General features: G+C 34.8%; 2 long non-coding RNA genes across 3 annotated transcripts; both read left to right on the plus strand.

The window, feature by feature from the left end:
* Nucleotides 1-14,895: 14,895 nt before the first annotated feature.
* On the plus strand, nt 14,896-15,589 carry LOC143601817 (uncharacterized). The gene is made up of 3 exons (XR_013147722.1): nt 14,896-15,153; nt 15,255-15,328; nt 15,436-15,589. It is a non-coding gene; the product is annotated as an uncharacterized LOC143601817 (long non-coding RNA).
* A 12,108-nt stretch (nt 15,590-27,697) lies between these two features.
* Nucleotides 27,698-29,907, plus strand: LOC143601818 (uncharacterized). Of its 2 annotated transcripts, none has more exons than XR_013147723.1 (5): nt 27,698-27,732; nt 28,559-28,613; nt 28,698-28,990; nt 29,569-29,798; nt 29,890-29,907. It is a non-coding gene; the product is annotated as an uncharacterized LOC143601818 (long non-coding RNA). The 2 variants fall into 2 exon arrangements; XR_013147724.1 differs by having other exon boundaries at nt 29,569-29,778.
* The last annotated feature ends 21,632 nt before the right edge of the window (nt 29,908-51,539 follow it).

The following is a 51,539-nucleotide window of genomic DNA, read 5'->3' on the forward strand; positions in this document are numbered from 1 at the left end:
GTAAATCCAACGCTAAAGTAGGGCACCGAGACCATGGCCTTACAGCTCGCACAAGTTGGATTTGTTGTACTAAGAAGCATCCAAGTTCCCATCATACTTAAATCTTCTAAATAAGCCCTTGGTCATCTCATTATCAAATGTACACAGCATTGTCATTGTCACCAAACGGTAATATGTCCCGTATCGTCTAAGGAGTAATAATGATATGATGGCCTTGAATGGTAGTAGTAATTTAATTCTTTGTTGACACATACCGACCTGTCTCCCAATAAGGTATAATATTGTTGTAGTATACTGGAAGATTTGTGAAAAATAGCTCAGTAAATTCTCGACCTGCGTAAGAAACTAATGACACCACCAAATGTAGCATGATCGGAAAAGTTACGGCTTAGAAAAATAACAATATTATGATTTGGCTCAGCAACCCATCTAGCAGCAGCCGGTTGATCTTTTTCTTGTTGTCTTTGAGGTTCAGCAGCTGGAGCTTGTATCTATTGTTGTTGGATTGTCGGTGCTTGCTAAATCTCAGGTTGCTCTTGTTTTAACATTCGTTAATTTTCAAACCCGAATACCAGACCCATTTTAAAATTTTCGAATGTTACAAAATATATATGTATATATTTTAATGTCATTAATTAATCTCAATTTTCGTTTCAATTATCTTATGTGACATTCGTTGTTTTTATTTGAATTTGTATTCGTTAAACCCTCGTTTGTGGTTTTGATGTATCCTAGTTATTCGTTCACCATTTATATATTATTCACAATGAATTAAGAATTTTTCGTTCATTTCCAATTCATTTTTGTCCAAATAACGAAACTGTGATATTTCATGTCATTATTTAATCTAGTTGCAAACTAGCTTGGCATAATATGAAAATAATCCAAAACATACTAACTTGTATTCCATTTATTAAACATTTCAAAGTTCAAGGGTTATTAATGTAATTATATTTTAAATTCTGAAATTAAAACAATTGGGAACTTGAGGGGCCTAATGTGTAAATTATTCAAGTTAATAATATATAATAATAAAAGAACAACCCAGCCCCCCCCCCCACGTCCCCTATTACCTCTGTTTTTTCCGGCACACCGGATTCTGCCGACACAACTCAACTCCAGCAACCTTTTAAACACTATTAAACTCGCGTCAAAACTCAACTAATAGATTGTAACGACTTTAGAACGTAACGACGAACAGTAATCATTAGTAATAACAATCTAATAAGAATCCAATAATGATCATTAAACCCCATACGTTCTAATTGAGCCTATAAAATGGATGTAAATCACTATATAAAACTATCATCAAACTATTCTAATATACCCTCTAAATCCCGTAATCATTCGTCCAAGGTCCGAACTCCGGGGAGCTCCGTTCGCCATTAAATCTTTACGTTTCCAAGTAAATAATATATGATTTTTAATCATGTTGATGCGTCTAATAGAACCCCTAAACTAATTTGCTCAAACATGGAACGGATTAACAGTTTTGAATTTCTAGGGTTATAATAAAGAAGATGAACTTGTAGTATATTATATATATATATATATATATTTGTTTCTGATATCTAAACAAAATTAAAAAGTTCAAGTTAGTCCAGTGGTTAGTTCATGAGTGTGTCAACCAGAGGACCCTCTAACCCAGATCAGAACATTTTTTTTTTAACATTTTCTTTAATACTTAAAAATCAAATAAAATTATTAAAAACTATTATAATTCAAATAAAATCCTTTTGAGTAAAATAAATTAGTTATAAATTATATTTATCAATCCAAAATCCAACTTTATTTACGTTAAAATCTCGTACAAACCCAGATAATATTAAATTATTAACTTTATAACCCGCTAACATAATTAATTTCAATTTAAATCTCGTTAAAAGTCAATATTTTATAACCATTATAATTCCCTCGTGTTAAATTAATAGTTAAACAATATTAAAAGAATAATAAACCGTTAAAATTTCGTTAAAGAATAAATATTATAATGCCTCAAGATATTAAAATACATATTAAAATAGTGCAACATATCTAAAACTAAAGTTAATTAACTCTTGGTAGCTAGTCTTCATTTTCTTTATATTTTCAATTATAGTTTGTGACATTTGACCGCTTCGGTTTTCCTTAAACTCGCTTTCGGCTTTCTTACAAGTTATCTCCAATCTCATAGGTGAGTTTGTCACAATCCTTTTTACGCTTTTATTTTGGGGGTAGCATACATATCCTACTCAAATACTTGGTTTTACTTCGCTTTGTATATTCAAACGATAATTCATTATCATGGACTTGTGTGTTTATTTGCTTACTTGCTCAAAGATTACGTGCTCATGATTTCCTCATTAAGTATGATCATACGCCCCCCCTTTGCACTCAGGACCTCGATGATGTGAGTGGAAAAGGGACACCTGATCCAAGTACAATGGTTGTTACTAATTGTAAAAGACATTGCTTGCGCTGTTACTACACTAAGTTTCATGGAATTGTATTATTTTTATGTATTTATATCAAACTTGTGTAAACTCACCAAGTATTCAATTAGTTGACTTATATTTTATATGTATGCTACAGGTACGCTTATAAGAGGATGAATTAGTGAAGACACTAGCATTAGGATATTCAAATAATAGACAAAGTTGATGTTTGTTTTATTTCCTTCCATTGTATTTGTTTATTTGAAAAACTTGTGTACTTGAAATTTGAATGATTTAATGATATTATTGTCACTTAATAGTGTCACATGTTTTTTGAGCAATCTGTATGTCACACTATGGCGTTTCCGCTTAAGCCGGGGTGTTACACTTTTTTCCCTTTGGGAACATTAACTGGTTCTTGATCAGCTATGACTGTAAAAACAAACATATCAATCTTTGAAAATATAAGACAATTTGACCAAATGCCCTCATTCGTTAAAACATAAAGTCTAACGAACAAAATAGAGTCCACTCACAAATATACACTAACGAATGACTCATTTGTTGTAAGGCCCCGTTACCAGTGCCTCACATCTGGACGTTGGATTTACTCATTCATATAGTTCTAATTATCAGAGTTAATAAAAACATACGCGGAACATTAAAACTTTCATAAAACATTACATAATTTGTCTTAAACAAACATCCTTGTCTTTTAAAATAAACAAACATTAAACATAACTGATAAACGTCTCGAGTCTCCCGATGCCAACCTCTTATTCAATGCCATGTGTTCCCCTCAAGCGAATTGTCTCTTCCTACTCACCTGTGTGCATACTAAAAGTCAGCTATGCTGAGTGAGTTCTAGTTAATAACATAAGATACTTTACATACATAAGTACATACTTTCATTCATACTTTCATAATTCAAATTCTACTTTACTTTATTCTATTCTGCCTTGGATATTATTAGGGTCCGGTCCCATTTCTGCCTCGGATATTATTAAGGTCCAGTCCCTTTTCTGCCTCGAGATTATTAAAGGGCTCGGTCCCTTTTCTGTCTTGGATATTATTAGGGTCTAGTCCCTTTTCTGCCTCGAGATTATTAAAGGGCTCGGTCTCTTTTCTGCCTTGGATATTATTAGGGTCCAGTCCCTTTTCTACCTTTCTATATTTTACATTCATTCATAACGTATATACATATCATTCATATTTCATACATAGCATTATAACTTAACAGTACGTGCAATATCCGAAGATCGTTCACGTACCGGCAAGCAATCATTCTTACCTTTCACATAATCACATAAGGCATACACTTATCACTTAGGATAAATGTATTAACAATCACATCGAGTATGCACACAGCCCCGAAAACATAACACATAAATAGGGCTAGAAACTCACCTGGATCCTGTTGCGTTCGCCGTTAATCGTTATTCCCTTCTTTAACTGAGCTCGGCTAACTGTTAAATATATATTTGTTAATTAACCGTATAATTACTTAAGTTGGTATTTTAGTTAACCAACGTATTTTCTAAGTTGGGATTCCTGGTTTAGTTCATGATGATGGGCTAGTCTTGTTTTAACTTATGGGCTTAACATTTGCGGACTTAGTTAAGTCAGTCCCATTTCCATTAAAGCATCTGGGCCTAACTAGGTTCAGGCCCAAACCAAACAGAAAAATGAGTGGCCGAGAACTCAAGGCAGAGGACCCTTGGGACTGAGAACCCATGTTGACCGAATACTCATGTTGACCGAGAACTCCCTTTTTGACCGAGAACTCTTTTCTTGACCAAGAACTCAGATCACCGAGAACTCAATGGCCGAGAACCCTCATCTTGGACCGAGAACCCTCAGGTCGGGTGTGTTCAGCTCATCTCTCTATCTTTATCACTTTTACCTAGCTCCGTTAACTATTTATGGTTCATATCATGAACTTTTAACCACTTTTCTCCACCATTCATAACCGTATTACGCCCATCATCATTACGGCTTCAAGATCTAGCCTGTTCTAGTCATAAAGTTTAAACCTTTATAGTGTTAAAACGTTCTAGCTAGATCTAGGGTTTCCTTTATGAACCGTACATAATCATAAGTTCGTTAAGTCCATTTTAATCCTCAAGTTTGCAACTTTATGGTATAGCTATAATCGATTTACTATCCTACTAAGTTTCATGCAAAACCGACTTCGTTTACCCGTCCTTTTCACAAACCGAACACTACTCTTTTTACCCGAAACGAACCAACTAACCCGTTTATTATCAAGTTCATTACTTTATCAATAATCATGACCCGATCTATCATCCTACCGATTTTCATGTAAATCCGTTCATGAAAAGTAAGCCTTTTTAACAAAAACGTACCTTTGAGGTTTTTGTATAAATCACTCGAGATGTTCAAAACCATATCAAACGAACTCCGATTTGAGTGATTCAAGCGGCCACGGAACCGTCTTGTCCCGATCTACAAATCCATCAGGTCACCTTCGCCGGAAACCGCCGCTAAAGTTGCCGGAACAGCTGAATAGTCTCCGGAATCTTCACTTTTGAGCTGCTATGGTTTTACTGATAAAAACCGGACTTCCTAACCTCTGATCAAAGATCTAATCGGTGGAAATATTCATTTATATACCATTAACAGTCAGTTAACATTTGAGACCAATCCGACGGCTAGATCTCCTGGAATCTTTGTGTCTTTGTGGGTGGTTTTCTCAAAAACGGGAATTGGAGAAGTATGTGTTTTTGATGGTGTAGGCTATGGTGTAGAGATGTATGAAAATGGAAAGCATTAGTGTTTTAAGGGGTATTTATACTCCCTTTAGCCCATGGACCTTAGGCCAATCTTTCCTTTTTGGTACATTGTTGAGTCAAAGATTTGACCAAAGTGAGATATATGGAAGATTGGAATCTTCTCAACCTCCTCAGAATTCGCTAAGTATGGATCGGGCACACCTTAGACCTCCGAGCAAGCTTTTACTTAGCCGGGTACGATATTCCGTCTATCGGGCAAGGTTATCTTCAAGAAGTCTTCTTTAGTGGATATCCGAGCAAGGTTTGCAAATTAGTACATTGCCGGGCAAGGTTCACTAGTTTATGCTGCCAGGTTCACTTTATCAAGCAAGTCTGTTCTTCAGAGCCAAGTAAAGTTCACTCCCGAGTAAGCTTTTGGCTAACCTAGCTCATGAAGCCAAGTGATTGGAAGACCGGGCAAGGTATTCATTAATAATTATGGTCCAAGTTGGCTTGTTGTTTTAATGGAATATTTCTATGTAACATCAGGCAAGGTTCAACTCAAGCAAGGAACAGTGCTACCGAGCACACTTTGCTAATAATTTATTCTCTAGCAATGAGTTGAATGGACCATCGAAGAACAAGGTTGCTCGTAAGGGTTTGTCGGGCAAAGTCTGGAAAAGTCAAGAAGATTGAAGTCTACCCGGTGAGTATTTAACTTGGTAAAATACTCTTCAAGTAAAGTCTACTCGGAAACTGATCCCGAGCACACTTCTATGTTACCATGTCCTGAAAGATGGCAGAGTACACAGCCTACTCGGAAAATGAATATTGTTGCAAAGCCTACCCGGAAGACTTGTTTTATACTTAGAATATTTCTGATTATGTAATTTGAATATGTATTTACGTTTTGGGTTTCCAGAAGGAATGACAGCTGTCCTAGGGTGGCAGGCCTATAAATAGAATGCTTTAGGGCACGCCGCCTACGGACCAGCTAAGAATTTTGTGCCTTTACACTTTTCGAATAAGAAAGAATATTTCTCGAAAGTGACGGCGGTCCTAGAATAGTACGGATAAAACTTTCCTTCAAGAAACCCTAAATCGATTACCCTTTGTATGATGAACATTATATAAATGGAAATCTTTTGAGTGAATCGTGTGTGCGTTAGTTACCATTGATTACTGTTTAGCAACCACATCGTTTGTTATTGATTCCGCCTTTAACAAACGATAATCTTTCTAAATATAGCAACACGCATTAACTCCCTTGTCGACACATCTATTTGTGTGAGTTATGGCATGATTTGAGTAAGATCCAGCTGAAATCGGGGACCTGACAATTGGTATCAGAGTTGGGTTACCGAATCGTTCAGACTAACCGTTGAACTGATTCATTTCGCTCTTGAATCCACCATGGACGTTAAATGATGAAGTTCATTGAAATTATTTTTAGGGGTTTGAAATTATTTGATGATTTGGAGAAAAGTATATGGATTGATGTTTGGGTTGATGACTCGTTTGGAGATCCAACATCAATTTCATGTTTATTTGATCAGAATGGTCCAGATCTGATGTAACAGTGTTATTTGGCTCGTTTTGGGGCAGCTGAGGTCTTCTCAACCTCCTGCTCCAGGGTTTGAATTCTTTCTTTTGCAGCAGCCAACTGAGCTTTAAGTTCAACATTTTCCCTTACCAACTCCTCATTCTCATCTCTTAGCTTTACAGCTTCACCAATTAGGTCAAGGTTCATTTTGTAAATGTTTGAAATAAGGGGAGGGGTTGTGGGTGGTGATGTGTGTAGTGGTTCAGGTGGGGTGTGGATAGTGGTCTGAGGTGGGGATTGTGTATGAGGTGGGCTTGGAATGAATGGATCATAATGAATTGGGCTAGTGGTTGGTGGTGTTTGTGGTGTTGGGGATATATGAGTTGATGTTTCAGGTTGTGATTGGCTTAGGGTTTAGGGTGGGGATTGAGTGGTTTGATGTGGTGGAGTTTGTGGTGGTGATGGTATAGGTTGTTCTACTTCCTCAGGTTGCTCCCCCTGATCATGTGTACCAACAATCATAGCTCCTCCAGCCCCTCCTTCATCTCCATCATCAGCATTTTCATCTCTATTAGAGTCATCATCATCACTTCCAAAATCATATTCCCCTCCTTCCTCCTCTAAGCTCAACTCAGGCACTGGCATCACATCCAAATCATGGTCCAACAACCATGGCAAGATATCAAACGAGATGTTTGAGTCAAATCTACTGGCAACACCTGGATTTCTGATTCTTCTGTATGTGTCAGGATTCTGCAGTAGGTGTTTAATGCCAATAGTGGGTAGATCTTGTAATTCATGGTTAAAGATTATCTGTAATCTTGGGTACTGCAGAAATCTATCTACCTCTGCTTTCTTCAAATTTGATACCAATCCCTCAAAGATCATCTTTGAGAAATTGAATGGTAAATCATATATAATCCCCACAGTGGCATTTGCTAAATCACGACTCATCAGAGTCCATGATCCTTTTCGTGGAGCAAACCCCTGTATCACATGATGAATAAGGAATCTATACAGCATGGGAAACATCCCTTTTTGAAGCTGCCCATCATGTAGAGTTCCCTTATAACCCATCGTCTGCTCAGATATCCTCATCAAGTGAGTTGTATTGAAGTTTATTGGGTTATGGTCATCATCATTTAACTTCAAGCATCTTCTAATCATTCTTTCTGTCACATGTATCTCATGGCTTGCAATGGTTGCCTTGATTCTTCAACTATTTATATCATCCACAAGTCTTGCAGATATCCAGAAATCTAGTGAATGATTTATGTAGATGATTGGGCATTCAGTAAAAGCAAAACTGACATTCGATCGAGCCATCCATGTAATCATTCTTGCCACCGGCTCGCTATCAGGTGTGACTTGTAATAGTGCACACATGTTATGTTTCTTCTCAAAGACGTATTTGGGTTGTTCTTCTGCCATATCTGAACAACATAGTCAAACATATTCAAAGTGAAATTAGTCATAAAGTTCAGTACTTTAAGTAATTTCAAGGTATAAAAATGAAGAAGAAAGAGAGAAAAAATCATCAAGAACCTGTTCTTCGACAAGTTTATAACCTAAACACATAAACAGAGTATTAGTAATCAAAAACATAATCATAGCCCATTTTAGTCTAATCGTGGTTGGAAAACACATTATTATTGCTTACCGAGTCGGAATTAGAGAGCTGATTCAAGTTAGGGTTTGGATTAGAAATGAATGCGATAAGTCAGTTTAGGTTTCTTTGTGAGTAAGCAGTTGCAATGGAAGGAGAGAGAGGGAAAAGTAATGTTGAAAAATTATGCCTAACTCCCTCTTATATACCTTTTGAAAGTGGGTTTTAAATGCTTTTTGTCGTTAAGTGAGTTATTAGCTGTCAAACAGTAACCTTATCCACTAGATATTTTAAAACATTTGAAAAACATACACCATTTTATCATTTAAGTTTAGCAAACATTACTCGAAAAGTTTAATCTTTGCAAAGTCTACTCGGTATTCTTCCACTTACACAAAGCTTACTCGATTATAAGTTGGTATAAAATTAGAAGTTAAAATGAAGAAAGCTTACTCGAAATACAAGATTTCTTGAGAACTAAATCACAAGTAACATTAATCAAGTATACACATCAAGCACACAATGTTACTAGTAATCATTTAAGATACCCAAAATAATTTACATCTAAGTTAACTATCTTGCACATTAAAAACATTTAATCACAAACATTACCCGCAATAGTACATGTTCACAATAATCAGTCAAGTATACTCTGAAGCAGAGTATGCTCGAAAATCTTTCAACAGTACAATGTGCTAGAAAGGGATTCATAGTACCCTTTGTACCCGAAAGGTTAGATTGAGATTACCCAAGTACACTATGGGAACATTTGAAAAACTCAAAGTGTGCCCGAAGTATACTTGGGTAATCTCAATCTAACCTTTCGGGTACAAAGGGTGAAACATTTTGAATGTGGAAGTGATAAAGGAGAATATGGAAGTGATAAAGGAGACAGGTGATGAGACTGTAGATGGTCTGAAATTGATTTTGAATGTATATGATGATGGAGAGGAGGAGAGTGAGGAGAGAAGAGTTGAAGATGATGAGTATGAAGGTGATAAATCAGATATTGGAGAACAAGATTATGATTATAATGATGAAATAATGAATGTTGAATGGAGTGAAGAGAATGTGGAGACAGAGGATGGAGTTGAAAAGACAAATGTCGAAGAAAATGTAGCTACCACTGATGTGGCTACTGATGTCTTAACAGATGTGGCTACTGATAACTTAACTGATGTTCAAACTGAGGAAATCATTGATGAAAATGCTGCTACTGAGGAACTTTTACACACTGAACCAGAAACTGATCAACAAGCAAGTTCCAAGAAAGTAGAGCATGACCCAGAACTGGAAGCACTTGAAAAAGAAATAGATGATTATGTACAGTCTGAAGATGAAGAGGATGTGAGGAGGAGAATAGAGAAAGGTAAAACAAAAGTTTGTGAAGAAGAGCCTGTTAAGGCATACCCAAAGAAAAATATCTTGTTTAAAGATGATGCTATTGCTACTCCTACTGCTTTGAAAGAACATGAAAACATAATGAGAGAAACAAGGGAAAGGGAGATACTGGCCCAAACCTTGACTCCAGAGGAACTGGCAGAACAGGAAGCCTTGATCAACCAAGCCAATATTGCAAAAGAAGTCATTGATGAAGTGGCTGATCAAGATATAATTGAAGCTTTGATTAAGTTGAAAAGAGTTGAGGAAGCAGACAACTCTTTGGCTATGGTGGTTAGCATGTTTCAACAACAGAGTCAACCTGAAAAAGAATCCAAACAGGAACCTAAAAAGAATCCTGAAAAAGAAAATAAAGAATCAATTGAAGAAATGTTGGCTAAGGCCTCAAGAATACATGAAAATGTGGAAAGATTTGAAAAGAAATACTCAAGAAAGAGGAAAGCTACTGATCAGGGCATGAGAGATGATCAGAAAACAAAATGAGGGAGATGGGATGAAAAGAATAAATGCTATGTAGAAACTCCTGATGATGATAATGATGCAAGCACAATCAGGGCAATTCCACTGCAAACATTGCAACCAGGTGAAAGGATTCCAGGTGTTCCTGATGTTCCTAGTGTAACTGAATCAAATCCAGATCATCCACCCTCTGATGAACCCAAAATAGATGTTGTAAATGACTCAACTAAAGAGGAGGATGAGTCTGATGAATCTGATGATGATGATGGTAACAATGATGATCAAGGTAAAAGTGTTGAAGCTGCCAATGTTGAGTCCCCACATGTGACAATGACTGATTAACAAAGGGATAGCATTGAGCAGAGTTTGTTGAATGCCAAACTAAAAAAATCCTTTGATTATGAAGTTGAAGGCACTTGGTGTGAAGTTTGAGAGTGTAGCTCATATGAATGATGATGAGTTGAATAAGAGACTTGAGGAAGAAAATGAAAAGATCAAAAGGGCCATGCAACAAAAGAACAGAGATGATCAGAAGTACATATAGTATCTTAGAAGGCATGATTATTCAGAAAAGGATCTGACACACTTCACATTTGACAAACTTCAAGATCTTTATAACAGTGAAAGAGCAAAAGTGATTGAAAAGTGTGTAAAGGAGAATGAGAATATTGAAAAGATAGAAACTTTGAAAAAGAAGTTTGGAGGTATGTGTGGATACCTACTGGAGAAAGGATTGAAGCCTGAAATAGTTGGGATCTTATCAAGAGAATCAGTGTTGGACCAGTACAATAAACTGAAAAGAAAAGAGAAGCTGAAGAGGGTACAAACTGAGAGCTCTACTAAAAATCTAAAACATCTGTTGAGCCTCCACCAAAGAAAAGAAAGATAATGACTCTAAGGGAGAAACAGAAGATTCAGGGTGAAAAAGAATTGTTAAAGGAAGTACCTGTTGTTGACACATCTATCCCAAAGGAAGTCAAACTGAACCTGAAGATGAACCTATTGTTCCTTGGGAGAATGAAGAGATGATCAATATTCTGAGGGGCATAATGATTAATCAAAGGGGAATGGATGAAGCTTCTTTTAATGCCTGGAAAAGCAAGACTTGAAAGATCTTTTCTATATTCAAAAGGCTGATTGGGAAAAAGCTCTAAGGGAATGTGATAAACCTAGAAGCTTTGTTGATGGAAGGTTTATACCTGCAGGACGGTCAAACAGTCCTGGATTAGCTAAGATGATGAAGACTCTCAATGAACAAGAAGGACACAATCTTATTGATCTTACTAACCTTCCACCTGAGATGGTAGAGGCAATCTACATCAACACCTTCAACTTAAGGCCTGGAAAACCCAAGATGTCTATTCCATTCAGGCCTCCAATTTCAAGAAGACATCCACAAGATGGGAGAGGTGAATCTAGTAGGTCTGCACCACAAAGAACAACAAGACCACAATCAGATGTGGATCTTCCAAGAGAACTCTACTATGACTCTGTATCTGAATGTTTGAGAGTGATTATGGAAAGCAGAAAGTTGAGAGACATAGTTGTGAGAGGTGACTTTTATAAGTACACTCAAGAACAACTAGAAAGAATGGCCACACTTAACCTGTATGATTATAGAAACAGAAACAAGATGGCAGGAAGGCAAATGAATGATCTCTCAAAGTTTTTGAAGGAAGAAGCTGACAAAGGATTCAAGTTCTTAAAAGAAAAGAGAAGTTGGAGAATGATTCAACTTCACAGATCAAAAAGATCAGAGAAGTTAAAGAAAATGGACAAGGCTGAACTGTACTACCAAATGAATGTCAGAGACAGAAATCCTTTGTCAAACATGAACACATGCATAAGCCTTGAAAGAAGAATGGAACGCCCCAACTACACAGTTCAAAGAAATGGCATTATAACTGAAGTTGAATACAAAGAAAATGTTGGCCATTACTTGCTGAGAAACTCTGATGGGAAAATATTGGGGATAATCAAGAAGGATGAATACTTGACTTACTTGCATGATGAGGATCTGATGGATATAAGGGATTTGGTCATACCAGAAAGTCATACTCACTACCAAATCCTTGATATCTTTAGGCTGAGAGCTGCATCAGTAATAGTAAACAGAAGACAAGCCGCCCATAATGCAAGGAAGAGACAAGATTCATAGATTAGGCTTTGTTATGTAATGTCTTCGGACAGAAATTTGATTATGTAAGTTGTTTATGTTATGAATATGTACTTTGATTTTGATTTTATTTGTATTTTGACTAAGTGTAAGTAACCATAGAAATGTTTTGGGTCAGTTGAGGTGTTCCAATCTAGGGGGAGATTGTTGAGTCAAAGATTTGACCAAAGTGAGATATATGGAAGATTGGAATCTTCTCAACCTCCTCAGAATTCGCTAAGTATGGATCCGGGCACACCTTAGACCTCCGAGCAAGCTTTTACTTAGCCGGGTACGATATTTTGTCTATCGGGCAAGGTTATCTTCAAGAAGTCTTCTTTAGTGGATATCCGAGCAAGGTTTGCAAATTCGTGCATTGTCGGGCAAGGTTCACTAGTTTATGCAGAACCGGGCAAGGTTCACTTTATCAAGCAAGTATGTTCTTCAGAGCCAAGTAAAGTTCACTCCCGAGTAAGCTTTTGGCTAACCTAGCTCATGAAGCCAAGTGATTGGAAGACCGGGCAAGGTATTCATTAATAATTATGGTCCAAGTTGGATTGATGTTTTAATGGAATATTTCTAAGTAACATCGGACAAGATTCAACTCAAGCAAGGAACAGTGCTACCGAGCACACTTTGCTAATAATTTATTCTCTAGTAATGATTTGAATTGACCATCGAAGAACAAGGTTGCTCGTAAGGGTTTGTCGGGCAAAGTCTGGCAAAGTCAAGAAGATTGAAGTCTACCCGGTGAGTATTTTACTTGGTAAAATACTCTTCAAGTAAAGTCTACCCGAAAATTGATCCCGAGCACACTTCTATGTTACCAAGTCCTGAAGGATGACAGAGTACACAGCCTACTCGAAAAATGAATATTGTTGCAAAGCCTACCCGGAAGACATGTTTTACACTTAGAATATTTCTGATTATGTAATTTGAATATGTATTTACGTTTGGGGTTTCTAGAAGGAATGACAGTTGTCCTAGGGTGGCAGGCCTATAAATAGAATGTTTAGGGCACGCCGCCTACGGACCAGCTAAGAATTTTGTGCCTTTACACTTTTCGGATAAGAAAGAATATTTCTCGAAAGTGACGGCGGTCCTAGAATAGTACAGATAAAACTTTCCTTCAAGAAACCCTAAATCGATTACCCTTTATATGATGAACATTATATAAATGGAAATCTTTTGAGTGAATCTAGTGTGCGTTAGTTACCTTCGATTACTGTTTAGCAACCACATCGTTTGTTATTGATTCCGCCTTTAACAAACGATAATCTTTCTAAATATAGCAACCCGTCATTAACTCCCTTGTCGACACATCTATTTGTGTGAGTTATGGCATCATTTGAGTAAGATCCAGCTGAAATCGGGAACCTGACATACATAATTAATTACATCTAATTAGTCTACTTATCCTTCAATCTTTATTATTTTACTATTTTTCTATTAACTCAAGTAAACTTTTCCATCTTAAATAAATAATATATTAATTATTTATTCTTAAAAATTTCGGGATGTTACATTTGTTAACAAACTCACATTCGCTAGTTCATACATTATCAAAGACATCGGATAAGGTCCATTCGCTAAAAATTATACTAAATGAGGTCCATTCGTTAAGAAATTTAACAAATGAGGTTCATTCGCTAAATAAGATAAAGAAAGGGATCCATTCGCTAAACATTATAAAGAACGAAATCCATTCACTATATGATAAACATATTTCACAAATGAACACACATGAACAATAGCGAATGAGTCCAACTAAATTTAAAAAACGAAGAAAAGTAAAACATGCAGTCAAACATCACTAAACCTGATATGGTCCAAAATATACATATTATTATATAAATATTTTCTACACTTTTAAGTTGTTTTGGATTGGTTTTAATTTAATAATACTTCTTGTTGGTTCATATTGAGATTTTAAAGCTTTCAGATAAAAAAAACAAGCTAAACTGATTTAACATAGTATCTTATTGTTTTATGTTATACTCAGTTTAATAATTATTAAATGTATTAATATTATTATAAGGTATAGTACTTTTATTATTATTTGTTACGCTTTGTAGGTAACGAAAGATGAGGCATTGATTTATTTCAAAGTTCATAATGTGAACACTAATAATTCTTGATGAAATTAAGTTGGTGATGGCAATTAAAAAGAAAGCGTATACATGGGGTTTTGTTTTGGGCTTCGATACTTGGATTCAAAGATTTAATTGTTCAAAATATATATCATCAAGCCCACGTGGGTACTTGATGGTTAACCCATTGGACTTCATAGTGAATTACAGAAAATAAATGGAGCTAGTCTTGGACAACAAGAAAGATGAGGGTTTTGGTAATTATATATATTACAATTGTGAGGGTCGGTGGTGCAATTATGTTGTACTTTATGTATGAAGTTTTGTGCCTTGGAATATAAACAATTCTTCTCTTCTCACTCCTCCAGTACGAGTTCTCAAAAGTCAAAATCCACTACACGTGTAGGTCACCGCCTCTACTTCCAATCGTTTTCTTACACGCCAGACTCTATCGATATCATCTTCTCAAAATTGATTATACCGTCTTCTTCATAAGCCTCTCTCTCACAACGATGATGAAGACGATGCTGGGAATAAGTTTCAAGTTCTTCTTTCATTCTCTATACATGCCCTAATTTTTTCCCAATTTGAAAAAGGCAAAAAGATCACTTTTATGTATTTGATATTCATTAGGTGATTGGTTTATCTGATTCAATTTGTGTGGAATTTTATTATCAGATTCATTCATCGAATGAATCTATAACAGCCAGGTCAAGATTTGGACAACGCGTCGCTTGACGGTTGATGCCTAAGGTGATTTGATGCCCATGCTTTTCTAAATTTATGCAAAATTTCCATGATCTGTTTGAATTTGTGTTAAAAGTTTTACTTAATTCATGGCCCAGTTTTGACAGCAATTTCAGTGGAGGTTCAGCTACAACTCGGGGTTGTTTCTGTGGAATTAGTTGGTGCACAAGAACCTTTAGCGGTTACTATATTCAAATTTATTGACTCATCACTAAATTGTAATTTTTGTCATGCTAAAATAGTATTAATATTTAACTCATGGGCTGCTTATTTCATTTTTGATATCAGAATAAGTGAAGGCAGGAGACATGTTATAAGTGCAAGATTTCAATGTTGTTATGCACCAATACGACAGGCAAAATAGATTGAGGTATGTTTCTCAAGTTTGATTGATAAAATCACTTATTATGCTTGCGTAGTAACAATATATGATTGTTTAAGAACTTGGTTACATTAATAGTTTTGTAAAAAAATAACACTACGTGAAAATTGACCTTCGGCCACACGAAAAAAGTGTGGCCGTAGGCCTTTAGCCACACACATTTGGTTCAAGACATATGTGGCCAAAGGTCGCGACACCGTGGGTATGATATGGCCACACAGAGTTTTTAGTGGCCTTATGTGGTAATAAGTGTGGCTAAAGGGTACAGCCATTAGTTGCTGGCCATCAAGAAGACTCTCCAATAAGTGTGGCTAAATGGTAGAAAATGGCCACATGTCAATTTACTAAGAGTGACCATTACATCTATATAGCCACATGAATTTATGTTTCAGCTACATGAATTTTATATTAATGTGGCCAATAGGGTTGTGTTAAGCTTACATTGTGACCTATACCGTGTGAATATAGCAAAGAAATGGCCACTTAAATTTAATAATAGGGTGGCTAATTATATGATATAGACACTAGCTATTACATTAAAAGTGGCTAAATATGTTTACTTGCCACTCAAACTCCTTTGTAGATTATAGTGTGGCCATTGTCTTACCGTTTGTCACACAAAAATGTTTTTCCTAATATAAAGTGTGGCTATTGTAAAAATTTTCGTCACACAGAGTGAAGTACTGTGTGGCTAATAATATCTTATAGACACTGGAGGTTATTGTAAATGTGGCTAAAAATGTGAACTTGCTAGTCAAAAACTCTTTTGTAGTTTGTGGTGTGGCCATTGTCTTACCGTTTGTCACACATATTGCTTTTCCTAATTTAAAGAGTGGCTATTGTCAAACTTTTTGTCACACATAGTGAGCTATTGTGTGGCTAAAAATATCATATAGACACTGGAGGCAATTGTCAATGTGGCTAAAAATGTAAACTTGCTAATCAAAAACTCTTTTGTAGTTTGTGGTGTGGCCATTGTCTTACCGTTTGTCACACATAATGCTTTTCCTAATTTTAAGTGTGGCTATTGTCAAACTTTTTGTCACACATAGTGAGGTACTGTGTGGCTAAAAATATCATATAGACATTGGAGGGTGTTGTCAATGTGGCTGAAAATGTGAACTTGCTAGTCAAAAACTCTTTTGTAGTTTGTGGTGTAGCCATTGTCTTACCGTTTGTCACACATAATTCTTTTCCTAATTTAAAGTGTGGCTATTGTCAAACTTTTCGTCACACATAGTTAGGTACTGTGTGGCTAATAATATCATATAGACACTGGAGGTTGTTGTCAATGTGGCTAAAAATGTGAAGTTGCCACTCAAACACTCTTTTGTAGTTTGTGTTTGTGGTGTGGCCATTGTCTTTACCGTATGTCCCACATAATGCTTTTGTAATATAAAGTGTGGCTATTATCATACTTTTCGTCACACAAAAATGTTTATGTTGTGGCTAATGGTCATTTATAGACTCTAATTTTTGTAATTTCAGGTGTTGCTATTGTCTTACTTTTGGCCACACCTATTTAATGTGTTCTATATGGCCAAATTGTGTGTAATTAGGCAATATATAATTATTTTTATTTTTTGTGCAGTAATATAAAACAGCTATAAGCAACAAAACAAAATTATTATATTAGCAATAATATTCACTTAAGTAAATGTATATGCAAAATATCTTACAAAATACAAAAATAATGACTACCTATATACTAGCTAAGGCGTCGGTTTTCTTGGCACTGCTCCTTGTCTTCTGTTTGGTCACCCGGTCTATCGTTGTGTACTTTGCCTTTGCCTTCTTGTCAGCTCTGTCTGGTTCTTTTGAGGATGGGAGTGGTGGTAGCTGGAACAACAGAATATGAAAAACAAATATGTATAATTAATGTCGTATTTTGTAATTGAATAGAACAAAATAGTATGCATACATACATACCGAACGTTCGTTTAACTGTTTGTGAACCTTTCGGCGGGAAGTTCGTTTATGTTCGTTTATCTTTGTTCAATTACGTTAGTTTAGATTATAAACAAACGGACATAAACGAACACAAGTGTTCATTTTTTAAACTAAATGAAAAAGAACATAGATATTTGTTCGGTTAAGTTAAAAGGGAACAAACCTCCTGGTCACATAAGATTAGGTGTTATGTCCAAGCAACAAAAGTACCAATTGTGTTGCCAACAGTCGTAATTTCACCTACCTCACATGGAATAATTTCTTTTTCCTTTATGGCTCCATCAATACTAACTTTATAGCAACCCTCCGGGATTGCTTTTCCATGCAACTGTTGTGGAACCGGTGACCAATAAACTTTACCATTTGCCACCTTGTTACGCTTGTCATGCGCACACAAACGATACTCATACACCTATAAACCAGCATGTGAAATTAAAATGGCTTTGTTGAAGTCAATATATAAGTACATACCCATGTTGGTGGGAAATTAACAATGTTTCGTGCAGTACATACCTTTATTTCAACAGGTTGGGAAGCTTCATCCATACATCAACTTTTCTTTTACGGCTTCTCCGTTTTACCTAAAAACCATTCAATGAATCAATCAACAATTAATAGAAAAACTGAAATTGCTAAATACTTACTGATGGTTTTTTCGAGCCGTTACTATCCGGAGTGTGGTGTAGTTGTGTTGATTCTTGGTCAACATTTTTCTCTACAGGCTTCATAATTGTTAGGACTTATTAGGTTATAAAATATAAACACAGAAACTGCCAAATACTTACGGATGTCGCGCTATGGGGATCGACTACCGTTTGGTCAACACTTTTTTCCACAGACTTGGCCTGCAATTCGGTAAATAGAAAATGAGCACACTCACATTGGAAACGAATTATAAAAAGTACTGGAAATGTCAAATACTTACTGATGTCGCGATATGGGGAGCGGGTACCGTTTGGTCAACACTTTTTTTCACAGACTTGGCATGCAATTCGGTAATAGAAAATGAGCACACTCACATTGGAAACGAATTATAAAAAGTACTGAAATTGTCAAATACTTACTGATATCACGATATGGGGAGCAGGTACCGTTTCGACAACTATTTTATCGCAGACTTGGGCTACAATTAACTTATGCAAAATCAGCACACTCACATGGAAAGTTAATTATTAAAACAAATCAATCAAACTGTCAAATGGTTACCTGAGAAGCGGATTCTTGTTTCACAGCCTCACCTGAGGTTAAGATATTTCCCACAAAACTGGACTACAAATCAATTTATTAGGTTATGGAAAATGAAAATCACATGGAAAGTTGTAAAAAACAAAGAAACTGTCAGATACTTACTGGTCCTGGCATTTTATTTTGCGCCACAACACTAGTACTTTGGTTAGAACCAACCTGGTTGGGAATAGGATTTACCTACGAATTGTGACAAAAACAGTGCCAATTATGTGTGTCGGATGCATTAATTAATATGTAGCATACGTCACTTAATTGACTTGCCGACATTTCCGGCAACAATCCTTCGAGATGTCTGAACCTGGCCTCAAATGCTAACCGTTCCTTCTCACGGCTTGCTAGCATAGCATTCGTGGATTTAAGTACAGACGTCAACCTGTTCACCACTACATCTCTCTGCACCGCCTCATACTCAAGTTGGGCAATCCGTTGCTTAAACGAGCCTTTTACTCGACTCACACCCCAATTTTACATGTTGTCAATCCGTACCCAATCCCTTTTAAAAACCCACCTTTCTCTTTGCCAAGCACTAAGGTGACGGAATCTATGCACGGTTCAAGTGCCAGGGCTCCGGAGGCGATCTGCTCCTCATGCTGAACCTGCAAGAAAACAAATATTCTAATACACTTGTAACACGCTTATGTATCCACATAAAGTGTTGAGACAAGTTATACAGACTCAAGTTTTTTTGACACCAATATAAGACAATGAATTGACTTTAACATGATTTAAAAAGTTTAATACTAAAATATACTAATTTGGTTCCCACGCCTTCGACAACAGCATTCTTGTATGCACCATCTTTGTCCTCCCTTCCTTTCATCCACATTAATGCACGGCCGGGGATCTCATCCGGTCCAATTTCCTTCTTTTTCACCTTGTAAAATATTCAAGAGAAAGCAACTGACGGTCATGCGTTAAACACATAACCAACAAATCATTGAACTAGAGAGAAAGCAGCTGACGGTGATTACCAGTTTCTCTCGAAGGTAGGTATAACCCCCTCATCCCATGTGATGATCAAAAACATTCTTTGCTCGAGCTCCCTTTGATGAAGCCGATTTTTTCTTCAACCACACATTATAATCATTTCATTATATTTAAACAAAAATATAACCATATATAGTCGATCAATCTACGTTTGTAGAGTAGAGGATTTATACCTGAAACTGCTCTGATTGTGTGTACTCAACGAATCGATCCCAGTCTTCTTGCCTGATCACCGTCCTATGTCCCTTGGGTATCGCCTTCAGCTTCAGAGGTTTACCGATGTTCGGCATAATGTATTTGGCATACATTTTAAATCTGAAATCCCGAAGAAGGTGTCCAAGCCGATTCATCACAGAAGGCCTGCGACAAGCCTCAATCTCAAAATATTTCTCAAAATATAAAATGCACAAATAGAAATAAAGAATAACTGTTATTTGTTCCCACAGTTTATCTCTAAGCTCCTTTGTGACCTCCCTCCAACTTAAATTTCTCAAGCCAACTATTTCACTTACAACATCCCCTAAAAAACTTGCAAACTTTAATCAGTTTTGGCCAGTGAACCTACCCAGATTATCAAACTCCTCTGCCAGTTTGACACCACCAGAGTTTGCATATTGGGTACGCAGCTTAGGTAACCTCGTCAACCCCCTTGTAGGTTTTTTCGTAGTAGCAAAACTGTTGAGGGGTTCGATAACCATCGTTCCTATAACATCGTCTGCTTGATCGTCGTCGTCGTTGGCTTCCTCGCTGGAGTAGCCTTCAGTGTCGTCTGATTGAGCGTCGTCGTCATAGTTGGCTTCCTCATCGGAGTATAAAACATGTTCTTCTTCGATTCTTTCATATATAAGCTTCATCTTCGATTGTTGTTTTAATAATTTGGCTGATTTGTGGAGTGAAAAATTTTTAATAATTTGGAGTGTAACTTGATTTTTAGAGTGTTAAATGTAATTTGGAGTTTTTGAATATTTGGAGCCAATATTTTGGAGCTTTTTGAGTTTTGCCTCACTTTTAATTAAGAACCAATAGATTATTGGCATAGTGTTTACGGCAGAGAATCTATGGCTGAAAATAGGCACTTTGACAGAAGATGGTTGGATAAGCGTGTATTGCGTATTAGGATATTTATATATGTTTATGTACATTAGCGTGTTACAAGCGTAATAGTTTTTTTTAACAAAGTGTTTTTTGTTTTATTTTTAGTTTTAACCATAATTACCATTTATTAAAAGTTTTCATACAAAAGGCACCATTACAATACATTCCATGAAACACAAATAAGAGTGAATAACAAAATAGATGATACAAGAAATTATAAAATTAAAGCATTTAAAAGCTAATTAACCAACCAACATTCAACACAATAAACTAAAAAGTGTATCAATACAACCATACATATACAAATAACCAACCAAATCACAAATGTTCCAAAATTCACCAAACACGTCACCAAATATTTCCCAAATGTTCCAAACATCACCAAATCACTAATCAACTTTTGAAACTAACAAAGTAGCTTCATTGAAGTCATATTCAAATTTGCACTTATCACCAATCTGTATTTCATTTTCCACCTTGAAATTTTTCCATTTTGGGTAACCGATATCTGAATTTCAGGTCTGACAGTTCACCATGAAGTCTCATTTTTTTTACGACCTTCGGGATTGACCAAAGTGATTGGCATTCCATCATAGGCATCAATCTTTGTGGCAATGTGACGCGGAAGACTCTGTGAAAAGCAAATTTCAAATATACTTGTAAATAAAAAAGAAATTTAAAAATTCAATTTACCAGTTTCTTGGTGACGTTCATGTGGAAGACGATTTTAGAGTCATTGTTTTTCTCATCAAGATGAATTGGATTTTGGGAGGAACTACCTTGATTGCTTGATTGATAGTTGAGAAACAGCTGATTTAGACCAGGAAGGATAAATTCTATGCCATCTTCATGAAAGACGTTAATATGAAATGTCTTATCTGATATGATTTCAAACACAACAAATGAGCCACCTTTCAAGTTGGTTTGTTTAAAAACCTCATTCCATCCCTAAGACATGAAACTTTAAACATATATCTATCTGGAGCAATAAGCTCGAAAAGCGAATTCATGTAATTGTCACCAAATTCTTGAATCACGTACCAGTCAGGGAAATCCTATTAAACATGTTAATTACAGGACATTTGAATTTGGAAACAATCATTAAAAACAGAAATTAAAACTTACCAAGTAATGGATGTGTCGGTTTTTGACTGGAATACATATCATAGTACCGGATTGATCATTTACGTTTCTTTTGAAAGTAAACATATTCAATATAGATCTTGGTTTAATCTCAAAAACAACATATGTTCCAGCTTCTATACAACATTCTCTGATTAATTCAGTCCAACCGGTTCCAAAATAAAAGTCATCAAGTACTTTGATTATAACAACAGAAAACGTTCTACCACTTTGATCGTAAATCAAACAACAGCCGGTATTCGATTTCATGTTATCAAACATTGGTTGAACAACTTTAGGAGCGAGCTATAAGTAACACAAAAAATGTTCTTAGAATGTATATGTTGCAAAACTGGAAAATGTTTCATAAATAAAAATTAACCAGATAACAATATTAACATACCATCCTACTCATGGAATCGCTGTCGATATCTACCAGGAACTTAACTCCATTATTGAGACGTGGCATTTTTATGTTCTTACCAGGATAAGCGATGTCTACGAATTACAGTAAAGCGAAGTAGAAGTCGATTTAGGGTTTTGAAGTTAAAAGGGTTTTGAATTTTGGTTTTATTTATTTCTACACATTTAATTATTTATATATTTTGGTTTTTGTTTTATAACTTTTTAAAAATATTATAAAAACATTTACTTTTAGTTTTTTTTACTAACATTCCGGTATTAAATTTCGTTAAAAGAGGAGTTCGTTTAATAAATCGTATTTTTTAAATAAATTTAAAATTTTATCCATTATTGAAGTATTATTATCTTAACCGTTAGTAAGATTTTCTGGATAAGATTTACAACTTCGTAATAGAGAGGCTCATAACATTCTAGTGTTATCATTATCATATGTAGTTTTGTATCATTATCATCTTCTAGGTTATCATCATCACCATATGTGTTATGATGATGATCAACATCATAAAGTTATCATCGTTATCATGTATTATAGTGGTTATCATCATCATAATCATCGATCACCATCACCATGAAACGACATCATCATCAGACGTGCGGGTAACCAACGTGGTCATTGTATAGGCTATCGTAGTCGGCATTGATCATACGGGTAACAAATATCTCGCTATCAGTGTCGTTATCATCGTCACACATATCCATCATCATCATCAGCATCATCATCATCATTCGATTGCCATGTACGGGATGTAGTCAGCATCGTATGGGTTATCATAAACAAAACGCCCAATATTAGCGATCACTGTCGGCACCATCTTATGAATTGTTGTTGTCATCAAACGACATCATCAGTCGTACCTGTAACCATCAGTATGATCATATAAACAAGAAATGTTTACACTACGTGCAATTGTGTTATGGACGATTAATGATTACCCTGCTCTTGGTACACTATGTGGTTGCCCTTACAGTGGATTCAAAGATTGTGTGGTGTGTCAGGGTGACACTCAGTGTGTTCGACTTTATCACACAAAGAAGCAGAGTTATGCTGCCCACAGAAGGTATTTATCACATGACCACCCTTTCAGAAAACAAACAAAGACGTTCAACGGAAAAGAGGAGATGAGAACCGCTAAAGAGCATATGACAGGGGAAGAGATATATGACGAGGTCAAAAACAATAACAATGAATGGGGAAAGGGATCTGAATCCCTAAGTGGGAGTAAGAGGAAAAGGGATAACACAACGCCGCACCAATATTGGAAGAAGTTCAACATGTGGTACCAACGACTCAGCTATTGGAAGTATTTACCTGTCCAACATTGTATTGATTTGATGCATGTTGAAAAGAATGTGGTAGAAAGTATTGTCGGGACGTTGCTGAACATTCCCGGTAGGATAAAAGACGGATTGGCAGCTAGAAAGGATTTGGAGTTTTTAGGGATTAAAAAGGAGTTGCAACCGAAAGCAAAAGGCAACAATACAGAACTGCCTGCAGCATGCTCCATTATCAGCGCAAGAAAAAGACATGTTTCTTGAAACACTGTATAAACTGAAGGCTCCACTAGGGTATTGTTCTAACTTCTCTAGTTTGGTGAATCTTAAAGAAAGGAAGCTACAAGGCCTTAAATCACATGATTATCACATGCTTATGCAACAGTTTCTGCCCCTTGCAATACGGTCCATCATGCCAGAACCAATGAGAAATGCTATAATCAGGCTTTGTTTTTTTTTCAAGTCAATTTATAGCAAAGAAATCATTGAACAAGAGCTTGATAAGATGCAGGAAGAGCAAATAGTTACACTGTGCCTGCTGGAGAAGTACTTTCCGCCATCATTTTTTTATGTCATGGTTCACTTAACCGTGCACCTTGTAAGAGAGATAAAATTATGTGGGCCACCATACTTTCGTTGGATGTATCCCTTTGAAAGGTGTATGAAGGTTATCAAAGGGCATGTGCGAAACATACATCATGTTACATTGATAAAAGTCACAATTGACTTGTAGTGTACCATAATAAGATCAATAAAGTCATTACACTCATAACTGACTCGTGATATATCAAAGTTACATTAATACAAAGAAAGCCCAAAAATGCATCATTTCTCGTCTGATGGTTTTGTTTCTTGCACAATCTCTATTTGGTTATGTTTCAACATACTTTTCAACAGCTGGTTTCCTGCAAAACATTATCAACTCATTTTATAAAAAAAGACCATTATGCCCTTCTTTTCACTAACCTGCATACCAAAATTGTACCCTCCAGACTTTAAAGAAGCCTTTTAACAAATAAAATTCAGTTTTGAAAAACCGCTTCCAAACTCAATGCCATCACCAGTAACCTTAGATTTAAGATTTGGTGACGGCATTGAGTTTTGGAAAGGATTTTATCAAAATCTAACATTTTTGGGAAGTTTACGATCTATGGAAACCTTAGATATTTTCTGCTTGGCCAAGTTTGGAATTCACATAACATGTATAGAAGTGTAATAAATTTCAGTCACCAGTTTTATTGCAGTCATTAAAGTCTCTGTTGTTATATAGTTGGTTGTTGAGTGTATAACTGCATACTACCTGTCAAAATGGTTTCCACGCGCTTTGGAAACGCACAGAAGCTAATTAATTTTGGAAATTAATTACATTTATACCTACTACCTGTCCAAAATCTTGGAAATATATTTATGTAATGATAGCCTACATTCAAGTTAATTAAAATAAAAAAAAACTAGTATATCACACGCTTTGTACGCTTTTAATACCTGTCAGAAAATCTTTGAAATATATTTATGTAATAATAGCCTACATTCAAGTTAATTAAAATAAAAAACTAGTTTATCTTACTAGATACGCTACAAATCAACTGAACTACGATAAATTACTGTCTCAACTACCAAAAATTAAATTTTAGGTCTATTTTATTATTCACTCACACTAACATCTATTTTAAAGTTATTTATAAAAAATCAACATCAACTACGCTTCAAAAACGCAACCAAAATATATTAATAACATTTACAGTTAATAATAACATTTACAATAATAACATTCACATAACATATTAATACCAAAATATAATAACATTTACAATAATAACATTTACATTAATATAGAAAACCAAATTACATAAAACTAACTCCTAGCATCCGATTCCATATCGGAATCTACATCGGATTCTGGAGTCCTGCCATCAGATTCCGTATCCGAATCTACATCCGGATTCTCTTCTGAGTATGAGAGGGCATGATCCTCTCGTACCTGCCATCGGAGGTGTAGGTGGAGTCCCTAAGCCTATGGAGGCGAAGGTTCACCTGAGAATGGAATGCCCCATAAACGGACACCGCCTTGAAGTGCTCTAAGTCGTTCAACTCGATGTACCCCACCTCGATTCCAGGCACTACCATTTCAATGCTGAAATAATCAGCAGTTGTGTACCCAAGCCACCTAACCATTCGGTTAAGTTGTTGGTACGTGAAAGTTTGAGGGTTGACATAGTCAATATACCTCACCCTTTGATTCCTCCGGACGGCGCCGGAAAAAAAATGGAATCGTATGGTGAAAAATGTGGGGTGGTAGTAGATGGGGGCATGAGCACCCGGTGCACGTTCGAGCCAAGCTCCAGCCATTATCGGAAAGAAAGGTGGATTGTGATTGTGATTGTGGATTCTGATTATGGATTGTGATTGTGATTGGTATTTAAACACCATCGGAAACCACCGGTACATCTCCCTGACAATTTGAAATTGGCGGCACAAGAAACTGTAAAGGCAATGATGACGTCGCCACTCGTCAAATCAACGTGTAGCCATTAATTACGATTGGACACGCTTAAAAAATATTATAGTGTGACCATTTATCACTTATAGCCACACAGAATAAGTGTATCCGTGACAATAAAAAACTTAGTAAAAATAAAACTAAGATATTCTTTGGTCACACAACCTCATATAAGTGGCCATTAATTACATTTGGACACACTTAGAAATATTTAAGTGTGACAATTTCTCACTTATAGCCACACATAATAAGTGTATCCGTGACAATAAAAAACTTATAAAAAACAAAACTAAGATACTCTTTAGTCACACAACGTCGTATAAGTGGCCATTAATTACATTTGGACACTCTAAAACATCCTTTAAGTGTGACAATTTATAACTTATAGCCACACATAATAAGTGTATCCGTGACAATAAAAAACTTATAAAAGCAAAACTAAGATACTCTTTGGTCACACAACCTCGTATAAGTGGCCATTAATTACATTGGACACACTTAAAAATATTTTATTGTGACCATTTATAACTTATAGCCACACATAATAAGTGTATCCGTGACAATAAAAAACTTATGAAAAATAAAAGTAAACTACTCTTTGGTCACACGACGTCGTGTAAGTGGCCATATATTTTAAGCGTTTTAGCCACATAACTAATAAATACAATGGTTGTTCGTCATATTTCGCCACTTTATTAAAAATGTGGCTAGAAAATGTGACATTAGGTCACACACGTAATATAAGTGGTTATATCTTTTACCTTTTAGACACGTCTCTTATCAATACAGTAGCCGTTTGTCAAATTTGGCCACACTATTCAAACATGTGGCTAGTTAAATGTCACGGTTTGTGGCTAATGCATGTGTTTTTGGTCACATGTATCAAAGATCAAACAAACTATGACTGTAGGTCACATTTCGCCACACGTTTTTATAATGTGGCTAGTTTTTGTCACAGTTTTTTTCAAAGTGTGGCGAAAAGTACCTGACTAGGTATAGAATGGTCACGTGAAGAATAGTATGTGTGGCCAAAACATTCTGGAAAGTTTTCAAACATGATCAAAGACCTTTTAGCCACACATTTAAGCCGAAGTGTGGCAAATCGCCCAGACCACATGTGTGACGGAAGGTCGATATTCACGTAGTGTATTTGATTTTTGAGTAAATAGCATTAAAAATCAAATAAAGCCCACATCTTTAGCAAACACCAATTAGGTTTAGGGTTTAAACTTTATATGTATTGTACCCTCTACTTTTTCTGTTGTACAAATTGCTGCACACGTGTGACGAGACCTGGATAACACCTGTCTTCTTTTACTCTGGAAAAAGCTTTTTCTTCGTACATCTTATTATTGGGTTTTGTTAATATTTTTCATCATCATCGGAGTTTCCGGTTACGGTGGTCGGTTGTTTGATTTGAAGTTTCTGGCCACGCTACGGAGGGAGTTGGTTGCCGGCGACTGAAACTCAGCTTCTCTTCGTCAGTTTTGCATTACCGATTGTTGTTTTATTCTAGAGCGGTAGTTTTCGTAATCGAAAATTGCTTTGTTGCCTATTACCAATTTACCATTATCCAACTGAACAAGCAGCAGAGTTTACCTTTAAGGTAATCATCACGCTATTCACTTTGTAATATTGAACTATGCTCACAAGGTGTTCTATGAAATGCTTATACTATGAGGAGATTCTTAGAATTAACAAATACAATTACCGTGATTTACTAAGTGATTATTTGATTTAGATAATGTTAATAACTCAGAAATACAGTTATTATCATAATTGAACAAAGATGTTTCGGTGCACATGAGGTATTCGATGAACTGCATGTCTATCTATTTTGGGTGTTTATGGCTTCAGTGGTGTTTAAGGTTGTGACTGATTCAGTTTAATTTATTTGTGCTATGATGATGATTTTAAAATGATCTGAGCACACCAGATTGCCATTCTGGGTGTTCAGGTGGTGTGGCGGCGGCATACCAGTTCGGTTTTGTTGTCGGTTGTTTACCCGAAACATGTTGCTTAACTCACAATTATACTATTCCTATCTTAGGAACTTTATTTGTTTGTACTATATGGAAGCTTGGTTGTGCTTTAGTGGTCATAATCGGTATGCTTATGTTGTTTGTACATTGTGTTAGGCTATGATGACGCTCTATTATTTGAAATGACAACGTATGTTGCAACCGTAACAGAGATCTTTGCTTAGAAAGTTCTTTAAAGCACCTGGGGATTTAATTATTTATTAATGAGATGAGAATTTTTATTTGCATTTGAAATTATTGTCTGTGGAAAACTCACCAAATCAAGTGCTTTGGAATCGGCTGATTTTAACTCACTAATAACATTTTACATCCAGCAGCGTAATGACGGCTCAATGTTTTTAAGGTATCGCTAATTTCCTTATGATTGTGTATTTTCTTTGCTTCTGGCAGGAGGTTCGTTCGATGGTTGTTAACAGCTTCATCGGTAGGAGGTTCGTTCGGTCAGGTCAAGAATATATACTTTTTTTTTTGTGAATTCAGTTTCTTTGTGTTTTGTTTGAAATTACAAAAAAAAGGAATAACTTTGTAGGGACTGCATATGCACATGTTTATGTGATGCTTGGAGTAAGTGATTCATTATCTAGAGATGAGATATCGGATGATCGATCATAGCTTATGCTTGACAAACTTTGAATGGGGAAATAAGCTTGCAAGAAACTTGGACTGCAACCAAGACAGATTGCCATTTGCCTTCAAATTAGAAAACCTAGATAGAAAACTAAACAGTTGGAAAAAGACTACGATGCACTCAAGAGATAGTTTGAGACTGTCAAAGCAGAGAATGATTCTGTCCAATCTCAAAGTTATAAACTTCGTGCTGAGGTAATATAATTCAGATTACTTGATAGAAAATATTGTTAATGACTTCTCCTAATAATAAGTTATTACAAAGTTTATGGTAGGTATCCATGTCATCTTATGGTAAGTAGTCACGGTCTCTTTATTTTTCTCTATTTGAATAAGTTTAAAAGTTGCAATTATCCTTGCTAATTATATTTAACACTAAAATAAATGTGTGTAAAAAGATTATTTGGTAGGTCATTGGCTCAAAAATCTTTCACTGTCAACATATTATATTGTTTACTCTTATGCCATAAGAGATATATGCTCATTTGTTTCTAGGTTTATTAAGGTTTCATATATAGCGAAGTCAAAGCATATTTGAAATGGATTAAAATAGTTTCATTAATATCATTTGTGTAGATCCATTTGATGATAATAGTACATCCATGATATTTGCACAATTAGTAACTAATCTGCATAGACTTCTAGCAAGTAGGTGTGGGAATTGGAAGGGTTGATTTACTGGTCTTAAAATCATATACAAAACACATCAGAAAATGTTAACCTTTAATAAACAATCTAATACATTTATACTTATTGATTTCATTTTTTCCTAGGTGTTGCGCTTAACCCTGAAGAATGGTAAGATAATTGTCGTGAACGAGGCCACGGATTTCAATGATAATCCTTCAGCGACAACTAAGAGTCATGCCATAAACGTAGAACCAAGGCCAGCTTGACTGTATCCAGTCATAAACGCAGAACCAAGGTCGAGTCAACTGCATCCAGTCCACCGACACCCGACCAAAAACCAACACCTCAATGAGGTCGTATCAAAATTCACCAGGTACAGTGACATATGTAATCAGATTTACCCATACATACTATGGTTTGTGTTTTTTTTTTAAATAAACTATTTGTGTATTTCCATTTTGCAGGCTTCAAGAGTTGAATGGCTTTTCAATGTTATTTGATTTTGAAAGTACAACTGATGGTTTTCGCTTATTTTGGATGGTTTTAAGTGGTATTTGATTTTGCATACACCGTACTTACTTTGGATGGCTATACCCTTATACAGGGTGTTCTTATCAGTTGTATATTTCTTCTTTTCATTTATGTTTTAACAAGCGTTAAAGATTTTCAAACGTTTACAGATTTTTCTCTTTATCACATACCCGCGCAACGCGCGGGTACTAAATACTAGTATATATTAATTTTGAACTTCTTCGTGCTTTAATGGTTGTACTTTCTGCTCTATTGATTGTACATAACCTTTAGTCTATTGTACTATCTGATGCGTGAATTGTACCTTTTGCTATCTGTATATTTACACCACATAAGCTTCTACGTGTCTTTTGGTTAGAGAATGAAAGAAACGTGTACTTCTCCTATGACCTTTGCACTCTCTCTACCTCTGTATATCATGTTTAACGATGGTTGGAGATTGTGTTGTTGCCGGGTGGGTTCATTTAGAAACCCTAGGCGACGACGATTGCGATGGTGATTGACTGATTGTTTATGGGCGTTGGCGGATTTCTGTGTTGTTGCTTCCGGGGGTTCTATTTTAGAACCCAGGTGACGGCGCAACACGGTGATTAATATGTGGCGATGGTATATTTCTGATTGTTAGTTGTTGGCCTTGCATGTTTGGTTTCTCTTTCTATATGTTGTTGTCGGCTGTCTTCCGGCCGTTTATGGCGACGGCGGACGTCTTTGAGTTGGTGGTTTGTATGGATTGGTTACCATCTCTCTATATATATATTTTCAGATGCCTTTTTGGCTAACTTATTGGGTTTAGAGTTGGTGGTTTGTATGGATTGGTTACCCTCTCTTTCTATATATATTTTCGTATGCCTTTTTGGCTAACTTATTGGGTTTTGCCATCACGTGTTGTACAGAAGAAAGAAAGAGAGAACACCGGTGTTGCTGTGGCTTTCCGCTTGTCTTGGCAACGGCGGCGACGGTGATCACAAACCTATAATTTTCTCACTCAATGAATGCTTATGAGCTTATTCTCATTTGAGAATTGGAGGGTGAGATATCTGTTATATTTTCAATGTTTATGTAAACTCTCTTTTTTTGGATAATAAGGCTATGATGATGAAGTTGGATATGAGGCTATTTGTGATTTTATCTCTGAACAAGTAATTATTTGGTAGTTTGGTGGCGGTGGTGCCATAATTAGTGGTGTTGTGGGTCAAAATGTACTTAAAAGTTCATAAACGAGGGGGGCCGGTCTCAAATATTCGATCGAAACCCGGCCCCTCACTAAGCTTCGCAAATGGCCATAGTAGTTTTGTGGTGGTGACTATGGTGGCGGAAGACAAACATCACCAAATAAGGTTACGCATGTTGCACTTTTTATGATCACTTTTCATCAGCAAAATATCATAGTGCGTCACTAACTTGGCACGTAATCAAACGACTCTTAAAAGTATATTATTTGATGCACTAATAGTTTTTCTTTTCATTGCCTTTCATAGTTTCATTGGGATTTTTATGCTGTATTAAATGCTTTTGTGTAAAGAAGTTTCATTAACTACTTCATATGGGTCCATTAATAGGTTTTTATTCTCTTGGTTTTCAAGGTTGATTGGAATTTTGCTGTTTTAGTAAATGCTTGCTTGATTGGAAGATGCTTTTCAAGTAGAATTGTGAATCCATTTGATTCAGATGAGATACATGAATACATCTTCAAATTGTCCCAGGTAATGAATTTCTGGAACACGATAGCTTGGGTTACATGATGCTAATTTCATATTGAAAAGATTGTTACACTAATGATAGATTGATAGGTTCTCGATGCTTTGCAAATTTGCTTTAGTTCAATTCTTGATCACTAAAGTGTTGTGTTTTATTTTAGAACTTTAACAATATGTATAACCTTTTAAAAGTAATAAAATAGTGATTACTTAAGAGATAATAGTGGCTTTGTAATTCAGCTGAAATTGCAACTGATTCATGGAGTTTTGTCTATTTTTTTTGTTTGTATGTGAAAAGATGTTTTTAGTTGGGCTTATGATTAATTTGTTTTAATCCTCTGATAGGTACTCCTATATCTCTCTGAGACGATAGTATTTGTTTTGCTGCAGGTCATTCAAACTTACTGGTACACTTTTATGTTATCAATTGTTGTATTAGTTCTAATTGCTTAGTGGCTCATTTTTATCGACTAATTTACTGTATTCACAGATATAAGTTGCTGCAATTGCTCAATCAGTTCAGGAGTTACACAGGTTGCTGACTTATTAATGCAGGATAAGAAGCATTAAAATTGGTCGCTTTTGCATCAGTGTCTAGCTCAATTGGCTTTTGATTCCATGCAATAAAATGTTATACACAACTTTGATCAATTTTAAATTAGTTCTTATGGGATTGCTTTTGAAAGAAACCTTGATATCAGTTACCTTTCATCTTCATATTTATCATTTTGTTGAACATGTGCCTACTGCAACATACGTGTACGCTCACTGTTTAGGTTGTTTTCAATGATTTATCTATTCATAAACCAGCGCACCGCGCGGGTTATAAAACCTAGTTAAATATAAAAGGAAGGCCATGCATACATAGAATATATAATATATTCTAGGAGAAAAAAAACCTACGTGAGGTTTTTGTTTGGGAGTCGTAAACCACCACAACCACAATATTAGAATTATTATTATTATATTTTTACTTTTTTGTTTGATGTGGTCTTGGAGTTGACGAGAGGTGACAGCCGCAGAACAAGTTTGATATTCTTTTTGGTCAGCCAACGCAAGAAAGAGAAGTCACACAAGTGATCATTATTATTGTTTCTTTTGGTGGGTGACACAAGTATGAAGAAAAGGCAACCTGCTTCATTACTTTTATTTACTTTTTCATTGTTATATATATTTATTTTATTATTTTGAATATGGTTATTGGCTAAATACTTTTAGTTATCTAAGATTGTGATGATGTTTTGTTGAATGTTTTAGACTTGTCGGTTTTCGGGTTTTGTTTATGGGATTTTGATTAACTAAAAGTCTTGAATAGATTTATTGGATGTGTCTCATGCGTATTTACTTTTGATTTGTGCTTGAATGAATGTTTCACATGTTGCTAGATTGATTGTCTTTCGATTATAGGTTGCATGTTAAGGTTGTTTACTGTGTGTTTGCAGCTTGTTTATGGTTTATTAAGCCCATTCATCATAGAAACTGATTTTTGGCATATTATTAGAAGTTTATATTCTTACTAGCTTAAATATCCGACGGGTGATAAGTTGTCGGGTTTGTCGTCGTTGTTAGGGTTTTAGGTTAAATTATCTGACATGAGGTTTGCCTATTTTTGCCTTAATTTCACTGTTTACCCGTGTCCTTTAGACTATTCATAAACCACCCCGTGTACTTAGGTGCATTGAGATAGTGAAACTGACGGGTTAGATATTTTCTAGATAATTAATCATAGTTGGTGAACTGACAGGTGAACCAATAGGCCGGTGTTTTTACATGATCTCTGAGATTTTCTCTTAGGTGACACCTTGAGAGTGATTAGGGATCCATTAGGTTTCCTAGAGCTTCATATCTTTAGATTCCCGGATCCCATAGCATTTTCCCATAACCAATAAAACAATTTGGATTCGTTGCCTAGGTAACTCTTGCTCTCATTTGAATTTACTAAAGTCTTATTCGGTAATTTAATTTTCTAGTTTACTTTAATTTAATTAAGTAATTAGTTTAATTAATTATTAGTTTTTAAAATAAAATAAATAAAAATCTAAATATAATCTTTTCTTAATTATTAATTTAATTAGCTTTTAAAACTAGTCACGTTAATTAAATAAGTGTCTCTAGGGTTCGATATTCCCGGTCTTCCCATAGCTATTCTACACCCGATAGGTTCACTTGCCTGTTGCTAGTGGTTTGGTTTAGGGTATTCTAGGTTTTTATTACTCGTTGTGTTTGGTCATTATTTGTTAAAATTTTATATACCACTTTACGCACATCAAAACCTAATAATCAACAAATAACACTGAAATTTTTTTGTAAACTAGATACATGATCGATAATACAAATATGTCATTTAATCTCATTTGTAAACAATTTTTATGTGTCAATTAGGTCAATCTTAGTCTGTTTAGGGTTAATATGTCAAACTGTCATAATTTGGGTCCGAAACATCAATTAAAGTTCAATAGGTAATCTCAACTACCTAACAATGATGAAAATGAATGATAATTGTTTTTCTTTATGAGGAACGATAAACTCGATACTGATCTACGAAACAGAATATGCACGGTGTTTGTTTTGGTGCATTTCGGTACAAATCGATGAACGAAAACGACCGAGTACGTAAACAAGATGTAAATATTAACTCGCTGAAGTTCGTATAGAAATTTTTACACAGTAACATTACAATCGGTGTCTCATAAGAATGAATTGAGTAATTATCGCTCTTGTCATAACTGCAGTCAATCAACACATTCCATCAATAAACCATATAGTTTTATCTTAATTTAAAAATTGAGAACAAAAGTGTATGAACAGGAATATGTTAGGGTGAAAACATTTTTGTAACTCGGAAAATCAATTTGAAAGTGTATATCACTTTTCGGAAGATCAAAAAATAAATTGGAAAGAAACTCTTTTTGCCTTTACAAAGTTTATGCTAAAACACACCCAAAATATTTTTGATTTTTCAAAATTCATATCAAAACACACCTAAAATCTTTTTGATTTTTTCTCAAAATAAATGAAAAAAAATTAAAGCAATAACATAAGTGGTAAAAATAACTAATATATTTGTGAGGAAGATCGCAACATGGGATCATATTGACTAGTAATGTCCTAAGCTACACTTCCATTTCGATATTATTATGCACATAATCCAAAGATGATTGTAGATTTAATTGTCCAATTTAAACTTTACAAATCTTTCAGTAGCCTTACAATACGCTTAAAGTTCAAATAGGCACAAATATTATGTGGACCCCACCTATCAAACACAATATATATCCTATATAGCGAATTTTCACATGTAGATCTTTTTTCCTGTCTTTAAATTATTAGTTGTGACCCATGTAAAAATAACAAAATAAAAAACGTATTAGAATGTTAAAAATTTTTCTTAAAGATCATTATTACTAAATGAAGATAAGGTTCCAATTTAATAAATTAAAAGATAATACAAGTTGAAGTTGTATAAGGCCTTAAAAATCAATTTGGATAATCCTGTATTATCGTGTGGAGAAAGTGCGATTTTTATACGAAACACCAAGAAAATAAAGCTTAATATTCAAATCTTAACCCTCAGGTCGGATAATATAATCACGCAAAGAGAATACAATATTTGAACAAAATAAAGAAAAAATTAAATTGAACTTTTTGCAAAACCAAATGAAAAATAAGCTGCATTTCTTCGCAAAATGAATGCATGTACACACAACAACCTTTAAACTTTTTGGAACTTAAAACATATATTAACTACACATTAAGATATTGTACCACTTGATTTGGCAAGTATTTAGATTTATATCTTATCAGTACTTATATGTTTTGTCAAGCCTATCATACACATAATGTAATTGATCTTATGACAATTTTTAGCCTAGTTTATCTATATGTTAGGTCCGTTAAGTCAATGTACCATCACTTCTTCAGATCAATTTCTCAAATTTTAATTTTCATAATTTTGTATTTTTATATTTTAATATAGAAAGCACAATATTTTTGGATTTTTCTAATTTTCTCCCTCCTAAAAATACATCAATAACAAAAATTTACAAAAAAATAATGAAAAAAAATGAAAAGTGATCTTCCAACATGGATAAAATCTTTTGAAGATCTTATTCACCAACAAGAAATTTTGCATTTAAATAATGTGAATGGTGAACAAGTTTGCCGATTAAAAATTTTATGAATTTTAAAACTTTGCAATTAAATTATTTTAGACCACCACCCATCATATGACGAGATATTCCACTATCAACATTTTTTATAAAAATAATCCACATGACATTGATAGATCTTCTTGGAAATCTCTACATTGGCTTTGGATTTATTCGTAAACACAATTCTAAATATTAGAGTTAAATTAAACTTTCACGGAATAAATAAACTTTAATAATTCGTTACAAAACATTCAAACTTGTCTTTAAAAACATAACATAAAAATATCTTATTTAAACATCATGACAAATCTTCAAATGCTAGCTTCCTCAGTTCCTGCCATGTGTCTCCCTCAAGCTAGCTGCTTCAGTCTATTTACCTGTGTGCATACTAAAAGTTAGCTACGCTGAGTGAGCTCTAGTTAATTAGGTAACATACAATACATTCACATACTTATACATACGCACCCGAAGATACATATTATATACTTAACCTGCTTATCTTTCTTTCGTACATACATAAGTATATACCTTCTTTCTTTCGTACTTTTATATTTAATCATACCTTACATACTTATACGTTTTAAAGAGTCTTTCTCCTTATAACCTCTCAAATATTATAAGGGTCTGATCCCTATCCTCTCAGATATTATAAGGTTCTGGTCCCTATCCTCTCAGATATTATAAGCGTCTGTTCCTATCTTCTCAGATATTATAATGGTCCCTCATTTCCGTTTTCTCATATCTTCATACATATTTTTCTTCATACCATTCATACAATTTCATACATACCCTGTTATATCATTCATACATACTTTATAAAACAATCGATTACCTTCCCTAGCGATACGTGCAATATCCGAAGATCATTCACGTACTGACAAGCATTCATTCAAAACTTCAATAACTATAACATAAATCATATATGGCATACACTTACCAGTTAAGGTAATTGTATTAACTATTCATATCGAGTATGCACACAACCCCGAAAACATAACAAGGAAATGGGGCTAGAAACTCACCTAGGTCCGATTCCTTTCAGATTTAATGGTAACTCCTTTCCTTAATTGGGCGTGGCTAACTATATAACAATTACATGTATCAATTAACTAGCCCTATCCATATCATATTTCTAGGTTGTTGTATCTCCTAGATACGGGGGTCCGGTGGTAGCGCCCCTAGCAGTGGGGTTCTAGGGGCGGTAGCCCCTAACGGGGTCCAATGGCAGAGCCTCATCAGAAAACTGAAGTTCAATTATTTAATCAATCAAATCTTCATTTTAAATGTTAGCTTTCATTATTAATTATATACTTATCTTCAGCTCTTATATCGTATAAGTCCATGTCTATCGTTTACGTGAGTACACGCTGTCTATCTTTTCTTCGTATAAGTTTTAAGCGTATAAGTCTTCCCTTCCTATAAGTTATACCTGTGCATATATACCTATACGGTTATATACATACACGGTGCCTGCTATACATATAAGTTGATATACATACGCGGTGCCTGTACACATATACGCTACGTATATACATATACGTCATGCATACGTATACGTGGCTCACACTTACACGTTACAGATACTTATGTGGTTCATACATACATGCTGCACTTATACGCTACATGTTGTCCATACTTATGCGTTGTCTACTTACATACTGCACTTAAACGTCGTATATACTTATACGGCATATAAGTGCAGGTTAGCCCCCTTTTCACGCGTTTTTAAGGTTTTTCGTCGATTCCGGCGCCGTCAGCCGCCGTTAACCAACATGGTTGGTCGGGGTCTGATTGTTTATGACTTAGGTAGCTTCGGGGTGTCCAGATCTGAGCTAAGGTGGCCCTTAAGCTCGTTTTTTATTGATTAAACACCCGAATAAAACTAGATCTACATCCAAATGGCTCATAAGGCATCATGTGGCTGCGGTGTCGGGTTCTAATATGTTGGGTCAGCTGAGATGAATGATTTCTTACCTTCTGTTGGTCTCGGATCATTGAATATAGTAGAGTAAATAGTGTTTGGCTTAAGTGTGTGTTTTTGATGGTGTAGGCTAAGGTGTATAATGGATGGAAGTGGAAAGGATTAGAATTTAAGGGGTATTTATACTCCTTAAGCTCATGAACCTTAGACTCATCTTTCCTTTTTAGTCCATAATTAATTATTGCCCACCATCCCTTTTATCTTATTATTTTATTACTATCTCTACTAACTCAAATTAATTCCTCCAACGAAATTAATATTTTAATATTATTCTAGGAAATTCCGGGATGTTACATGCACGCACAAGTAAATGATTAGTTTGTAGATGTAAGCCGGGCGTCGGTCTTAGGTTGAACCTCGTTTTCTTTTGAAGTGAAACAACTTTAGGTTTCCATGTTGGCAACTCCCAACAAGAACCTTCTAATCCTTGACCTTCTTCTTCAAATCATGCTGATATAACTTATGAAAATGCCCAAAATTCAAAGTTGCCTTTGACCTTTTAGTCAATTTAGTCTCAAACATAAATTACATCAAACTTGACAACTTTACTAACATGTTTAAAAAGCTCAACATATTGGATGTTAGCTATTTTCTTCTCATGGTTAACCCTAACCACCTTCATAGGGTTAACCATCTCTACAATAGTCCTATGCTTAACAACCTTATCTTATGAAGGTTTCCTTTTCAAGATGCGTTTAACCACATAAACCTTGTTCATCGTTAAAGGCTTTTCAGTCTTCTGGCCCTAAATTCACATACTCTTGCAATATGACCTCGTTCACCACAGGAAAAACGAGTTCTCCTATCCACAAACATTTGTGGGGAAAGATATCTATCATATGAAACCTCGGGTTGAAAAGTTAAAACCTTCTAATGATATAGCCTTCGTATTCTCATGTTTTTGTTTATAAATGTCCAGATTAGAACAGAAAAGTTTTTAAGCATATCAAATCCAGAAGATTTAACAAACTTGATCGGTTTTAAAAGTCGGCTGAGATTTAATTTGAGGTTTAGTGTGAAACTTCGTTATTTCCTCGAATGACTTCTCAGTCTAATTCATATAAGGTTTCCCACAATCAAACACTCTTTCAATAGATTATGGTTTAACCAAACTCAAAGGGAATACTTCATATTATTTATAGTTAAGAAACAATTTCATAGTAAAAAAAATAAATGGGTCATGGGTCTCACCAAACCCATATACCTTTTAAACCGTGTTATAACATTTCATTTATTTGTGAAACTCTTTCACCATCAAATCTTAAGTATATTATTAACTTTCATACAATAAATAAAATTAAATTCCAAAAACTATATATAAATATTTAAAACAAATATTTGAAAAAAATATTGAAAACGAATAATATAAAAACCCGGGGGGGGGGGGGATAAAAGCTAGTGTGTGTTTATATATATATATATATGTATATATATAGGATTGATTTCTTTTGAGAACCGCTTTGAGTTTTAAGAACTCGAAAGAACTCAGCGTAACAATTTTTTTTTGATTTTTTTACACCCGTGTAATACGTAAGTGCAACTGATGTACAAAAAATTACAGTATTTTTTTACACACCGAATAGACTTTTTACACATATGTAACTAAAATTTAAACTTGTGTAATCGTCAAAAATATTATTCTCTCTCCTGATTCATTTTTAATCAAATTTAATCTCAGCCACATATTTCATATCATTTAATTAAATGTGTGGTTTAAAATTGAGTTCTTAAAGTTCTTAAAATTCGTCAAGTTCTTAAAAGATCCCTCCCATATATATATATATTATAATACATACAGGAAGGATAAAACCGTCATTTACACAAAACTCTTAAAAATAAGAGTTTTACAAGTGTATAAGCACAATGTACGACCTTGAAGCCTGCTAAAGTTAAACCATCATATCCCGCCCATTCAAACTTTGATAAAGTATATTTCAAAATTCAAACACGATCCCTCAATCGTAATAACATGGATCTTGAGGCAGATTTGCCATTTTCTTTTTCTCCTCTACTCCAGAATCCGCCATTTTTGCTCCCTCTCTCTCTCAAGATCCACCATCTTGACGAGTCTTGTATCAATCGAATTTCCTCCCAGAGGTGATCCATCGCGCTTTAACTACCGTCAGCCATTCGATTTCGGGCACAATCGATCAGTTTTCGGTGAGAAGTTGGTGATCTTTTGTCGGATTATGTGACATCTGGTCCACCAGTACCTCTACACTCTGATCGGTCTTTTCCAATCCTATGTGAATTTTGTGTTGCTTTGATGATGCCGAAGAGGAGGAACATTAAACTACCGTGAAACCAATTCTGATTTTATTTTTTTTCTCATACATTCAAGCATTCAGGTATAATTACTTTGGGAGTTCGTAATTATGTGTTCCTGAGCCTGCTCTAATTTGTTCTTAACCTAATTTTGTTAAGGATTTACAAGTCTCAGTCAGTTGAAACAGTGATGGTTCTTGCTATACTGCTGTTGCGTGGTTATTTAAAGACTTGAAGGTACATTTTCTTGCCCTAATTTAACCCAATTTGGTTGATTACTGAAACAGAAATGTTAACAGATTGATTGATTGATTCCTTTGTGTGGTTAAAGATATGTTTAAAATTTATTTTCCATGTTTTGTAGGAGTGTTGGCATATTGCACGAGGTATCATTAGGTACTTGGTTTTTATAAGTTGCAACAACTTTTTTGTTTTAACTGACATGAGTTTATGCTTAGACTAACGAAGAAAGTATCTATTTTGGTTGCAGGACATGCATACCCACCAAAGTTTTTGTTATTTCACTAGGTTTGGTTTTAAATTCATAGGGTTAATATTATTAATGTAACTGATCTGATAGGATCATAGGATTCAGTTTGATATCTTTGATTCATCTGCAGAATTTTGTTGACGTTGATACTCTAATTGGAGTCGTGCAGCTAAAGGAGCTATTGACGCTGTTAATATATTAAAACCCATTCTAACCAGAGGCGAATTGCAGGTAACTATTAATATTATTACTGCTATTGATGTGTGTTTTATGACAATGCATTGGGGCTACAACACTTGATTGATACCGAAATCATATTGAAAAAGTTCTAGCATTACAGAGACGGTTCCAGCTCGTTAAAGTGCTGGAGCTGTGGAAAACAAAGAAGAATGTTTCAGTGTGTCATGCATTTACATACACGTATTTTCAAGATATAAGTTTAATCACTTCTGAACTTTATTAGTTTTTAAATGGTTGAGAAATATATATTTAATATATAAAGAAGTGAACAAAATATATATGTGGTACACCTGACCTGGTCTGTTTCGACCCATTATTGTTCACTCATATCCATATTATTGCTATATGCCTATTTCTGGTTTTTATTGTATATTATCTGAATAAGAAAAGTAAAAAGTTTTTTTTTTTAAATTTAGTTGCAGCTAATGTAAGAAGGGTGGGTGGAGGAATGAATATGAAAGGCCCAAATTGTGGAAAATGCCAACGTGAGTAGACTTCTGAAGTTATTAAAATAAACGAGCCAATCCGAGCTAGCACATTTAAGTTCGATCTCAAGACCGACTGCGCCCGTGCCCAACCTGGCTCTGATCGGCTCGCTTAAAACCTCGGCCTGTCGCTAGCTCTGTAATCGAGCTGACTCAAGTCGAGCAAGGGCGAGCTCTGGCTTGAGTTTGAAACTAAACGAGCTTGCCTGATCTAGGCTCTTTTACTTTATCAAGCTTAAGCCTTCAAAATTAAGCTCGAGCTCAGCTCGTTTAAAGCCTGAGTAGACCTCGTCGACCCGCGCTTGTTAATTTTCGAAAAAAAAATATTTTTCATTTTCTATATTTTTACAAATACTGATATGAAAAAGATAAAAAAAATAAACTTCAATATTATTTTATATAAATTTACGAACTAGAGAATTTATAATATTATATGTTTAATATTATTTTTTTATATTGTTTTAAAGATTGACTAGGTAATATATATATTATTTTTATATTGTTTAAAATTTTTTTTTTCATTTTCTATATTTTTATATTGTTTAATAATATTGCACGATTTATTTATTGTTCTGTTAGACATGAATTTGAAATCTTTTCAAGAGAAATGACATTTGGGGATACGTGCAAAGATCTGTTCCGAATTTGAAGATCCACAATGACATAATTTTGATCGGTAAACTTGTTATTTGCAAAAATAAATAAATATTCTTTTATTATTGTTCTCATGATAGTAGGTTATATTTTTAAAATGTTGTTAAATCATATTGGATTTGGACCATGTAGCAAACAGCCAGCCAACTAACTAAGAGAAGAGGCTGAAATTACAAGGCAAGAGCTTGGATGGTTGGCAGAGAACATCGTTGTTGGGAGATTTTACTAAAGCATAACCTTCAAAGATAGGTATCTTTTTAATGACAATTTGATTGTTTTTTATCACGTTCATTTGTTTACTTGATTATTTCTATATGAAGTAACGAACAAGATGATGATAGAAGAGACAAAACATAGTCTCATGATGCATTACATGTGTTGCTGAAAATCTCATTTGTGATTACACGATTGTATATGGTGGCGTGGCTGTAGAAATTTCTTATTCAGTTGCAATTGAAAGCAGGTATTCTTCATATTTCCTATTTAATACAAGCGTAGTTTTCAACCAGCTTGTATGAGTTTGGGCTTGGCTCGATTAAAAACCGAACTAAGCTGGAATGGCGTGATCCCATTACTAAAAACCTAAGGGCTAAAAGGGTAATAACTCTTAACCCTTTGGTCAAATGTTAAATCTGTGATCCTATTTTTTTTAAAATCCTAACTGAACTTATGTTATCGTTGATTAATGACAAGTTTTAATGTCTACTAGAGTTTCTATTAGAAAGAAATTTTATAGTTTATGTTACTTATACGGTCATGTATAGCTCGGTTATTTATATCTTTTTAATATAAGTTTGTGTTTCTTATATTATTTTTTAATTTATTTTGATTTCATTTTTTTATCCACAGCAGGCAGCTTTATGTCCTAAAGGCGGTTCATGCGAGTCCCCAGTTTTTACAACAGTCAGTGAAGTTGGCATGACTGAGTCCTTTAGCGGTCAACTATTTCCCGAAATGAAGCTTCTAAGAAACTGAGTCCATTTGCCGAGCTAAAGAAATTTCTCATTGAGATGACAACAACGATGACATTAATTACTTATGAAGGCCCTATTACTGGTCTATTTAATTAGTTTTTATTCGGTAAAACTAACTCGTTAACATTGTTTTTTGAATTTGTGTTTCATTTATTTAAATTGTGATAGATTGAGGGAGAACTTAAACGGAAGAGGAGAGAGAAGTCTAATTGAGAATCTGCACATGATGACATTAAGTGCTTTAGACTTTTTGGTCATGTTGACCATTTTGTCAGAAAGTAAGTCAAAATGGCCAAATATGGGTATCTAAAGAAAACAGATTGCATAAAGGGTAATTTGATCATTATTGATAATCTGCAAACCATTTTATGGTCAAATTAAAATTAGGATAGTTTTGAATTTTATTCTGTCAAAGTTGATTTTCGGATTAAGTTGACAGTTTTGGTCAGAGTTGACCAAGAACTCAGAACTCGTTCGAGTTGGATGCTGGCTCAAAGCTGGTTTGAGTCGAGTCAAAAGGAGTTCTAACCAACATGAATTTGGGTCAAAATGGGCCATTTAAAAAAAAAGCATTAGTGCTTTGTCACACCCTCAAAATCCACTAACGGAGTTTTACCATGATCGGAATCATTAGTTATAATCAAACATCATAAGTAAAGTTTTCAAACCACGAAACATTTAAGTGTAAATAAGTGCGGAAGCGTAAAATCATAAACCAAGTGTTGCGTCACGCGTGGTTTAAAAACGTTAGGACTTAAAACCCAATTAATAACAGTTTAAAAACGAGTTTGCAAAAACGATAGAGTTCAATGTAATGCATGTTCCTATACCGCGCGCCCGCCTCGGTTATCTGAGAATAACATACTAAAAGTGTCAACACGGGGTTGGTGAGTTCACATATATAAATAAAGAAAATGTTTGCGTTTAAGTGTTTGCGTTTTGCGTTACCAGATAGTGTTAAGTCAATTATATACCGATAGGTAGCTAGCCTATATAACAAGTATTACTAAGTGTTTGACACCGAAGCTGACTGTTTATCAATTGCCTTGCCACCATGTCTATCCCGACCATGGAAAATGTGTTAGCCAAGATTACACCCACTCGACCTCCAGTCGAGTTTAGCGTTGGGTGGGGTTTGTCAAATCCAGTAGTACTACTCAACAATGACTCGCTATTATACAAATACTAAACGGTTCGATGTTTTGAAGGACTTTAGTTGTTTCGTTTGCCACTTAGCCTTTACAAGTGATATATAACTAATAACAAAATCTAAAGCGTTTTGGAGTATGTATTCTCCCCCAAGTAAAAGCGTTTAAAAAGAGTAAAAGGGGAACGTGAAACTCACTGTTTGCGAAGAATTCAAAAATAAATCAACCAAGAGATGCGCGTCACAGAAAATCCTCACTAGCGTTCTAAAACAAGAATGAGATTTTCTAAGTGTTGGAACTATTATTGAGTCTCTAGACTCGGCACATAATACCGATGCGTGAGATACGTTTTGTGTTTCGTTTGTGAATTGTGTGTGACTCAACCAACACATTGGTGGTATGTTACATGTGTGAACAACTACTTACGTGTCAAGTATTAATATTGTATATTACTAGCAATTTTTCCCCACAAGGGCAATTTAGTCAAAAACATAGCAATTATCTAGCAACAAGCACGTTTCATGTATTTTCATATAGTTCAACAGCTAGTTCTATAAAGACAGATTTCTACTTGAAAGATTACTCTATTCAACAGATCATAACATATCAATTAATTCACCAAAAATCGTCACAAAAGCACACATGAGTTAGGTTTCCAGAACTATTTTTATTGTATTTTTATTCCACATAGATTTCTCACAATGGTCAAAACATTACAGTAAACTCACAGCAGTCAGAATCATGCGCAACAGAATGATATTTGTTATTCCCGTTAAATGGTAATTCCAATTAATGCAAGACCAATTGGGTTAGGTTCTTAACTCAACAAGTTAACTTCCAGAAGTGGAACCAACCCATTTGGTCTTGTAGTTTATGAGATATGATAATTACAAAACAGCCTAACAGCAGGTCTCACAATTCAGACTTGCACTTCAGTTTTGTAAAATAATAAAAGTTAACTTTTACCCGTCCAAAAATTACAAAATTGGACTTTATAGAAACTAGACTCAACCTAGTACACTGTAGTGTTAACAATCTCTACCAATTACCACATTAACTTTCAGTTACAGTTGTCTAAACATAAACTTAACAATCTGTCCATTACCAGTTTACATCAAAACTCAACATAACAATAATCTATGAACCATAATCCATGCATATAACACTCTAGAAACAATATTTACCAACCATGCATATCAATCTCACATTACATACATAGTTAGGGTTTTTCTTGAAAGTTTAAATCAAAGAACAAGTGATTAACAAACAACAATAACACAACTAGTTATCAATTCACTAGCTAATCATCATCAAGCATATAATCAAACCCTAAATCATCTTAATCATCAATTTCGTGACTTAGGGTTTTGGATTAACCCATTCAAAATCAAAATTAAACATATAGAATGCATAGAGTAGTTGTTAATACCTTCCTAGCACCTTAATTCTTCAACCAAACTTGAAAAATCCTTGTGTGTATGTGTGTGTAGTGTGACGGCAGCCAAGGGAGAAGGGGAGGGGGGTCGATCGGGTTTGAGAGGGAGGGAGGAGGTTAGGGTTTTTGTTATTAATTAATAATAATTATATTACACAATGGCCCCTCAACTTTTAGTTATTACCTTTCTAGCATAAAGTAGCTTTTTTCATCTTGAGTTAATGTTCTACACAATATTATCACATAACACATAAGCCTAACACATAATTATCAAATAATTATTGTTTGGATGTTTGTCGTTTATTCACCAATGGTTTGCGTCAACTCGTTTGCTTTTCGGTGCAATCCCGAAAGACTACATGTGTAGTGATTGTCAAGCGTCATTTAAAACCCTAGTTTAAATGTAATGAGATGTGCGTTATAGATCAAGTGATCTTAAGTTTGAATTGACGGAGTTTGAATTAACGGAGTTAACCTGAAATTGCCGAGTGTCACATGCTTCGTTTTAAAAGGGGTTCTGGCCAAAACGTGTTGACCTTAACACGGGTTTTTCTAACAAGGTAAAAAGTTACAAATTGGACATCAAATGAGCCCAATTTTTTACCCGTTGCATAGTTTGAGAGACCCATTAATCCATCATATTGAATGCGTTGTAATGCGGGGTCTTGGCTAAACTAATGGGCCTAACTGGCTAACCCTAACATATCAGCCATAAACTCTAACTTAATGGCTTTAAGTAATGGCCCTACTCTGATATATTCTAAGCAGTAATTAATATACCTTCATTTATATGTTGATTGTAGAGAAATGAAGGCATTTAGGCAATCACTGATGCTGCTTCATATGTCTCACCCCTCCATCGAAAGAACAAATAAAGAAAGTCACCAAAATGTAAGTCTTTTTTCTATATTGCAAACATGTTTAAAATTGATTTGATATATTTTAAATTGTTACACAGAGCTGCAATAGTCGACCAGAAAAGGCTACATAACAAGATGGTGCTCTCTCGGAAGAACAAGAAATATGTCTGTTGACTAGGTCAACATGAATGGGAAAGATACTGAACCTTTGTACAAATTCTTAAAATCAAGCAAAGAAGGTTTCTTCTGAACAAATTTAAATGGAATTTCACAAAAATTTCGTCAACCGTACTGGGTGGTCGTTGACCGATACTTGCCCGTTACGAGTCATTTGAATATGCTTTTCCAGCTTGCAATTGTTGTGTATGGGTTCATATGTATGGACTCAAGATTTGATATCAATTTCCAAAAGTTTAATTTGTGAATATATGTTTTACTTCACAAAATGTAGTATTTGTCGGATGTTCTATTTTACTTCAACCATTAAGGCTTACTTTTGAATGTGATTTTTGACCATTGTGATACGAAGTTTTTAAGACACGGGAAGTTAGTGATTATGAGATCTATGAACAATTTTAGATTTCTTCTTATGTTTGAATTAAGAAAAATTTTCTTGTTAATGTGTTAGACTTTTTATTTTTAAATTATTATGTTTAAAAAATAATATTCTTTTGTTTGTGCGTTTGTTATTATTTAATTGATATATGTATAGCTCATGACATGGACACACCACACCAATGTTACGAACAAGAAAACTAACAAATGTATGATATAATATATAACAAGAGTATTGATAGAGTAACAGAAGGCAAGTATCACGTTGAAAATTATTCTTGTCGCCGCATCGCGTGGGTACCTACTAGTATATATATATATATATATATATATATATATATGGTAAGGATTCTAAGAGAGCAATTTGAAAATTGAGAACTTTGAGAACCATTCTGGACCATTAAAAAAACCTCTAAAAAATATTTAAAAAATTTATAAAACAAAAAAATTTTTTTTTTAGAAAAGTAAAAGAACCAAAATTCTTATATTTTTTCCATTTTCACAATAAAAAACTTCGAATTATACACATGTGTATAATTTCATTTAATCTTTAGTTACGTAATATACACATATGTACATTATCATTTACCTAAAATTGTACATACGTGTATAAAAAAACATGTATGTACATATATGTATATATTATACATATATTTATAATTTAGCTAAACCGATACGTTTTTTTTATGAAACCGGGATCATAAATAAGAGTTTTGGGTTTTTTTACATTTTTTATTTTTGTGTTTTTCTTTTGTTTTATGATTTTTTTTTATTTTTGGGTTTTTTTTGTGGTCCAAAATGGTTCTCAAAGTTCTCAATTTCAAAATATTTCTCACATGATCCCAAATATATATACATGTGTATAATATGAAGTTTTTTATGAAACCGAAATGAAATATAAGAATTTTGTTTTTTTTTACTTTTTAAAATTTTTTGTCTTGTATTTGTTTTTTAATATTTTTAAATATTTATTAGAGGTTTTTTTAGTGATTCAAAATGGTTCTTGTAACATCCCGAAATTTCTAGAATAATATTAACATAATATTTGCGTCGGGTGAATTAATTGAGTTAGTGGAATAATAATAATAATAATTAATGTTATGAGATGGGCTTGTGTTGTGTTAAGTAATATGGGTAATGGACGTGGGTTATTAAAGGAAAGACCATGGGCTTAAGCCCATGACCCATAATATATAAACCACAATCACCCATTAATCCATTCATTTTCACATATTCCATACACCACCAAAAACACACACGTAAGCTCTCTCTCTAGTTCTCTCTTTTCTCTAGCCGAACCAAGAAGAAGAATTTATTTCTTACCCGAGGTAATGATAGTATGATATTGTATGGACCCAAACCCGCTAGATCTAGTCGCGAAACGACGAGCCGACACCTTAAACCGTTAAAGTCACGAGATCCGGATGGAATCGAGTATAAACCGGTCAAAGATGACCTTAGGGATCACCCTAGCTCAGATCTGGATCGAACGGGACGAAAAACGGTGTAAAACGGGGTAATATATGCTTTTCCGGCCACCGCCCTTTTTTCTGGCACGGCGGCGCCGGAAAGGCGGCGTACGAGGAATAAGTTGTCAGGGAATGTTTCTGACCTAACCCTAGTTCGTTAGCGGAGACATAACGAATTAGCAAGCAATTCGTTAAGCCCATTCATTAAGAAGAGATAACGAACTAGAAGCAGTTCGTTAAGCAATTCTTTAAGTGATTCGTTACTCACCCAGTTCGTTATGTTAAGATAACGAATCAGTTAGTTTGTTACTCACCATTCGCTATGTTAAGATAATGAACCGGACTAACGGATCAGCTAACGAATCAGATCACGAAAGATAACGAATTAGTTAACGAATCAGCCTTAATTCGTTAAAGCAAAAGAGTGGGAGATTAATATAATAATTTAAAATCCTAATGGAAAATGTGTTAAGCTGTAAGGCCCCGTTACTGGTGCCTCACATTGGGATGTTGGATTTACTCATTCACATAGTTCTAGTCATCAGAGTTAATAAAAACATTCGCGGAATATAAAAACTTTCGATAAACATTTCATAACAATCCATAACTTGTCATAAAATACATCTTGTCTTTCAAATAAACAAAGCATTAAACATTAAACGTCTTGAGTCTTCCGATGCCAGCCTCTTATTCAATGCCACGTGTTCCCCTCAAGCGAGTTGTCTCATCCTACTCACCTGCGTGCATACTAAAAGTCAGCTACGCTGAGTGAGTTCTAGTTAATCACATAACATACAATACATACATACTCACATACTTTCATTCATACTTTCATACGTTTATCTCATTCTTACTTACCTTCATTTCTTACGTTATAAAGAGCATTTCGCCCTATAACCTTCGCATATATTATTAGGGTATGCAACCCTTTATCCTTCGCATATATTAGTAGGGTATGCAACCCTTTATCATTCGCATATATTAGTAGGGTATGCAACCCTTTGACCTTCGCATATATTATGAGGGTATGCAACCCTTTAACCTTCACATATATCATAAGGGTATGCAACCCTTTAACCTTACATTACCTTTCATTATCATCTTCATTATCACATTCATACATATCTTACATAATATCATACATATCATAGTCATACATACTTCCATATTCACATACGCATATCATCCATACTACACTATTCATTCCTTAACAATACGTGCAATACCCGAAGGTCGTTCACGTACTGTCAAGCATACATTCATAACTATCACATTCGTCATTAAGACATACACTTACCATTAAAGGTAAGTGTATTAACGTTCACATTGAGTATGCGCCCAGCCCCGAAAACATAACAAGGAAATGGGGCTAGAAACTCACCTGAACTCGGTTACGTTCACCGTTAATCGATATTCCTTCTTGAGCTGTTCACGACTAACTGTATAACAATTACACGTATCAATTAACTATCACTACATGTCACACCCTGCCAATAGAGGGCCTGTGAGTTTCAAGGACAAATTGATACCAAGTGTAAGCAGCGGAATATTATTGATAAAAATAAGTTACAACGTTTGCACTAAGTATTCATGACAAGGTGTAACTACACAACTATCTCATCTCTGACACTGCTACAATCCCGACGTTGGTTCTACTAATCTTCTTGGCATCTAATCTTCATAGTTCATGTTAGGCATACGCCTCTATCCTTAAGCATTCTCATTACAAAGCTAATCCAAATTGCTAATCCCCATAGTACCTGAATACATGCTAAAAAGTGTCAACTAAAAAGTTGGTGAGTTCGTGAGTTTAGCTCACATACACATAAAACAGTTCATTTATAAAAGCGCGAGAGTTTGCGTGTATGTAAGTATAAAGCATGGTGCACATCAATCAAGTCCACAATCAAACCTGCAACTAGCATAAGTATCCCCAACTCATACTAGAAGTTAAACCGTCCCGGATTATCACCCTGCTAAAAGCAATAATCAAACACGTAGGTTATATGCCGCAACGATCCGCAGATCTCAGTGTGGTTTACCCAACATAGGGTCACTGTGCGTGGGAGTCTCCCAAATAGTACTACCCATACAAGCCTCCGGCCCATTCCCTCAGGCTAATGATTGTGTAAAAGTTGGGAAAAAAGTTAGCAGTAAAACACCTCTTGATAAATATCACACCATAAGTAAAACCATCATGTATCCAGCCCAAAAAGTTTAAGTAAAAAGGGCAGCAAGAAACTCATCTCAGTCCGTATGCAATATATGTAAATGAAAGATAATCTACGAGCTTGCAACTACACTATGAACCACCAAGTACGCCTAGTATACATTAATCAACAATAAGTTATTGGACAATAATGTAAAACTTATTATGGTTTCGGTACCAGTTAACTTCATAGTGTCGGCCAGAGTGTTTGGTTCGCGGTGAATTAAGTACCCATTCATGGAAAGTTTACACTTGTACAAGTTTATACATTGATGTCGTATGTTTAAGTTTATAGTTTAGCTTCTAAGAGTTTTAGTTACTTCGGTTCACTTAGTTGGTTTCGATAAAGTTTCTAGTTTTGGAAAGTTTGGGCCTTCAGTTAGGTTTCGGGTTACCATATGACCATAGAATTTATATACATTTCATTGATATCAAAAGTCTAATGATACATATTTAAACAACCATGTCTTGTGTTTACAAACGTTGACAATACCGGGTATCAACGGTGTTGTAGGTTTTTAACGAAATGTATTGAAAGAATAGTTTAAACAAACGAATACTTTTGTAACTGAAACTTGTCATTTCCAGAATTATATATAACATAAAAACGAGTTATTTTCAGGTCTGATATCTCATAAAATTTTGGGTTGTACGGTTTTAGTCCTCGTACCTTCGTTTAACGTTTATTTTGGCAAAAACCGAGTTAAAGGCTTAGATAGTTTTTTTGTAAAATAAGTAAAAACTCAAACTATGATTTCACAGACTTATACATGCTACCAAAGATCAGAAACTTCATAACTTTATATTTTAAAAAAAAGAAGTTCGTTCGGTTACGTCGGTCTAACCAGAAGTCGCATTTAAACGCTAATTCTTTACAAAAAAGATGTTGTATGTATTGAAAACAATTTATAACTTTATAATGAAGTATTTCAAATACAGCTTTCTAGAAAAATATTCATTTTATATTTTT

This window comes from Bidens hawaiensis, unplaced genomic scaffold (assembly GCF_021521415.1).
Source record: "Bidens hawaiensis isolate Kalapana, Puna unplaced genomic scaffold, B.hawaiensis_p1.1 tig00057151_1, whole genome shotgun sequence".
Taxonomy (NCBI): Eukaryota; Viridiplantae; Streptophyta; class Magnoliopsida; order Asterales; family Asteraceae; genus Bidens; species Bidens hawaiensis.